General features: G+C 34.6%; 5 protein-coding genes across 5 annotated transcripts; 4 read left to right on the forward strand and 1 right to left on the reverse strand.

Annotated features, from left to right (window-relative positions):
- The first annotated feature begins 7130 nt into the window (after positions 1–7130).
- Positions 7131–8564, forward strand: LOC133821992 (protein PLANT CADMIUM RESISTANCE 2-like). Its single transcript, XM_062254181.1, has 4 exons — positions 7131–7331; positions 7462–7533; positions 7639–7851; positions 8142–8564. The coding sequence occupies exons 1-4, from the start codon at positions 7259–7261 to the stop codon at positions 8225–8227; spliced, it is 444 nt and encodes a 147-aa protein (XP_062110165.1). The 5' UTR covers positions 7131–7258; the 3' UTR covers positions 8228–8564.
- Positions 8565–33037: 24473 nt separating this feature from the next.
- LOC133823598 (secreted RxLR effector protein 161-like) lies at positions 33038–33433 on the forward strand. The gene has a single exon (XM_062256461.1). It carries the CDS (start codon positions 33038–33040, stop codon positions 33431–33433), a length of 396 nt encoding a protein of 131 aa, XP_062112445.1.
- A 3142-nt stretch (positions 33434–36575) lies between these two features.
- On the forward strand, positions 36576–39245 carry LOC133821994 (dynein light chain 1, cytoplasmic). Its single transcript, XM_062254183.1, has 2 exons — positions 36576–37111; positions 38859–39245. Exons 1-2 carry the CDS (start codon positions 36878–36880, stop codon positions 39012–39014), a joined length of 390 nt encoding a protein of 129 aa, XP_062110167.1. The 5' UTR covers positions 36576–36877; the 3' UTR covers positions 39015–39245.
- Positions 39246–42047: 2802 nt separating this feature from the next.
- LOC133821996 (F-box protein SKIP28) lies at positions 42048–44165 on the forward strand. The gene is made up of 2 exons (XM_062254185.1): positions 42048–42616; positions 43435–44165. Exons 1-2 carry the CDS (start codon positions 42221–42223, stop codon positions 44038–44040), a joined length of 1002 nt encoding a protein of 333 aa, XP_062110169.1. The 5' UTR covers positions 42048–42220; the 3' UTR covers positions 44041–44165.
- Positions 44118–48899, reverse strand: LOC133821995 (glucan endo-1,3-beta-glucosidase 3). The gene is made up of 4 exons (XM_062254184.1): positions 48611–48899; positions 45196–46449; positions 44798–44825; positions 44118–44617 (listed from the first exon to the last, which is right to left on the reverse strand). Exons 1-4 carry the CDS (start codon positions 48666–48668, stop codon positions 44461–44463), a joined length of 1497 nt encoding a protein of 498 aa, XP_062110168.1. The 5' UTR covers positions 48669–48899; the 3' UTR covers positions 44118–44460.
- Between the last annotated feature and the right edge of the window lie 23190 nt (positions 48900–72089).

Genomic DNA, 72089 nt, shown 5'->3' on the forward strand with positions numbered 1-72089 from the left:
CCCCTTGACTTACTCCAAGTCAAGCTTAAATCTCGTTGTGACTTTCCCAGTAGCTTACCTCCTAGGATCGTCTTGTGCTGGGTAACCCTGACATAACCAGATAATAACAAAGCACCACGCCCATTTCACATATATGCCAAAAATGCCCGAAATGGCCAAAATATGAAAATCACCCAATTAATCACAAATGAGTTCACATGCATATTTAATACACCTAAACATGCATATTATCATTAAATAGCATAATAAAGCAATTATGGCCCTCCCGGCCTCCTAATCAAGGTCTTAAACCTTATTAGGAAATTTGGGGCATTACATCAATGGTATAGCATAACCCAAAACCCTCAAGGCTTGGTTCCATGGCTTGGTTCCACAAAAAGAGCTCCAAAATTCAAAGAGAAATGGAGAGGAAAAAGATGTACGGGAGAGAAGGTGAAGGAGACTCTGTTTTCTGATAAGCTTCTACAGCTTTATGGTTAATATAAATCATTTAGGGTTAAAATACCTAAATGCCCTCATGCCTAAATAAAAGCCTTAACAGCCACCAAGGGCAAAACTGTCATTTCCCACCTATCTCATTAATTATAATTAACACCCTCCAATTCCCGATACTTCCAATACTCTCAAATGCCAATAAATCATATCTCATTACCCTTTAATTGTCGATAATGTTCTAATCACCAAATCACCTCGAGACTCATCCCAAGCCCCGAAACTAATTCTGTTATGACCAGATCAAAAGTTACATTCAAAAATCGTCTCATGTCGAATGGCTCGAAAAAATCCACATATAATGTGGTAATATTCATAATTCACCCACATGCATGAAAATACACAATGATGCCCTCAACGTGCCAAATTACCAAAATGCCCTTATAATTAAAAATGGACCCATATGCATGCATTTATCATCATATTATAATATAATTCACATAAACATGCATATAATCATTAAATGGCATAATAAATCAATTATGGTCCTCCCGGCCTCCTAATCAAGGTCTTAAACCTTATTAGGGATTTTGGGGCATTCAGGTACTGTTAAGGCGTGTTGTAAGTACCTCCATATAAGACAGCGTGGTGGGAGTGCGAATTGTCGAGTCGTACACTTGACAACATTGTTGACGGATCGCCCAAAAAATTTGTCAGACGTTCCTTTGGCGTTGTAAACCCGCATTTTCCGACATGTTGCACCTTATCTTAGGTCTGAGAACTAGAACCTTGGACCTGGGAGATGATTGGGGGAGGAGACCCTCGCCTTAATTGCCTGAGCTGGAGAACCTCCCGCTCTGAGGGTAACCCTCGAAGAGTAATCTAATAAGGTCCCCATGGCCTATGGTCAAAGACAAGGTCTCACCTAGGACGATCTTTACCCCGAATAGAGGTCTCGAGGAGTAACATACCCCGATAATGTCTATGAGCGTCTGAGCCAATCACTGGGGTTGCCACGTGTCGGAGATGAAAATACGGATAACAACTATAAATACACCTAATAACAATTACTCTAATTAATCACAATTAGATCACAATGTATTGGTCAAAGAAATTATATCACAATGATTGAGGTTTCAAAACAAGCTAGACGATGATTTCGGAAGCTCAAAACAAACTCCGGAACCTCGAAAACTAAGTTTTAACCGTCGGTCAACAGTGGATCGCGGTGGCTCGTGGTGGTCACGCCACCCCATTATGGTAGAAGTGGGAACAATTTATTGGGTTTTGAAGCCCATAACACGAGGAACACAATGGTGGTGACGGATCAGCTAATAGATGCTCAAGGTGGTCGGATCCAGATTGCAACTTTGAATTCGCGTGGTGGTCGAACTTAAATGGCCCGATTGAGATGCTTAATCGGCGAATGAGTTCTAGATTACCGAGCGGTTGGTAATTCAGAGGATTATGGGCATTATGTTCAGGCGCGTGTCTATATGTGGTGGCCCAAAAGTGGTCGTTCGTTGTCGACAACAGTAGCACACTATAGAGGAAAAAGAGAGAAAGAAAGAGGAAGAGAAGGAGAGAGAAAGAAAATAATTTTTTTTAGGAGAAAGAGAGAGGCTACGAGAAAAATAAGGCTGAAACCTTATTTTTCTTGAAATTATATTTGGACCCAAAATATTAAAATTCTTTTCAATAAGCCCTTTGGCAAAACTTTCTTAATTTTATAAAAATCCTCAATTAAAATTATATGGCATTTGGCTCCAATACTTGACTACTCAAGTCTATTGGGAATATGTGGCTTTACTCTTTGTAAATCAACAATGAATTATGATAATAATGCAATATTACAAACTGTAGATATTGATCAAGATTCAAATTCTAAGTATGAAGGCAATTCTTGATAATCAAATAAACAAGTTTATGATATGAATGTTAATCTTGAATATAATGAACTAAATGATTAAATGATGACAAGATGAATTTAGATACATTTAACCATCAATACTAACAATGATTAACATAATAGAATCACAAAATACAAGATTAGGGTTAGAGAGATACAACCTTTGTATTGAGCAACTTGAATCTTCAACTTGAGGAACTTCTAAGGCTTATACACAATATGAATATTGTTGTCCAAAATCTCTATTACAAGCATTCCCAATTGCTTGAAGCTTCAACTACGTAGAATGAGATTTGAGATTGAACAAGCCTTGAAACTCATGCAAGTTAAGCAAGTTTGATGAGTTTCTTGGAAAAAACTTTGGTCTTAGAGAGCTAGAGAGAATGAGTTTTAGAGAGAGAGTTTGAAAGTGTTATCAAGGCTTTTCAACTCTAATAACCCATATCTATAGTGTAGGCATCATCATTAGTCTAACCAATAAGATTAGAGCATTTAAAACACATCATTTGGAACATTTTACGTAAACTGTACGGTCCTAAAAGACGATGTATCACCTTGCCTACATACAGACGATACGTCGCCTACTAGGATTTTGAAGCCCTTCGCATTTAGGCGATGTTACGCCACTTAGGAGGCAACATATCGCCACCCTCTCTAACTTTGGACCCCTCCAATGGTCCTAAAATTGTTCCAAATGCTACCAAACTTTTTAGGAATGTTTGGATACCTCATTGTATCACTTTAGTCCCATAAAATTCCCTTTTAGATGCCTTCTACACAATCTCATGTTTTCACTTCTCTTTAAGTGAAAACCGTTAAGTATTTTGCACCTCAACATGTAAACAACTTAACCATTATATTTAACCAATCTCAACAAAGTCTCTCTCTCTCTTTAATCTTGTTAATAACATAAAATCATTCTTTAAACACTATTTTTCCATTACTATTTCTTAAATTTGTAAACTTATACATTTTATGTATACTAAATTGGTAAAATTGTCTATTTTTTAAAGTCATTTTACACTCTAGTCTGGTTTTAATAATTCTTGTTAAAATAGCCTCTCATAATTTAGACAGCTAGTCGAAAATTTAGACAGGTGGTCAAAAAATTCAAACAACCAATCGAAAATTTTAGACAGCTGATCGAATTTTAGACAACTGGTCGAATTTTAGACAGACGTCATTTTGCAAAAAATTATCAAAAGTAGACTAGAGTGCAAAATCACTTAAACAGAGAGATAATTTTCACCAATTTCTCAAATTATAATAATAAGTTGAAATATGGTAAATAAAAAAGTAGCATTTATTAATGTGTCAAATTTGGCTCATGCTATATTTTGTGCCAAATTTGGTACAAATGCTAACATGTGTCAAATTTGGCACACTTTTTTGAAACACCATTAGAGTCATACTATTTTGTAAGATGTGCTAAATATAGCACTGTACCTACTTTTTGGCACTCTATTAAAGATGCTCTGATTTTTTTTGTAAGATGTGCTAAATATAGCATTATACTAACTTTTTGACACTCCATTAGAGATGCTCTATCGTAAGGAATTTTTAATGGTACTATTTTGGTGCAAAACACGAAGAACTAAAATGCTATGGAATCTCTTTATTCCACAAAGTAATAATAGCACATAATTTCATACTAAATTAGTGTCGCTGGCAAATGTTTTTTCTTTTTCTAATTTTATTTTATTTTTAATAGTAACTCTACATGCTTATCAAATTAAATGTCACCATATTTATTTGGGGTTTTTTTTCAACTGCAGTCCCCATTTTTTATACTTTGTAACACTTAGGTCTTAAAAGTTAATTTTGTATCAGTTATGCAACACCCAACATTTTCATAATATATTTTTTATATATAAATAAGAGTTTTCAAAGGGTCTTTTAGCAAAATAGCCTATTTTTTTAAGTTATTTTGCACTTTGACCTAGTTTTGATAATTTTTTGCAAAATAGCCTCTGACACTCAAGACAGGTGGTCGAAAAATTCAGACAGCTATTCAAAATTTTTAGACAGCTAATCAAAATTTAGACAGAGATCATTTTGCAAAATATTATCATAACTAAGTCAAAATATAAAATGATTCCAAAAAATAAGCAATTTTCACCCATTACTCTTATAATTTTTATTCTAGATTAAGTATTAATAAAAATTATTGTTTTTTTCCTAATAATATATTTTTTTCAATTCAACATAAATGTTCTTTTGTTTATTTTTAAATACATTTAGGAGGTCACAAATTCGAATCTCCCTCCCCCATTATCAAAACAAAATACATTTAACATATATTACTAATAAATGGTCTTCTATTTTCTATTTTCAATTTATAAATGTAAGTTGTTTATTATACAAATAATTTTTTTAAATGATTATACAATTATGCCGAATTTGGATTCACAACCTTTATGTGCATCATGGTTACACACACCCAAAAATTTTACATTTAAAATCATGACTCAAATTCTATATCCATATATATATAAATATTAATAGAGGAAAACAAAAAAATAATAAATAAAAAATCCAATTTGTTCGTCCAAATCTGTGGATGCATTTAAATTAAACGCGATATAGAGTTTTTAGTTACATCATTGTCACAAATTTTATCCAGAAAAACTCTACCATAACAAGATAATATGTTGAGATAGTTGCTGCAGAAATAAAAAGGAACAAAATTATCGAATAATAATCTGGGTTGAGTCGCGGACTAGGTCGCTCTCTTTAAGACGTTCGCGGCACTGCCCAGAGATGTGCAAGCAGACTATCATCCCCATCGTCCCCAGGATAAAACAACCCAGTCTAGACACTGTATCGGACCTCCACTGTACCGTAGAGAACCGTCGTTTACTACACCCCAATGAATGCTACTGCTCGGAATTTTTAATCACAAAAATATTGAGTGATCTTTTTTCAGAAAAGTAATCGCCCCATTTTTTAAAGAGAAAGTGGATCTTTATTAACGGGAATAAAAAAGACGTTTTATTAAAACGTGGGAGAGGCAGTTGAAATCTTGAAAAAGCTGAAGAGAATAAGTCTTCAGTTTACCAAATATTAACCTTGTTTTTATTAAATAAAATAATATTTAATAAATAATTTTTTTCCAAAAATAACAAGGTGCACACCACACCAACTAGCTTAGGTCGGATGGCAGTAGCGCACGCGCGTGTGTGGTGGTCAGGTGAGCCTTTGTGTGACTCCTCCCTCTTCCACAAAAGTGGGTACCCCTTGGGGCACAACCCCAAGGCTCAAGTCCACTATCTATATACCCTTACAAAGGAGTATTCTAAAACAATGTGGGACTCTTCCTCTAGGGAGTCATTAAAGCATATTTTCTATTTTTTAATAATTTACTCTTATATAGATAAGTTCCAACACAATATAAATTATTACTATTACAAAAATATCTAAATTATTTTCCAATGAAACAGCCATTCGCAAATCTTGTCATAAGCAACCCCACCGTTTCAACAAATCATAAACAATTCGATTGTCAACTTGTCATAAATTCTTTCTTAATTTTATTATGACCTTTACCTTTACACATATTTTGGCATAAAATAATACCATTAATGGCAAGACCATAGAAGTTTTCCCTGGCCTATTGTAAAACTCACACCTAACATTACACAACCCAATTTAAACAACTCATCATATTAAAACAAGCAAAGAGGTAGTTCAACACATAATTGGGTATACATCTCCTAGAAGCCAAGGCACACTCATTGAGCAGTAGGCAGCCGGCGGCTGGGGGAGGGAGTTAGCGAGGAAAATACATTCGAAGCAAAAACTAAAAAGAGGGTTGGTCAAAATTGGAACTTTGTATGGTTTATTCATTAATAAAGCATGAGCCAAAATCTTAAAATTTGGTATCACCAGTTTTTGTTTTTTTTGCCGGTTTAAATGGTTTAATAAGATTTTTCTATTATTTGTTGGACTCTATATTTTGACAAATTACTATTTTGATCTAATATTTTATAAAATTGTTTAAATAAATCACTAAATCTAATTTTGATGAAGAAAAGAAATTGAATATGATAACGCAGATAATTAGTTTGTTGAGAAAAATCATATTTATGTATCTATTTTGAATGATAACAAACCATAAATATAAAAAGTTATATATATATAAAAGTTGGACAATTTTCCGCTTCACTTTAAGCTTTACTGGTGGGGCTCTCAGTGTTCTCGACCAGTGAATAATTTTTTACACAATTTTTTTTATAACCGTGTATATTGTAGCTATTTAGAGTATTCTGCAAATTTTCAGAAAATTTCAAATAGTTTACAGTACCAAAAGCTAAGTTCAAACATGTTGTTACACGCGTAATTAATTTTTTTTATACGCGTGGAAGGCAACATGTTTAAACCTAGTTTTCGGAACTGTAAACTATTCGAATTTTTTTGAAAATTTGCAGAATGCTCTAAACAACTACAATAAACATAGTCATAAAAAATTGTGTCAAAAATTATTCACAGATCAAAAATACTGAAGAGTCCCACCAATAAAGTTTAAAGTAAAACCTTCTCCGAAAATTGTATTTTAAAAGTTATCCCATCAAATAAATAAATAAGTTACAACTTTTACTTTAAGTTTTTAGGTGTAAGTAAAAGAATAGAAGATTTGACTACCATATCCATAGTCTTTTAAATAAGTGATTGTAAGTTATCTAAAAGCCGTCACATCAGGGCTGCTCTATATATATATAAATATATATATATCACACCACACGCTTAACACGTTGATATTTTATAGTATATTACATTGTTTATTAGGTAGATTTAGCACTATAAATAGGACCTTTATTATCTCATACTTTCTTTAAGTACATCTCAATTGATATCTACTATACTCTTCCTTATTAGCCAGCCCTAGCTAGGAAACTAAAGAGAAATTGATAAGTCATCATGTCTGACCATCATAACAAAGCTGCTCGGTGGTCCACTGGCCTCTTCGACTGCTTCTCCGATTGCAAAAGCTGTAAGTTTTTAGTACTAAAACGCCGTCGTATCATCATGATATATATGCATGCCTACGTATACATCTCTATATCGATCCAAAACATAGTAAGAAAAAAAACTAATTAACTTCTTCAATATCTAATTCTTAGGCTGCATAACTTGTTGGTGCCCTTGTGTGACTTTTGGCCGAGTTGCAGAGATCGTAGACAAAGGATCCACATGTAAGTATATAGTAGTAATTATATATATATATAGTTGAGATTATTGATTAATTAACTATATATGATGATGATGATGATGATGATTAATGAATATATGCGATGCAGCATGTGGAGCAAGTGGAGCTCTGTACACACTGATAACGATTCTGACAGGATTTGGTTGCTTATATTCGTGCTGCTATAGATCAAAGATGAGAGCCCAACTGGGTTTCAAGGGCAACTCTTGTACAGATTGCTTGGTCCATAGCTTTTGTGAAGGCTGTGCCTTGTGCCAAATGTACCGTGAGCTCCAGAACCGCGGTTACAACATGGAACTTGGTATAATTATTTATAAATACATACATTCTAATGTGGATCTATCACTGTCACTAATTTCAAGTATTAGTGGGAATTGCCTATAAATTAAGCTTAAGTAAAAAAAAAAAGTGACTTTTGAGGAAGATTATTATCATTTTTTTTGTTGAGAAATGAGTAAAACTTTTATTGCTCAACAACCTCTTTACAACTCTATACAATCACTATCTACTTTACTTGTTTTCTCTCTTTTAAGATTATTATCATTTATTGATGTTGGTTTGTTGTTTTGTGTTTATAATAATTGTGGATAGGATGGCAAGGAAATGTGGAGGAGAAAAATCGTGGGATGGGAATGGGACCTATTGCTCCAACTGTGGAAGGAGGCATGACTCGTTAAATATATTTATATATATATATAATTATTAGCTTCTTCTATGTTTAATAATGGGTGAAAATATATATCTTTTTGTTTTATCACTTTTGCAAAATGGTATTATTTCTTTTTAATTGTTTTAACAAAATGGTTGTAATGTGGAGAATTTCCACTAGAGTGTTGAGTGTATTTAGAAGGCATGTTGTAAATGAGATTATTGTGTAAAGTAACTATAAGAATAATGTTATTTTGTCAAATAACACCCCATATCAATTATGTATTTAAATAATTGATATAGTATGTACTGTGTTTGTATTATCACCATGTATGTTGAAATAATATTGGAATAATTTCTCAGCTATATATGTTCAAATATATATATATATATTGTACTTCATTGTATTTGAGAAATTTTAGTTATTAAAAGTGTAACTGGTAAAAATAGACCATTTTATAATATTGTTTTGTAAAATGGCCTTCTAGACAGGGTACTGAGAATACAGAAAGAGGTGTCTTGAATGTTCAAAAGTGTATGGGGTGTCTAAAAAGTCATTTTGCAAAAATTATTAAAATGAGCTTATAAAGAAGGTTATTTTGCCAAACACCACAAATTAAATCTCAAACGCAGAGTTTATTATGGGTAATTGGTGAAAAAAACATCATTTAATATTGTTACTGTTGGATATTTGAATGGGAAAACCAAATTTGGTTTTTGTCCCACACTGGTAAATAAGAGTTTATGCTTCTCCTTTGTTGCCTATATATAGAGTCTTGGGTCTCTTAGTTTTATTTACACCAAAACATATTCTTATATATATTTTATCTTCCTTTGAAGATCAAAGATATATATAATTTCTCAATATTGTTTTTCTCTTTTACTAGTTTTTAGATCTGTTCTAGTGTGATAGAGTTCGGGCATATTTGGTTTGGCGAAGTAATTAAGTTACTTGTTGTTCACCGTTGTATCCTGGGAGATAGACGTCGAAACCTTGTAGAGGCGGCGAATCTGTTTTAAGGAAGGAAACTGTGTGTTACACAGGCCTCGGCCTTTAATTTTGTTCTTTATAATTATTGTGTAAATTAATTATAATTGCTATTTATATTATAGTTATTTATATATTGTTATTTATAATTATAATATTATATTGTTATATATATTATAAGTTATTTATAATTATAATATTATATTGTTATATATATATTATAAGTTATTTATAATTATAATATAGTTATTTATATATTGTTATTTATAATTATAATATTATATTATTATATATATTATAAGTTATTTATAATTATAATATTGTTATATATATTATAAGTTATTTATATTGTATTATTTATAATTATAATATTTATGTATCTTTAATTTAGTAGATATAAATATTGTATTTATCATATTGCGTTTATTCAAGTATTATATAAGTTATGTTTTTCCTACAATCTTAAAACAGACTATTGTTTAAATATAATATTTGAATATATCTATTAGTGATATTTTTATATCTATATGTTGAAAGATATTGTTATTGTGAAAAGTTCGTTTGAACTTAAATTTCACTAGAGAAGTTCTGGGAACTGAATATTTTCAAAGAAACTAGACTGCTGAGGCAGGGGCTAGACCCTTCTTCTAGTGTTCTTTGGAAATTATCTAGTAGAGATATTTGAGGCTGGATAAATACTTAATAGAAATATTCTACGAGAGGCTAGACCACGAATGGTTGGGTTTTTTACCCTTCCAAGCTAACCTAAGAATTTTCTTTAAGTTTGATCTAATAAATCTATCAGCCATGGTGTCTGAGATAAACCTAGTCAATTCCAACCCAATGGAGTGGTGGATTGATACTGGTGCCACTCGGCATGTATGCTCAAACAAGAGTTTGTTCAAATCTTTTGAACAGGTAGATAATGGCGAGAAGATTTTCATGGGAAATTCTGCCACATCTAAAATTGCGGGTCAAGGAAGTGTGATCCTAAAAATGACTTCTGGAAAGGAGCTAACTCTGAACAACGTACTGTACGTGCCAGAGATCCGGAAAAACCTAGTGTCTGGTTCACTGTTGAACAAACACGGATTCCGAATTGTATTTGAGTCAGACAAAGTTGTTCTGTCCAAAAGTGGAATGTTTGTGGGAAGTGGTTATGTAACTGATGGGTTGTTTAAACTCAGTGTAATGGTTGTTAAACCAATTATCAATAAAGTTAATAACTCTTCTACTTACTTGCTTGAGTCTTCCAATGTTTGGCATGGTAGACTAGGACATGTTAATTATGATACTCTGCGTAGATTAATTAACTTGAATCACATACCAAAATTCCACATTGATTCAAATCATAAGTGTGAAACCTGTGTTGAGGCAAAACTAACAAGGTCTTCCTTCAAAACGATTGAAAGGAATAATGAACCCCTAAATTTAATCCATAGCGATGTATGTGATTTAAAATTTGTTCAAACAAGGGGAGGCAATAAGTATTTTATTACTTTTGTCGATGATAGTACGAAATATTGCTATGTGTATTTGCTGAAAAGCAAAGACGAGGCTATAGAGAAATTTGTTCTCTATAAGACCGAAGTTGAGAATCAACTTAACAAAAAGATTAAGGTGTTGAGAAGTGATCGAGGTGGTGAATATGAATCACCATTTCGTGAATTCTGTGCAAAAAATGGAATCATCCATGAAACCACTGCACCTTATTCACCTCAGCAAAATGGTGTTGCTGAACGAAAAAATCGTACATTGAAAGAGATGATGAATGCGATGTTGATTAGTTCTGGATTGTCGCAGAACATGTGGGGAGAAGCTATCTTATCAGCTAATTATCTTTTAAATAAGATACCCAAAAAGAAAGAAGATAAGACCCCTTATGAGTTATGGAAAGGAACGAAACCTTCCTTCAAATACTTAAGAGTGTGGGGGTGTCTTTCCAAAGTGGCTGTACCTTTACCAAAAATGGTAAAAATAGGTCCAAAAACTATTGATTGCATTTTCATTGGTTATGCACATAATAGTAGTGCTTATCGGTTTTTGGTGTATGAGTCTAAAATATCTGACATACACAAAAACACGATAATGGAATCCAGAAATGCGTCGTTCTTTGAACACGTATTTCCTCTTAGATCAAAAGAGGATTCAAGTTCGTTGAAACGAACACATGAGACTATTGCTGAAAATAGTCAGGATCAAAGTCAAGAATGTGAGGATGAACATAGACGTAGCAAAAGGATTAGAACAGAAAAATCTTTTGGTCCAGATTTTCTGACCTATTTGCTAGAAGGTGAACCTCAAAGCTTTGATGAAGCTGTGAACTCCACTGAAGGCTCTTTATGGAAAGATGCTATTAATAGTGAGATTGAATCCATACTTCAAAATCACACCTGGGAGTTAGTAGATCTTCCTCCAGGATGTAAGCCTTTAGGGGCTAAATGGATTTTCAAAAGGAAAATGAAATCTGATGGTTCAATTGATAAGTATAAGGCACGGCTTGTAATTAAAGGTTATAAGCAGCGTGAAGGCCTTGATTACTTTGACACTTATTCTCCTGTGACGAGAATAAATTCCATTAGGATGATACTTGCTATTGCTGCGTTACGCAATCTTGAAGTACATCAAATGGATGTGAAAACAGCTTTTCTAAATAGGGATTTAAATGAAGAAATTTATATGGAACAACCCGAGGGTTTTTCCTCCCCAGGAAAAGAAAGAAAAGTATGTAAATTGGTGAAATCTTTATATGGTTTAAAGCAAGCACCAAAACAATGGCATGAGAAATTTGACCAAACTATGTTGGCAAATGGCTTCAAAATCAATGAATGCGATAAATGTATTTATGTTAAAGAAACAGATAATGACTATGTCATTTTGTGTCTTTACGTAGATGACATACTCATTGTTGGAAGCTGTGATAAGATGATCAAATCTATCAAGAGTATGTTGAACTCGAAATTTGACATGAAAGATATGGGTCTTGCAGATGTCATTTTGGGGATTCAAATCTCAAGGACATCTGATAAGATCATTCTAAGTCAGTCACATTATGTGGACAAAATTCTTGAGAAATTCAACAAAGAAGATTCTGGTGTATCCAGAACCCCTATAGACTCAAGTCTACATTTGTTCAAGAACAAAGGGGAGAGTGTCTCTCAGGTAGAGTACTCTAGAATTATTGGAAGTCTAATGTACTTAATGAGTTGTACAAGACCTGATATAGCCTACGCAGTTAGTAAACTGAGTAGATACACGAGTAATCCAGGGTCTGACCACTGGAAAGGAATAACAAGAGTACTTAGGTACTTACGATTTACTCGTAGCTATGGGCTGCACTATACTAAATATCCAGCAGTACTTGAAGGGTATTGTGATGCTAATTGGATATCTGATATGAAAGATTCCAAATCTACGAGTGGATATGTGTTCACACTCGGTGGTGCAGCTGTATCATGGAAATCTTCTAAACAAACAGTAATAGCTAGATCCACGATGGAATCTGAGTTTATTGCCTTAGACAAGTGTGGCGAAGAAGCTGAATGGCTTCGTCAATTTTTAGAAGATATTCCAAAATGGCCTAAACCAGTGCCAGCTATTGGCTTACATTGCGATAGTCAATCTGCAATTGGTAGGGCGCATAATAATATGTATAATGGTAAGTCTAGACATATACGTCGTAGACACAATACCATTAGACAACTACTCTCAACTGGAGTTATCTCTATTGACTATGTGAAGTCAAAGGATAATATTGCGGATCCGCTAACCAAAGGGTTAAATAGAGAGTTGGTTGAAAAATCATCGAGGGGAATGGGTCTAAAGCCCATGAATGAATAAAGTCAATACAGTAGACACCCCACCTAGTTGACTGGAGATCCCAAGATCTAGGTTCAAAGGGACAACTAAAACTGTAAAGACTATGTTGGATCACTGTGGGGGTTATCCTCATTGTCCATTCCTATGATGAAACAGTGATAACCGTAAGGAAAAGGTTAAGCTATGCTTTTAATGATTTCTGATGCGTCGAAATGTCGAGCAGAGTAATACGGGTTACTCTTAATTAAGAAAATCACCTATGTGAGAGAGAAGATGGGCTGCTTCTATAGGGATTGAATAAGGGCTCAATTCCTATAATATCTCTTGCAGAACCAGGGAAATGTTCAGGGCCAAAACGAACATAATATTGAGAACCAATATATGTCAGGAAAGATTCCTGTGTGTGGTATATCATCGTTTACACGAACGGCAGAACAGTTCAAAGACATCGCGTCTACTGATCAGCCAGTAAAGTAAATATACTTACACAAGGGAAGGTTCAAAGGGTAACACCTACCTATCCTATGCAGGCTTCTACCGTTGAACTCTATCACCTAGGTCCAAACCATCTGTTGGTTATTCTTGAGTCAGTTTTTCCATTCATGTGGGGGATTGTTGGATATTTGAATGGGAAAACCAAATTTGGTTTTTGTCCCACATTGGTAAATAAGAGTTTATGCCTCTCCTTTGTTGCCTATATATAGAGTCTTGGGTCTCTTAGTTTTATTTACACCAAAACATATTCTTGTATATATTTTATCTTCCTTTGAAGATCAAAGATATAATTTCTCAATATTGTTTTTCTCTTTTACTCTTTATAGTTCTTAGATCTGTTCTAGTGTGATAGAGTTCGGGCATATTTGGTTCGGCGAAGTAATTAAGTTACTTGTCGTTCACCGTTGTATCCTGGGAGATAGACGTCGAAACCTCGTAGAGGCGGCGAATCTGTTTTAAGGAAACTGTGTGTTACACAGGCCTCGGCCTTTAATTTTGTTCTTTATAATTATTGTGTAAATTAATTATAATTGCTATTTATATTATAGTTATTTATATATTGTTATTTATAATTATAATATTATATTGTTATATATATTATAAGTTATTTATAATTATAATATAGTTATTTATATATTGTTATTTATAATTATAATATTATATTATTATATATATTATAAGTTATTTATAATTATAATATTGTTATATATATTATAAGTTATTTATATTGTATTATTTATAATTATAATATTTATGTATCCTTAATTTAGTAGATATAAATATTGTATTTATCATATTGCGTTTATTCAAGTATTATATAAGTTATGTTTTTCCTACAGTTACTTTGTAAATGACATTTTTTTTGATAATTTTTTACAAATTAGCCTTACAAACATGATGTTGGAATAGTAGAGGACTTCCAATTAAGTGCTGTTGGAATGTTTGAAATGTTATTTTACAAAATAATTATCAAAATAAAACTACTATCTTATTAATATATGTTGTTAAATAAAAGAAGGTGTGGAGAAAAATAATTAACTATTAAAGTAAGGGAAATCTACAAAAATATACTATAAATTAAAATATACATATATATATATGAAAAATACGGTGCATTACAAAATTATGAAATTTTTTAATAAAAACACAGAGGGGCAAAAGTGTAAATACAGAATGACAAAAATGTAAATAAAAGTGATAAAATATAATTTTTTGTACATAATATTTATAATGTAGAATTGTAGATTTTTTTTGTAGATAAAACTTACAAATAAATTCGTAACTAATTTTTTTATTTTTGTAACAATAGTTTACAAGTCTAGTTTTACAACTAAGAAATATATTTTTGTTACTAACATTTACGAAAATATTTTATAGTTAAGAAATCATAACCAAAATGTACATAAATATATCATATTTTTCCATATTGTTACAATATTATACCAAAAAATTACTGGAACCATCATATTTATGCTATACAACTTAAAAATATAAATTTAAGATATTCATTATTTATAAAACACTTTATTTAATATATATAGTGGTGAAATACAATATTTTTTTAAACAAGTTTTACATTTTTGTAACATCAGTTTACAAAACTAATTTCACAACTAAAAAATTTATTTAACATGATTGTTACAAAGATTTGTAAAACTAAATTGTGAATTTACTACATGTTTGTAACAATAATCTGTAAAATTAAGTTTCTTACTAAAGATACAATTTTGTTTTTTAACTAATTAATATATAAAAAAGTGGTAGATTGCATAAAAAGTAACAAATATTAGAAAAAATATATAACTACTATTATAAAAATACTTTATATTTTTTTAAAATATAATAATTTATGCAAGCATAAATATTTATTTAATATTAATAATACATTCATTTTAAATATATAAATTAAAAAGAAAATGATTGAATATTATTCTATCACGTAAATATAATTAAATTACATCAATTAATGAAGTTTTTTTTTATGAGTTCACACAAAATAAAAGTTCATCTTACTTCTGACAAAAAAAAAGTTTTTCATTACTTATTAAAGACCAATGAATTGTATTCTTGTTTTTTTTTTCTTTTTACTAATCTCCTTTATATTTGTAATTATTTGTATTCACTTTATATTTCAAACTTTTTCTAAACATGGGGTGTTTTATGTAATAATCCTTAAAATAATACAATATTATCAAAGGCCGAACAGATCACATGCATCCTAATTGATATACATACCTTTTATTATATAAATTGTTGTGATTTACTTATTATATAAAGTTTTAGGAACCTACAATGCCAGGGCTAAAATAAATATACAGATCGACAACAATATTTAGTAATTAATATATATTTATTATAATTAATATATACCTTTAATAATTAATATCACATAATTTATTTGTATTATTTGTTATTTATAAATTTTATATTTTATTAAATGTATTTTTAAACTTAAACGTAATCTATTATTTTAGTATAATAAAAAAATATATAACCATCTATTGGTCAACTTTATCATTCATTTGCAAAAATCTGTCAACATTATAATATTTTGTCCATAAATATTCCCTGCACAGCACCAAACGAAATAATAAAGGTATTTTAATTTGGTTAACACATAATTTTTTTTTTTGAAAAAAAAAAAAGTAAAATTGCGGTAGTCTTGGGGTTCAATATTAAATATTGAATACATTAAAATTTGCCAAAATATAAATAATCATTCTGTTGACTAAAAGAAACATTAAGAAAAATATATATAATGATAATCAGAATAAATCAATAGATAAAATAATTATGTTGTTCACTTAAATTGATTATAAAAAACAAAATCATTTTATATATTGTTTACATAATTTTTTTTAGAGAAGAAATACAAACAACAACCAGATCTAATCAGGGAAAGGTTTATCCTCTAACAAAGCATAAGTAGATATATTGTTTACATAATTAAAAAATCGTAATGAAATATTTTAAAAGAATATCTAGAATAATATTTTTGTGAGGTAAATTTTTAATAAGTAAAATTGTCGTTAAATTTTTAATTACAAAAAAAAAAAGCAAGAAGTAATGACAATTCTTAAATTATTGGGGAGAAATAATATTTGGTTTCCTTTCTTCTTGTGTGAATCACATCAAATTTTCCTGTTCCTAAATTTAATAGACGTATGAACTTGAACCATCATTACCCTACAAATAATTATATTTCTATTCATTCACACTCGAGCTAAGTGATCAAATAATGGAGCCTTCCACTTCCAAAACGCATAATATATCACGAGGGAAAGTGGTGGCAATTTGAATTGACATGGACACATTTGATCAATTTAATTATTTATTATGTTAAATATTTTTTGTAAAATATATATTTATAGAATTTAAGTTTGCGTAATTATAATAGAATTTTTTCATAAAAAAAAAAAGAATAATTTTGCAAAATGATTTATTTTTTAAAATCATTTTACACACTGACTTAGTTTTAATAATTTTATGCAAAATGATCTCCCATAATTTTTTTTTTTTTTTGATAAATCAGAATTCATTAATACCAACAGGAACTTACAATTTAAAGGCACCTATAAACAGGCCCAAATATGACAACTTTTACAGTATAAGTCTTTTTATTTACAAAGCTTCAAACCATTCTCATTCTATACATTTGACTTTCCCTGGTTTAATGCTGTATATTCTACTCTTAACATCATGTATAATACTCTGCATTACTAAATCCACTCTCTTGACCTGTTGAAACCACAGCACTTCATTTTGGGTTTTCCAGATCTGGTACACATCAGCAGCAACAAATGCAGCAAGGACTTGCTTCTTGAACCTGCTAACTTTAGCCTTCGAAATCCATCTCAGCAAGGGATAAATGGCCTCTGTTTTAACTCTCCATCCCAGCTTCTCTTTGAGACTTTTTATACACCTATTACTGAAAGGGCACTTAAAAAATAAGTGCTCAATATTCTCTTCACTTTGCCCACATAATAAACCGCTGCTATCAGGAATGACTCGAATTTTATGAAGTCTCTGCTTTGTTTTCAGTCTATCCAGCCTGGTCAACCACAGTATGACACTGTGCTTTGGAACATTAAGTCTTCCCCAAATCTCATTGCTCCATGAAACCCGAGATTGAGGGGGACACAGCAGCAAGTACCCCTTTTTTATACTGTAATCAAGTTGAGTAAATTGGCCAGCATTAATAAAACTTTTAAATTGCTCTTTGACAGCCACAATCTTCTTCCAATACCAACTGCTTTACATCGGGGCAATGTATGCCCACCAATCCTCATCTTTAATGTACACATTGTGCACCCATTTAACCCAAAGGTTGTCTTTCTTACTAGCCACAACCCAAATGTATTTCCCAATGGCAGCAATATTCCAATTCATAATGTTTCTAACTCCCATTCCTCCTTCACTTTTTGGTTTACAAAGAGTGTCCCAAGCCACATTTCCCGGCCCCATATAGTCCCAAGCACCCTTCCAAAGAAAAGCTCTACAAATAGAGTTGATGCTCTTCAAAATCTTCTTAGGAATTATCATGATCTGAGACCAGTATGTATGAATTGAAACCAGCACTGAGTTAATTAATATTATTCTTCCAGCATAAGACAGATTACGAGTACTCCATATTCGGATTCGAACAACCATTTTCTCCAAGATACTTTCACAATCCTTGGCTGAAATTCTCTTGGCACATATGGGGATCCCCAAGTATTTGAAAGGCAGCTCACTTCTACTGAAACCAGAAGCTTCTAAGACTCTTTGCACCTCCTGCTCTACCATACCACTGCAATATACAGCAGATTTAGCCTCATTTGGGTTAAGGCCTGATGTTCTTGAAAAAAGCTTCAGACCTTGTAACATATAGTATATAGATTTAAAGTCCCCATGACAAAATAAAAGCACACCGTCTGCAAAACTCAGATGGTTTAACTGCAAACCTTCACAGCGTTCATGAAACTTAAAATCTGCTTTCTGCCCTATTTTCCTCATGATGCGAGAGAGATACTCCATTCCCAACACAAAAAGAAGGGGAGACATTGGATCCCCTTGTCTTAACCCTCGCTTTGCTGAGAAGAAGCCATGTAATGATCCATTAAACATCAAGGAAAATTTTGGTGTAGACACACATTGCATAACCAAGTTTGTGAATTTTGTAGGGAACTGAAATGCAGCAAGCATTTCTTCCGGGAATTCCCATTCAATAGTATCATAGGCCTTTTGTAAATCAAGCTTGATCATGCAATTGGCCTTTGTATGCTTCCTCCCATAATGCCTAACAAGGTCCTGACAAACCATGATATTATGGGCTATAAATCTCCCATGAACGAACCCCCCCTGATTTTGAGCTACAATATCAGGAAGGATAAGTCTCAGCCGATTGCAGATCATCTTCGTGGCTGCTTTATAAATAACATTGCAGCAAGCTATGGGCCTGTAATCGCTCACCAAATTCGGACATTTACTCTTAGGAACAAGAGTCAAGACAGTACTATTTACTTCCTTCAAAATCTTCCCATAATGCAAAAAGGAAAGGATAGCCTCACTTACCTCTTTGCCAACAATTTCCCAATTATCTTGAAAAAAAGAGCTACTATAGCCATCTGGAAAAAAAGATCTCTCATAATTTAAATAGTTAGTCAAAAATTTAGACAGGTGGTCAAAAAATTCAAACATCCAGTCGAGACAGCTAGTCGAAAAATTTAGACAACTGGTCAAATTTTATACTAAGGTCATTTTGCAAAAGATTATCAAAAGTAAGCCAAAGTACAAAATCACTTAAAAATATGTCATTTTCACCAATTTCTCAAAAAAATTATAATAGAAATTTAAATTTAATAAGTTAATTTTACTTAATTTAATAAAGTTGTATTTAAAAAAAGGTAAATAACCCGTACATTATTTATATGTATTGACACAATAATTTAAACTATGTTTATATTAAATGATATTTTTATTAAACAAGTGGTAGATAATTATACTATTTTCAAAGTAACATATAAAAAGTAAGGTAGTGATTAATTTGGTAGAATAAAATAATATTTCCTTGTTTGCTTGTAGAATTATGGACACTTTCTCCATATTGTTACTATCAAGCCCAGATGTCAGAAGGCTACACGAGCTAGACATCATTAAAGCTCGTCCGTTGATGACCTAAACGCCAAACCGAGTTTTTCAACAAGCTCCGATCACTCCAAGGTTTGGAGGGTGACACCATTGGAACAAGCACTTCTAGATGAACAAAACTCAACCATTTATTCTTTTTATATTGTCTTCATTCTCCAATGAATTTGTGGGTATATCTGCCACTTTATAAGCATTTTTCGGTGCCACCAATGGCAGTTTTGAAGTCAAGGATGATATCAGCATGATCTGCTCTTTGAGTGAGTTTTGTATATTAAAAGCGTATGTTTCTTATTGTCGCTAGAAAAGATGATTTAAAGGGATTTGTGTTTTGGATTGGAATTGTTATATGCTTCAAAAGTAACATTTTAGTTACTATTTTATTGGTCAACAAAAAATTACCTACAATTCAAACATAAATTCGAGTAAAAACTAACCGACTTAATGAGTTACCAAAAGTATATTTTTATTTTATATTTAAAAGTTATCAAATAGATTCCTAAACAATCCAGTTTTTAGTTAATTTTATACAAACAAAAAGAAAAATCAAACATAAACATAATTTTAAAACAACTAACCTAACGAGTTACCAAAACATATTTTGTTATTTTCCATTTAAAACTTACTAAACAGTATCATAAAGAATTCTCTTTCAAAAAGTTACTTCAATAGGCTTCTAAAATAGCTTTAAAATTACCAAAATAGTATATTCAACATTACAAAATTAAATAAGTTACCAAAAAGTAACATAAAAGTTAAGTCGTGTTTTAAAAGGTAATCAATTAATATCTTAAATAGTTTTTATGGCAACAAAAAAGAAATCCAATTTTTTTAGTAACTTTTTGCCAGCCAAAGTCACCAGATAGTATCATAGACAAGCCTTTTTTAAAAAATTATTTTTATAGGTTTCTAAAACAGCATTTAAAATAACCAAAAAAAAAGTACCTTCAATATATCACATAATTAAATAAGTTATCAAAAAAAAAACTTAAAAACTAAGTCATGTTTGAAAGGTAACTAATTAGCATCTTAAATAATTTTTAAGGCAACAAAAAAATAGCCCAACTTTTTTTGTAACTATTTTACCTTCCCAAGTTATGTTTTAAAATGTAAACAATAAGTATCTTTAATAGTTATTGAAGCAACCAAAATGTAATCTCTCAACACATGAGAAGACAGAAAAAGAGAGGAGCAACCTAGCGAGTAATTTGACAGAGTTTTCTTTACCTTAATGACTCTATATCAAAATCACTTTACTTGAGATTATATTTGTAGACAAATGCTAGGGCAACCAAAATAGAGTAGTTACACTTTTTTATTTAATTATTTAATTAGATAAATAATAATAAATTAAATACTTTTTCAAAATAACTATTTATATTTTGAACATTTATTTAATTTATTTTATTAATATTAATACTAACCTATTAATATCAATAAAATTTTCTAAATGTCGATAAAACTCTCTTTTGAGTATTTTCAATTAAATCCTCAAATTTCCCTTATTTCTAATTCTCACCTAATATCAATAAATAATTCACTATTATTTATTTATGTTGACCCAATCAACTTGATATTACTAATTGATAATTAAATCAATCATTTGAAACTATTAGATCTAATTTTACTAGAGACGGTATGGGGACCATGGATCCATGAACCCAAGCTACAATAAGTTCCCATGAGTTTATTTATTACAATAAATTATCTCACAACTTATTAATTCATCATGACTCCACTATAGACTCGAAATCAGACTCTTGAGTTCACATAACGTATTTTACCAAACCACGAATATGTTATCTATTGTTATAACCATTACAGTTAGTCAATCCTCTATCGATGACTTACTAACGAGCTGGGTGTAAATTGTCATTTTACCCCTCATTTGTATTTTATCCTTAACACCCACTAAGTCACTTGTAAATGATAAATCTGTGAACTTAATCACAGATATGAGCGCTCAATCATTTACCATTTTGGACTAAGCTATTAAGGAAGTCATATTTTCACCTCTCATACAGAAGCTATAGATTTTGTATCTATGAATAATACTCCTACTCAATTACACTAGTAAATCTCCAAGATGTAAGTATGGGCTAGACCGTAGGATAAGCTGGTAACGAACAAGTCAAAATATTTAAATAATATAATTAGCAGAATATTATCACTCAGAATTAAGATCAACTTGTCATATGGTCAACGTTGTGACACTGATTAGATTCGATAACAACGATACTTATTTATGTATCAATAATCAATATCGGTCCTAGTACAATGTACCCATGTACATCTAATCTTATCCACTTGGTCAATGTCTTGGATAAGACATCACACCCTAAATGCGTAAGTAGATCATATCGTAGATTACCGGATCAGTGTAAATCCAATGCACTAATTTAATCTTAGGACTCGTTTTTTTAACATATAATTACAATTATAATCCACTGTGACCTAGTCACAATAATTGTAACTGTTTATATGTTCGAGATTTTTTAAATGTTTGTATTATTCCAGTAATCATGTAATAAAACAAGCAAGCAACATAGCTTTCAAAATAAATGATTTCTATTTCTTTTATTGACAATATAAAATCGCATTACATGTCTGGCATGGTTTTATATGGGCACAAAACCCAACAAACTCCCACTTGCCAATTTGAAACAAATGGGACATGTTTCTCAAAAACCAGTCATTCTATATGTTTCACAATTATGCTTTTTTGCTTATAAATGCATATGAAAGATTGCCTTCCAATGCTACCTTCACAGCACGCCTTCGCCACACATCCCCGATAATGGGGTACTTTCTCTCTATATGCTTTGCTCTTTTGTGGCTTCGAGGTTCTTTCGAATTCGTTATTGCTTGATTATTGTCACTAGAAAAAATGAGTGGTTTATCCATTTTTGGAATAACACCGAGATCTGTATAGAACTTCCTCAGCATGACTATTTCCCTAGTCGCTACAGACGCAGCTATGTACTCAGCCTCCAAGGTGGAATCTGAAATAGCAGATAGTCTTATGCTTCTCCAAATCACAGCTATTGCGATGGCAAACAACCTATTTCTTCTCCAAATCATAGCTCCACCCCCAAGAGTAAATGTCTTTTTCAGAAGTAGACTTATTGTCATCAACATCAGTCTAAAATCTGAATCTATGTAGCCTAACAGGTTCAAAGATCCACCCGAATAAACTAACATATATTCTCTAGTCCGTCTAAGATACCGACCGCTATCTATTGTTCATTTCCAAGGTTTCACTGGCACTTGCTCACCAGTCCCACTGCATAGCAGATCTTTAGTCACATCACACAACATAGCATGTATTAGACTTCTAATTGCAAATGCATAAGGAATTTGTTTCATCTTTTATTTCTCTTGAGGAGTCTGTGGAAACTGCTGCTTAGAAAAATAAATTCCATATCAAGACGCTAAACATCTTTTCTTGGAATTTGTTACAGAGTAACGCCCAAGCACCTCACCTAAGTAGGTCGCTTAAGTTAGAGCCAAAATTTAGTTATTTCTATCCATGATGATCTGGATACCAAGAACACGACTTGCTACAACAAAATATGGAATTTCATTTCCGATCAGTTCTTTATGTCTGATAATTTCTTGACATTGCTTCCAATGAGTAAGAGATCATCTACATAAAGGATTAAGAACACCACAATGTCTTTTTCCCTAAGTTGGTTAAACACAAGGCTCAACTAAATTTTGTTCAAAACCACAAGTCTTAATGTTTCCATTAAATTTTAAGTTCTAGGAGTGCGAAGCTTGTCTAAGTCCATAGATTGACCTACTCAGCTTGTCAACTTTCATGCCAGCTATTTTAAATCATTCTGATTGATCCATGGTAATGGTCTCATCAAGATAGTTATTAAAAGTGCTTCTTTGATGTCCATTTGTCTATCTCTTAATCAAGAGTTGTGGCTATGGATAAGAGTATACTAAATGAATTTTAACATGGCTATCGGAGAAATTTTTTTCTCTAAGTCAACTTTCTCTTACTGCCACGAGTCGAGCCTTAACTATCTCGACCTTTCCATCAGCTCCCATCTTCTTCTTATAGAACCATTTACACCCAATGAACATAAACTACAATGGTGCATCTACAAAATCTCAGACAAATTTAGAGTACTTAGACTAAATTTCCTGGTACTTGGCTTTGAGTCAAAGATCCTTTCAGACCTACCCATCGCATGTGTAAAGGCCAACGTATCATTGTTACTTGTGTCCCCAACCAGCTTGTGGGTTTCACTATCCATCTCATAGGTACCGGGTTCCAAGAAACCCTCCCACTACGACGAGGCACCGTAACTTTTTGACTTGGATTAATGGTTTCTAAATCTACCTTGTTTTCATCGACTTGCATCGGTGAGGATGGAACAGTAGTTTATCATTTTTTATCTAATACTATTTTGCTATGAGACTTGAAATTCATTATGTAGTCGTTATCCAAAAAGTAGTGTTTGTAGAGCCAAACATTTTCTTGTCTACTGGACTATAAAACAGACCACCCTGAGTACATTTATGATAGCCAACAAACAAGCAAATCTCAGTTCGTTGTTCTAGCTTCCCTACCTTTTTCCACAGGACACGAGCAGGACACCTCCAAATTCCATAATGGCGTAAACCAGGTTCACGACCATTCCATAATTCTAGTGGTGTCTAGGAGACAGCTTTGAGACGACACAACATTTAAAAAAAATGTCACATACGGTCTAAGTAGTATGTCTCCATAAAAGATCTGGATAAGAAGTCGGTAGAGTTGAATAGCTTATCATAGAATACACATTTTCATAAACGCGTGATTCAAGCCGCTCAGCAACACCGTTGTAACACCCTGGATAGCCAAGACCGTTACACCGTGTGTTTATAAAGTGCCAGACTTGCTAATCAAGTCATTTAAATAAAATCGTGTTATTGAAACTATGAAGGAACTAGGGTTAAAAGCGTTTTGGTCTCCAAAGTCACATTTTCATTAAAAATAAAACATCGTCTGTTACAAGGGATCCCAAAAATATTAAGTTCAAAGACTGTTTACAAAAGACACAAGGTTTATGTACAACAACCGGCCATACTAAGGCAAAACAAACAGTTAGGTGATCCCTGTCCTGGTCCACTCCTCGACCGTGGCAGTCGAACCGCTGGCTATGTACATTCTACCTCGGAGCTCTCCACCTCAGGCTTGGTCCAGCTTGCCCTTGCCTTTACCTGCACCACGTAGCACCCGTGAGCCAAGGCCCAGCAAGAAAACACAACAACAACAGAGCATGAACAATTAGCAGACAAGTCAACATCTCACATTGCATCACATAAACTCAGATATATCATCAGTCAGTATAATCAAGTATTCCACATACTAGGCATATCAGTTCATAACATACACAGTTCACAAATGATAACTAGGGCTAGCGCCCTCAGGCTGCTCCCTCCGTTATCCCGTTGTTCTTAGCTACCAATGGCCAATTCGCGCCCTGTGCGCTAAAATCATGTACGGCACTCTTAGACCGCTTTTACATGTCCCATGGCGTGATACCAACATTGACACGATATAACTCTCGGGAGAACTTAGTCCCATCACAATCGTACTACCGGGTGCAGTTTTCTTACCTTTCAATTCACTAGTTTCCGACCCCTCAAAGCCGCGAGCACGGTCCTCTACCCCGAGCCTCTCCAAAGACCTATTCACAACACAATTGAAACATCCTTTGTCACTAATCAATCCAAAACTACTTCCCGGAACCAATCCCACACTCTCGGGACCCCCAAATCCCTAAAACAATGCACAGAAGGCATCCCCCGAACCCCCGGAGCAAAGGCTCAAAATTGAAAAATCCTATGTTCTGAAATTGGCCTAGCGCCGCGGCGCTGCCCTATAAGGCCGCGGCGCCCAGCAAGTCAGAGAGCTTGCTCTGCCCAGAAACAGCCTCACGCCGCGGCGCCCAAGAACAGGGTCGCAGCGCTCCTTCGCGAACCCAGATTTCTGGGTTTTCCCTTACGTTTTTCCCGAACCTAAATCACTCCAAACCATCCCAAATTCACACCTAAGCCCCAAAACCGACTCAAAACCCCAAATAGACCATTCAACAACCTATAAACATTATAATCTAGCTCAATTACACAACCACTCACATAATTCATACTTTAAATTTCAGATTCAAACTCTTGAACCAAAGCTTGAGAAAAGTGCAAACCAAACCCTTTAGATTCTTAAACCATAACAGCTACAAAAATTAAACAGATTACACTCTTACCTCAGTCAAGAACCCAGCTTGAATTCTCCTCAACTCTAGCTTCAAATCACTTTCTCTTTTGTTTATTCCAACTCTGAATTCATGAAAAACCAGCCACTAACTTGTTTCAATTCATGCTTATCCTCTAAGAAACTAGACTTGAAACTTAAACAAATCATAGATAAATCCTTACCTCTGAGTATCCTTGGCCTAGGCTTGATTTGATAACTTTAAACCCCTTGATTCTCCTTCCAAGAGCCAAATTCAGCTTCCTTCTTCAACCTTTCTTTTACTTTATTTCTAGGTCTCCAAAATTCAGCATAAACCAATTTCCCAAAGTGTTATACGTGATTGTATTTTCCTTCAGCCAAAGCCATCTATACCACTGCCAAAAGACTACCTTATCCCTCCACTAATATCCCTTTCTAACTAAACCTCAAGGGCACTCTTGTCCTTTTACTTACTTTACAATTCTATCACTTTTCCAACAAAACTTGTTACTCTCTATAGTTACTAACAGTTACACAAGTTACCATTTTACCAGTTACCATTATCTAGCTTTCTAGGACCGTCTCGGCACGTGCATCACATTGATATCACCACACCCACGTGGTACAAATCACATAGCACAATTATCACATAACATAATACACATAGTCATATAACATGCTTTAAATCATAGTCATGCATCTTAATCATTAAAATCACACATAATTCCCATTATGCCCTCCAGGCACACTAATCAAGGTCCTTAAGCCTAATTAGTGAATTCGGGTCATTACAACCGTTCTGTTGTGAAGTCCCTGGGGCAGTTGCTTTAGAAAACTCTCCAAGTTCAATTAAATGATCTTGGTTCTGATTATCCAAATATCTTCCACCCCATTCAGATTGCAAGATCTTCAACGTTTATCTAATTTAGTTTTAAAGCCATAACAATGAATTCTTTGAACTTCATAGCAAATTCTGAGAATTCATATGCTTTAGGTACTTACATGAGTCTCTAGAGCAATTGGAAATGAATGTAATGAAATACTCATAATTACCCCTCACTTGAACATTCATTTTTCCCCACCCAGACATCTGAATATACTAGTTATAGTGGTTCTTTGGCCCTTTCTCCTATCACGGAGAATGGACTCTTTGTTATTTTGCCATCGAGACTAGATTCACAAACAAGTAGGTCACCCTAGATGAGTTCCCTCAAAGGCCCAACCTTTGTTAATCTTTGAATCCTATCATAGTAAATATGACAATAGCGAAGATGTCAAAGGTACGTCATTTCTAATGTTATTGACATTTTGTCGTTTAACGGTCCTATGCTTAGCTATCTTAAACGACTCATTATTTAGTACATAGGGTTCGTTTGGTTGCAATAGGTATAGCCAATTTTCAGTACATCCACCACACAATGCACATCCATCTAAAGAAATAGGATTTTATTACTTGTGAAAGTAACTACAAATTGTTGTTGATGTAATAAGGAAAACTAAAATTAAAATTTCCACTGAGAATCATAATAAAATAAACACTGTCTTAAAACAATTGATTTGTTTCCAAAATTAATTCAAGCTTATCATTTTGCCTTATTTGAAACAAACAACCCTTGTCGGATTCCAAGCTGTAGCTTTTCATCCTTCATGGCTTTCCTAATGCTAAAAAGTTGTAAGAAAAGTACATGCATGTTTACTAGATTCTAATTCAACGATCTAAAACTAAAAAATCATCCTCTAAAATCACATGCATCCAAGACAAATGACACAAGGCAGTCTTGTCCCAATTCCCAGTCTCCTTGCACTTGGAAACACTCTCCTTTTTTGTACTTATAATCAAGCATTACTCCAAGATGATTTGCAGCATTTGGTGTCTTTCCAATGGGCTTCTTGCTCTTTTTGTTTGATTTCTTCCTCATTTGTTCTTCGAAGAAGAAGCTTAAGGCAGTTTCTCCTTGAGCATGCTTAGTAGTATTAGCCTTCTTTCCTTTGCTTGGTCCACCATCAACATTCCTCTTTAAAGGATTTGGTGATTGTTGCGTAGGAATATCTTTTATTATCACAAACTCGATGTTGTCTATAATCAACACCAAGTTGATGTTGGACAAACATTTTGTGAGGTTCTCATCATAGAGTAACTTTTTAAAGATTAAAGAAAGTATGAGGTGTGAAGCCTTGAGCTACGATTATCAACTAAGTAGAAATTAACGCATAGCTTGACACACATTTATTCATCAAATTTTTAGATATAAAATAACATACAAAATGTTTTGAGATAAGCAAAATACTAAAACATTTATCTTATATTTCTTAGGTACTTTAACTAGTCATGAACTCATGTGTCCCAGTAAGCGAGAGTCACAAATATTCACTTAGTTAAATAGAGATTAATCTCATTTAATAAAATGTGCTAGACTTTTATTAACTACATATCCATTCGATCAAAGTAACGAAAACTCATGTGTCCCAGTAGGCGAGAGTCACAAATATTTCTTACTTTATAACTTTGACCCACGGTTTCGATTATGATAGACTTAACTCATATAGTCACCGTAGGGATTAGTCTGTAGAAAGTTCATCTATAGCAATTTATCCTAAGAAATTTAATCATGTTAAGAAGACCAGTGAACACCTTCCGTAGGAAGATGAAATCAAAGCGCCATGAGGCCCCACTAACTCTAACCTTGTTAAATCAATGGTGGAGATCGAATTCTAATTTTAAAAATCATTATTTAACTTTTCTCGATATAGTATTTTATTCTTTTTGAAAAATTATCAAATTAGATTTGCCAAATTATTAAAATAATCAATAAATCAACTTAGGTTTGCCAAATTACTAAAATAATTAATAAATCATAGTTTATAATTTTTCCCATTAATTCTAAAATTACCCATTAAAATTAATCCAAAAAATAGAATTAATTTATTTCTGATCAATTATTATGTCAAACTAAAAAGATTAACATAATACATTTAAGTCTAGCTTAGGTAAATAAGTCTTAACAATTCGAGCTTGAATGGAAAAGAGCTGAGTTCAGTATGTCGTACTCACTAGTAAGGCTCCCTAACTTCCACACAAAACCCCAAAAAATAGGAATTTGAACATTAGTTTTATTAATTGTTATTCAATTGATTAGGCACAATCTAGTAATGCAAAACAAATGAGTCTTCACAACTGGAACCACACACAAGAGATGGATTTAAATTCTTCATGTTCAATTGGACTCAAATACAACCTAATATTTTATTGAAGTTTTATTTGAGTTTTCTCACATTTTTTAAACAAAATTGAACCATCATTATACTTATATTTAAAGCTCAAATGTCAAAAATAACTTAATAATGATGCATGTATGTTAACAATTGGATTGGTCTAACATATCAATCTATATAACATGTTACTCATTTATGATATTTATTTCTAAAATAAATATTTTTGCAAAAAAAAAATTCTAACTAACAAACAATAATTAGGCATTTGTCTATTAAAAAAATTAATTAATTAAATATAAGAATTTATTAAAAAAAATCAAACAAGCAACACAATTATCAAACTAAATAATTTTTACTTTTTATATTAACAATATAAAATTACATTACATTTCCAGTATAATTTTATAATAGCATAAAACCCAACATCCTTTATCATTTTTCTGAAAAATTTAGTTAAAGGCAAAAATGTCTCACTTTGGACATTCATTGCTATTTATTCTTATCTTTTTCTCTCCACTTGGCAAGCTTAGCAATTTCTCTTTTATTTTCCTATTTTTTCCATAAAAATTTATTCTCCATAGCAAGTGAATGAAGACATCACATATGGTGAGTTGTGCTATAATTATAATTAGTAGAAAAAGAATTCTTGGAGGACATAATAAGTCATAAAAGGAGATTGAAACGTGGTAATAATGGTGGGACCCATCATTTCCATTACATAGTTTTAGTCAAACTTCAAATAAAAACATTGTAAGATTCTCTCTTTTGTAACCATAAAATAAATTATCATTTACTACCAAACCCTTTATCCCGCGATTATCGTTTGCATGTCTCATAAGTATGGTCCCACTCCCACCCTAACTAGGTTGCTGAGCCTTTTGCATTTTTTTTTTCCCATAGTGCTCTAATTTTGATAAGAATTTTGAAATTACAAATATAATAAAGGCGAGTTCTCGAGGGTTCCCTTTCTTGTTTTCGGTACTTAATAATTTTTTAGGGTAAATATTTTTTTTTTAAGATGGTGTATATTATAATTGTTTAAAATATTTTATAAATTTTTAAATAATTTATAATGTTAAAAGTAATATTTAAATAAATTATTTTTTAAGTATATAAAAAATAATTACACATATAATAAACTATTTAGATATTGTTTTCGATATTATAAATTATTCAAAGAAATTTAAAATTTATAATATGCTTTAAATAATTATAATGTACACGATTATAAAAAAAATTACACTAAAAATTATATAAATATCGAAATCAAGAGGAGGTGCATTGGATACTTTTTTTTAGGAGTGTATCGAAGAAGTCCCTATAAATATATATATATATATATATATATATGATATGAAAAAAAGTTATCAAAGGTATGTGGTATCACTAATTATGACTTATAACTACGGAATGAAACATAAAGACCATTTCTTTTAGGAACATTTTGGTTTTGTTTGGATATCATATTTTACAAACAAAAAAATGTGAGATAAAAAAATAGAAAATATATTTTTTAAATTTTACAATAATGTCGTAGAAAATTAAATTTTGTATCTCTTCTATATAAAAAGTGTGTAAATAATATAAATTATTAGTTTTAACGGTTTTTTTTTTGTTAACTTTAACGGTACAAATATTTAATGGAATATACCAATAAAAATATATATTTATTAATTATATTAATATAAATTTAAATATTATAAAATATCATTATTATAATAATATATAATACATAATCTTAATGTTTATTAAAAAAATTATCATTTATATTTATAAAGAAAATATGTTTTTTTATTACTTAATGTAACTTAATTAAATATATATTCATATTAAATAATAAAAAATATTATAAATACATTATATATAGGTATGGCATGTATACAAATAGTATAACTAAGTAACTACATAAAAAAATAAAATAATATTTATCTTCTATCAAGAATAAACATGTTTTTTCTCCAATCATAAATGTGTGATTTGAATAATATCATGAATGTTTTATACATTAAATAGTGTAGTTTATGTCATTCTTTTATATAGATATAATATTGTATATTTATTTAAAATTTATATGACAATCATAAAAACTAAACAAATTTACAATTTGCACATTGCTTTCCACTAGTATTTATATATATATATATACTAGATACACTATTGGACATGGTGCGGAGTATGCTTAGCAACAACTCCAAACTTCCTATATCTTTGTGGTCTGAAGCTCTAAAAATGGTTGTGTACATATTAAATTGTGTTTTGACCAAGGCAGTCTCAAAAATACCTTTTGAATTATGGAAATGTTGGAAACCGAGTTTGCAATATGTACGTGTTTGGGGATGCCTGTCTGAAGTTAGGGTGTATAATATTCCACAAGAAAAGACACTGGGCCCTAGGACCATTATTGGGTATTTCATTGGATATGCTGAAAGGTCCAAAGGTTACAAATTCTATTGTCCATCTCATAGCAATAGGATTGAGGAATCAAGAAATGCAAAATTTCTTGAAAATGACTTGATTAGTGAGAGTGATCAATCAAATGACTCAAATTATGATAATTATCATTCATAACCATCCACCTTAGAATCAAGATTGATAGTGGTTCAAAACATCCATCAAGTTCAAATGGATGTTGAACAACCACAACAAGTCATTGAAAATCCACAAGGGGATGATGAAGTTCCAATGGATCAAGTTGTTCACAAATTACCTGCAGTTGATGAACAACCAACCGAACCACCTGCTCCCCAAGAGCCTGCTGGTGTAGCCTTAAGAATATCCACTAGAATGACAAAACTAGCTATTCCTAATGACTACATTGTGTATTTTCAAGAATTTGCTACAATATTGGAGCCGAAAATGATCCAGAAAATTTTTCATAAGCCATGGATAGCCAAGAATTAAAACTATGGTACATTGTCATGAATGAATAAATGAATTCTATGAAGAACAACAAAGTCAGGGATCATGTTGAGTTGCCTAATAGGGCGATGGCCATTGGGTGTAAATGGGTTTCAAGACAAGGTAAGACTCATTAGGCAACATGGAGAGACATAAAGCAAGACTCATTGCTAAGGGATTTACTCAAAAAGAAGGAATTGATTACACGGAGACATTTTCTCCTGTTTCTAAGAAATGTTCCCTTAGGGGGTGTTTGTTTTGAGTAGTTGAGTGACCTTGGAAAGTGTAGAGGGACTTAGGATGAAGGTAATATTAAACTCAAGTGTATAAAATAGTTCACTTTACCCTTAAAATACATGAGGGGCCCACAAAAATGATTAACTTTACCCCCTAAAAATTTGAACCAAACATGGGAAGTGTTTTAGATTCTCATTCCCACCTTCACTTTACCCCCATACCAAACACCCCCTTAGAGTAATCTTGGCAGTAGTTGCTTATTTAGATTTAGAGCTACAACAAATGGATGTGAAAACTGCTTTCCTGAATGGTAACCTAGAGGATGAGGTATACATGAAGCAACTAGAAGAATTATCCTCTAGTGATGGTGAGCATTTGGTCTGCAAGTTTAAGAAGTCCATCTATGGATTAAAACAAGCGTCCCACCAATGGTATTTAAAATTCCATGATGTCATCTCTTCTTTTGGATTTGACGAGAATGTCATGGATCAATGTATATACGAGAAGATCAATGGGAGTAAGATTTGTTTTCTTGTTTTATATGCAGATGACATTCTTCTTGCAACCAATAATAAGAGTTTTCTCCATGAGGTGAAACAATTCCTCTCGAAGAACTTTGAGATGAAGGATATGAGTGATGCATCTTATGTCATTGGCATTAAGATACATCGAGATAGACATCAAGGTACCTTAGGTTTATCTCAAGAAGCCTACATTAACAAAGTTTTAAAGAGATTTCAGATGAAGGATTGTTCACCAAGTGTTGCTCCAATTGTTAAATGTGATAAATTAAATTTGAGCCAGTATCCGAAGAATGATTTTGATAGGGAATAAATGAAGAAAATCTCCTATGCTTCTGTTGTTGAAAGCTTAATGTATGCTCAAGTGTTCACAAAACCTGACATTTCTTTTGCTGTCAGAATGTTAGGAAGATACCAGAGTAACCCGAGATTAGACCACTGGAGAGCTGCGAAGAAAGTGATGAGGTACCTCCAAGGTAATAAGGAATACAAACTAATGTTAAGACGAACTGACAATCTAGAAGTAGTTGGCTACTCATATTCAGACTTTGCTGGTTGTGTTGACTCACGTAAATCAACCTCTGGTTACGTGTTTATGTTTGTCGATGGAGTTATGTCATGGAGGAGTACCAAACAGACATTGACTGCTCCTTCTACTATGGAGGTCGACTTCGCTTCCTATTTTGAGGCTACATCGCATGGTGTATGAATAAAGAGTTTCATTTCAGATCTTAGAATTTCAGATTCTATTTCTAGGCCATTGAAAATGTTTTGTGACAATTTAGTTGTTGTATTCATGGCTAAGAACAACAAAAGTGGTGGTCGAAGGAGTACTTAGCTATTAGAGAATGTGTTAAAGAAAATAAAGTGGTCATTCAGCACATAAGCACTGAATTGATGATAGTTGATCATTTGACGAAAGGCTTGCCACCTCATAAATTCAAGGATCATGTAGTGAACATGGGACTTGGTTCCTATATGTAGTTTTTATTGTACAACTGAAATTATTATCAATGAAATTCTTATTTTGATGTTTTCTCATATTTATGCGCACCTTAATTTTATTTGAGAAAATTTTATCTTCATAGGACCTGAATAAACATAGGGTTTATTAATTAAGTTACATCGCCACAAAAAGTTTATTGTTGAGCAATAAATACATTGTAATACATGGAAGATAATACTCATTATAAAAGAGGACATATCGCTATGATTCATGTGTTTGTTACCTACAAATGATAATCGTTGGGCTTAAGTGGTACTTTAGTTTAAATGCAGACTAAGTTAGAGAATGTTAGAATATTGTTAAATTAATTAGATTTACCAAAAACCATAATTCTAATTAATTATGATTAAAGTCAATATTTTGATCAATCGATAAATATTCTCAATATGGTTAATATTAATGCAGTTACTCAATATTGAATTGTCCAATATTTTATATCATATTGATTGTCAAATATTGTTACATTAATTGTGGTTGAGACCTTAATAGAATGTGTCACCTATATAAATATAGAATTTTAGTCCCAAACTCAATGCTCATTCTCATTCTTCATCTAAAAAGCGAGTGAGAGATTGGAAATCTAAAAAGCGAGTGAGAGATTGGAAGTCCTTTATCCTTACTAATATATATATATATATATATATAAATTTGCATATCTAAAGTTGTTAAATCAAGATTAACAAAATCAATAACTGTAAGATACTCTAACGATCTCCTTAATTTTTTTGACAATCAGATTCGGATTATTCTGTACATTAGGATTGCATGTAAATTATCTTATAATTCATAAATTAAAAAAAAACGAAGATTTGTGATTGGTGATTATAATTGGTGAGTGAATGTCAGAATGTAGTAATTAATGATTGTTATAAATGCTAAAATTAAAGCAGCTTTTAGAAGGTTTGACAAGTTGTGCTCGATTTTAGGTATGATTTGGTCTCCTCTGAAAAGTTATGTAATATGATCAATTATCATTACCCAAACAGTCCCTACTCCCACCTTCCAACCAATAATGTTTCCTCAATATCACGAATAATGAATAACTAGCTATATGTGAAATACAACGATACATAGTTATATAAATATATTTATACAAAAAATAATAATTAATAAATGAATATATATGTGTTTATTTTATACTATGAAAGTTATGTCCCTTAACTATGATCAACTAGATATTCAAGGCGTTATTATATGTTCCAATTTTTCATGTTATTTCCAGTGGCGTGAATGAAATGAGTGAGGGCCAAGATAAATAAAGAAAATAAATACTATTTTCTTTTTTAATTTGTATACATAAAATAATATATTTTTTAAATGAGAGTTTTTTTTTCAATAAAAATTGATATTTTTTTTTAAATTTTGGGACTCTAGACGTGGTCTAACCCACCTATACTCAGGCACTATCCTCATTATACCATTTAAAAATCGCTCAAATTAATTCTATACTTTACAATGATTTTTTTGTGTCTTTTAGGATGAGTAATAATATTTATATTCAAATATACATTTAAATATTATATACAATGATGTGTTACTGTTTTTTAAAATATTGGGTTTCAGTTTTAATAAATGTGATTGGTTAGGCCAAACTGCTACTATCACTATGTGTAATATTTATGAGTATATTTTGGGTGCATATATTATTACTTTTTATGAATATATACTATCTTTCTATCAAAAAAGTCAATATATACACGTATATACATTTGTTCTCCTTTAGCATATGGATTAAAGTATTGTATTGTTGATGAGAATTTTTTTAAAGGGTATTTTTCTAAAGTTTATTGTTCTTTCTCATTTTGATTTGTATTTTTTAGCTGGAAAATTTCACTAAAGAATGCAATGAGTACACAATTGTCTTGTCTTGTTATGTTGGGAATCACGATTTTTTTTTTCTTTTCCAATTACGCCTATTTAGATTAATTTTGAATTGATCGCCCGTGAGTTTATTAAATTATCATCTTAAAAATAATTAATAATAAATGAAGTAGTTCGTAGTATTTTTTTCCCAACTTTATAATTATTATCAAATTGCGTGTGTCCTATGTTAAAAAAATTTCTTGAAAACTATACATGTTTTAGACTTTTGTTAAATTTTTTCATATATTGCTAATAAAATATAACGTGACTTTTTGGTTGTATACATCAATGTCAATAGTTAAAAGAATAAGATAACTAGAAATTTTAACTTATTTTTTATGTATGAATAATTATTATATAAAAATTGATATTTTTTCATGAAAAATTCTTTTTAAAGTGTTTGGATATTAATTAAAAAAATCTTTTATGAGTAAATTAGGAATAATAAAATTATTATAATTTAAAAAACAACTTCTCAAAAAGATTTTTTAAAAAAAGAATCTTATAATTTTTCCAAAAATGATAAATACTTTTTATTTTTTACCTAAATATTTTCAAAAATATATATTTTTAATCTTAGAAGCTAAAAACATTTTAAAATAAACTTAGTCAAACGGATTTAGGATTTAAATTTTGTCTCACCAGGGATACATTATATTCATTTTAATGACTATCGAATTAATGATTGATTGAACAATTATTAGTTATAAGAAGTATAATTACATCAAACTAAATTTAAAATACATTAAAAATCATATAAATACATAACTATATGTATTTCTCTTTTAGAAAAGAAGACAAAATAGAAATCCTATATTTTCATAGTAATGAACAATCTAATTTAGCAAGTGATGATGACAATAATAAGCTTTGGTCGGTGCTAGTTATGACTGGTTAAGTTTCAAAAGAATTTAATGTATATTTTGTTTTGTCCCATTCATTCTCTCCTACCCTAAGCTCAACGGCCTTGCCCATATGCAACAACAAAAAAATGCATCAAAAGAGAACAAACAAAACAGAGCAAAACAAGTATGACTAAATAAAATAAAATAAATAATACATTACATTACGATCGAGACCTTTGTCTCTCTAGCACTTTCTTTCTCTTCTTCTTTTTCTTTTTTCTGCTGGACTTTTCTTCGAACACATGGAAGACAAAAGCACTGTTCTAGCCAGAAACGACTGAGAGACAGAAAAACAACGAAAGGGTTTGGTGGGTGTGATCATATGAAGAGAGTGAGTGAGTGATTGAGTGAAGAAAGCAACTAACGAGTTTTGAGATTGATGGAGGGAGCGGAGGAGGAGCTAGAAAGAAGGAGCAAGTTCCTCCATAGCTTGATTCAGAAGAAGAAAGCCGTGGAGCAGCATGAACAGAATGAGAGCCTCAACGTTCGAGTCAGGGCTTCCGATATGCCTTTCCCTTTGCAGAGCCAAGCCTTTCGATGTGCACGTGACCACCTTGACTCCATGCCTCCCGGCAAGCTCGACAGTAAACGCCTCGCGCTCGCACTTAAGAAGGTTTGAACAAATAAATGACTGTCTTTTTCTTAGGTTCTGATTTTTGGAATTTGTCGAATGAGGTCGATTCATTAATGGGTTTGTTCGGATATTACTTAAGATGCCTGGAGTAATGAGTTTCTCTATTATATCTATATGTATGTATGTTCTGTAGAAAGACAAGTTCTTTTTCATCCATTGATATGGATTCTCAAGGTACTTTTTATGTCGAGTATTCTTTTTTAATCCAAGTCTCCAAATTGATCGTTTGTCTTAGAGATAAAGAGTGCTTCTTTTCTTCTCTATTTTTGTCCTTCAGGAAGCTCCAAGATCAACTTGGCTTAATCCTCATCAGGATTTTGTATCTCTTCCTAGTTCTAATTGTTTATAGTAATAGCATGAATTGAATAATATATTTTATAGCTATTTAATCATTTGCCTGAATGACCATTAGTATCTATTTTTTCTTCTTAAGTATCTGACATCTGCGAAATCTGAGGTAGATTCCTAAAACGAATTTACTGAGGTAAAGGGCTTGACCAAGTTGAATACCGTGTTCCATTTACTTTAATTTGCAAATGTACCTCCTCTAACTAATATTAATTTGTTTAGACCAAGATCTGACAACTTATCTGCACGTCTGCATTTTTTTCCCTTTTCTGTTTTACTTTTAGTAAAGTTTATTACTATTTATTTCACAAGAGGACTGGGTGTTCTGTGTTTACTTTGACCTGTTCAACTTGAATTAATGTATCTTGTCCCCCTTGAGTTTGAGGGTCAGATTTTACCTGGGTTTTCTTTACTTTGGTGTGGTTTTGATTTATCATTTATGTTATTATATTTATAAATATATATGAAGAAAAGAAAGGCTTTTCAGAATTTATGTTATGAAGAATAAACCACCTAGTTTATCTTTCTTCAACTTAGGTAACCAAACTTCTAACATAATTGTCTTTTACTGTGAAAAATTGCTTCCTTTTTTTTATTGGTCCCATGTGATGTGCATACAGCTAGGTCTTAATGTTGATGCTTGATATCATTTTCTCATTTGATTATAGTTAGCTGGTACTTGTATAAGAATAAATTTGTTAATAGAGATCCATGCCAATTGTGACATGTTTGAACTATTTTCCATTTTACTGGAATTTTTACTAGATTAAAGCATTACAGAGTGGTCCAACAGCTTTTCACAGTAAACACCACCAGCATATGATACTTTTGCCTAACTTTTTCTTGTTACAGAAAGATCCTATACACCTAAACTTCTTTGGCTAACTAAGGAGATCTACCAACTAATCAGCTCTATAAATGTTCAAAATTTGTGGGTCCAATAAGGGTCTTATCAAAAGTTTAGTTGGTGCAGTAAGTGTCTATTGATATCCCCTTTAAGGGCATATGGCAAATAAATGCAACTGTATAGAAATTTCTCTCAATCATTTTCTGTGCAGCTTTTGGATAACAAGTGTGCGTAAGACCACTAGAATCTTTCAAGCTTATCCAAGTTTGAAGGCATTTAAATTGTAAAAAATGCATGATGTGGTTTTCAACAATAAATGGAAGATGTGAAGTTCTTTCAGCTACTTACGTTGTACCTCATTTTAGGATACCTAGTGACTGAAAATAATAGGAGTATAAGTCGATTTCATACTCTTTTTCTCACATTGCTCTCTTATTTCTATTCTCACTGCAAACTTGGTGTTTAGGCTTAAATGAGTTTGATCACTACCCTTGATTGGATACTCATTGTGAGATGTTTTTGGCTTGACAGGAATTTGACTCAACCTATGGTCCTGCTTGGCACTGCATTGTGGGAACAAGCTTCGGTTCATATGTCACGCATTCGCTTGGGGGATTCTTGTATTTTTCGATCGATAAGGTTTACGTCCTTCTTTTCAAAACTGCGGTCGAGCCTTTGGACCAATAAATATAAGTTCTATGCTTGTCTGTTTGGTTTTACAATCTAAAAATATCAATTTAATTACATGTAAAATTATAGTCTGAAACATTCATAGGCATCTAAGTTCCATGTCATACTTTTTGTATCTGCATTTATGAAAACTTTTCTCTAGTTTAAGATTCTGAGACTCAAAGCATAAAAATGTAAGGCCGCTTGCTATGATAATACAATGGATGTCACTAACTTCTTCTCTTGTGAGCATGCTATCAACTTTCAGGAACAATTTTGTGCTAAAATTAATCAATTGCACTGTGAATTAGAACACTTAAGGAGAGTAATAACAAGCACTAATAGATTTTTTATTTTATTTTTGGGGAAAGGACCTATCCTCACATAAAGAAGAATAGTCTCATTCTTCTTCATAGAAACCCTACTTTATTTTGACTACACAAAAAGCTCATCATTGCCATCGCCCATATAATATTTCTGAATACAGAAGTACTTGGAAGATCTTCACAATCACTGAGGCTTTGTTTGGTATATGGATTCTACACAGAAAAAAATTCATAAAAGAAAAAAGTAAAGGAAAATAATCTTTCTAAAATTTTATAGTGGATTTTTTCTCTCTACTCTATGGGCAGACTGAGCAACTCCATTGGCAAAAGCCATTTTAACCATTACCAAAATGCTGAAATTTTAGTACCATATATATATATATATTATTTATTATATGATATTAATATAAAAAACAAAAAAATAAGTATGTCGTTGCTACAATATCCCACCATATATTATAATATTTTTGCAAAGTAGTATAATGTTTGTCGTGCAGTTGGACGTGATATGCTGGTAAATTAACAGTAAAATAGTGAAATTTAGTTACGTTGAAACTGTCTTTAGTGTTGTGACATGCAATATTTGGAACAATTTAATATTAGCTTCCACATACATTGTATGCCACATCAAGTGATGTCAAGCACTATATAGCGACCTTTAACAATATTCTTTATAAAATAACATTAAATTGAATTATTATTTACTAAAATTGTTTAGGTTGTTTTCCCCCACCAAATTTGAGTTCCAAGTAAATATTTACAGGTGTTTGGCTCCTTAACTTAAAAATTATTTTTTGTTTTTAAAATCTAAAATAAACAAGTTAGGCGGTTTGGTTTTGTTTTCAGAAAATAATTTTTAAAAACAAAGTTACAAAAAACAAAAAATTTTGAGAATAACAAAAAGTTATTTTCTGTTGTCCTCAATTTTTTTTCTATTTTTTTTTTTTTGAAAGATCACGTTTTTAATTATTATTATCTAATATCATTTATTGTCACATCATTTTCTCTCTCTTCACTTTCTCTGACATCACTTTCTCTCTTTTCAATTTCTCTCACATCACTCTCTATTTCTTTATTTTCTCTCTCCTTACATTTTTTTTCTTCACTTTCTCTCTCTCGCTATTTTCTCTCTTCTCACTTTCTATCTTTTCATTTTCTCTTGCATCACTTATTATGTTATCACTTTCTCTTCCATCACTTACTATATGTTCACTTTCTCTCTTATCACTTAATATATCATCATTTCATCTCTCATCATTTTTCTCTCTCGCCATTTCCTCTTTCATTATTTTTTATCTACTCACTTCTCTCTCTTCACTTGCTTTCTCACCACCTTCTCTCTCATTTTTTCGTATACCAGTTTCTCTCTTCTCAATTTCTATTTCTTCAAATTTTCTCTCATTACTTTCTCACTCCTTATTTTTCATCATTTTTTCTTTCAAATTATTTTATCTCATAATTTATTACAAATTTTTAAAAGATTTTTCTCAATGTAAATATATTTATTAGTTTTTTATTTAAAATTTTAAAAAAAATAAAACTAAAAAATTATTTTTAAAAAACATTAACCAAACACCTATTTTTTTTTTTAACTTCAAAAACTATTTTGCTTTATCTGATAACACAGTTTTGAAAACAATACCATTCAGGCTTAGTCTTCATGCATATCCTCTAGAGCCTTAAAACTAGACGTGGCGTGTGAGCAAGCATCTTCGTGATTGTGAAATATAGATGAATAAGACAAACTATTATAGTACTCGGGTAACTTCATGAATTATCTACTTACCTATTATATTATTAGTATTTAAATTAAATGATTTATATTTTTTTGTACTCTGTATTTTTTCTCATTATTTGTTTGGATTTTGTGTTTTGATAAATTACTTTTTGGACCCTATGTTTTGTAAAATAGTTAAAATAGAACCCTAAACTCAATTTTGATGAAGAAAAAATTGAATATAACAACACAGTTTTTAAACAGAATGATTTTATTTTTGTTCTGAATTGTTAGTTTAGTAAATTATTTGTGATTTTAGTTGAAAAAAAATGGATCAAAATCAGGCTTAAGATTCTATTTTAACTATTTTACAAAATATAAGGTTCAAAAAGTAATTTGTCAAAACACAAAGTCCAAAAATAATAAAAAAAAAAATACAGGATACAAAAAAATATAAACCTTAAATTAAAACATTTCCAACTCCATATTCATTTTGCACCAAAAATATCGGCCACCGATGCCTATTGTAAGGCTCGTTCTTACCTGGGTTTTTACAAGTATTGTTGTCTTGTTGGGTTGACACCCTTCTTTAATGGGGTATTAACCTTGAGATAATTGCTTTGTTGCTTTGCTATTAGAAAATAATAATAATAATAATAATAGGAAGGGTTTATATCTTTTTTATCTTGAATTTTGTCCTATTACTTATTTAGACTCTGTGTTTTGACAAATTATTTTTTAGACTTTATATTTTATAAAATGGTTAAAATAGAACTTAAATTCAATTTTGATAAAGAAAAAATTAAATATAACAATACAGATTTTAAACAGAATAATTTTATTTTTGTTCTGAATTATTAATTTAGTAAATTATTTGTGATTTTAACTGAAAAATCATTGAGCAAAATTAGTTTTATAATTCTATTTTTAACTATTTTACAAAACATAAAACATAAGGTGCAACAAATAATTTATCAAATTACACGACCTCCAAAAATTTATAAATAATAATAATAATAATAAATATTTTGTTTTTCATGGCCTGTGTTTTGCCAAGTAGAGTAAGTTGGTTAGCTTGCAAATTAAGAAATAAAAAAGTATCTACACAATCAGGTTAATAATCTCTTTCTCCAATTTCATAGACTATTTCTTCTTCTTCTTCTACTACTACTACTACTACAATGGAGATTTTCCAAACTACTGAAGGAGACCCAAAACAAGAGTCCACGCAAAAGAAGACGCCGCCATTGATTCTGCTAGATCAAACGACAGAGCCAGAACCAGGGCCTCCCCACGAAGCTCTGTTCCTGGCCTTGGCTTACCTTCCCGTGTTTGAGCTTCTCGCAATGAGTGAAGTCTGCGTTTCGCTAAGGGATTCGGTCAAAAGGGACGATGTTCTCCCGTGGCTAAACGTCGTCGTTCAAAGGCCTCTCGACAGTCGATTGTCTGATCAGACTTTGATGCGAATCGCTTCCATGGCCAGAGGTAGGTTGACAACTCTGGCTCTCGTGAACTGCTCTCAGGTTACTGATCACGGACTTCAGTGTGTGGTAGAGCAGAATCCTGTCATCGAAAAGGTAACACTTTTTTTCCTTCAGAATCATCGTAGCCAAAATGGTTGATATGGATGGATAATGAATTTATTCTTATTTTCATTTTCACCCCACAAAATATTATTATTTTCATTTTATCCCTATTAAAAATAAATCTCTACTTTTCCACTACAAATTCCTGCTCGCATATGAAGAAGAAGAAGAAATATTACTACTTTGTAGCCTTGCCTCACCAATTCCAATAGTAGCAAAACTGTTAGGTGTATTAAATTAGCATTGATATGGATAGATCTCATAGATGAACCTCCCAATATTAAATTGTTGTGTGAATTTTGTACTTGTATTAGTGTGATCTTGTATATTTAAATGAATTGTTGCAGATAAAGTTCTTTAAGCTTTTTGCATGCATGAGCCTGACCTGACCTGACCTGACTGACAGAGGGTTCAAACCTTGCATTTGTTTCACGAGTTATTAATGTTTGAATACAAATTGTCTGGGTGTGTGTGTCGTTTTAGTTTTGTTTAAATAAAAGCCAAGAATCAACAAAGAAGGCATGCTTTTGTTTGGTTGTCGAGAAAGTTTCATGAAAAGTATTGTTTTCTCAAAGACAAGCGAAGGACATGAAAGTAAACAAAAGTGGGGTTGGGATAAACTCACCAGAAAATTCCAGGAAAGAGGAATCCAAACTTCTTTCTTTTTTTTTTCCTTTTAGAATTCAAGTTCAGTTTTCGAGGAAAATATTCTATTCTAGCTAGGTTCTAATGAGACTCAAGTTGCTTTTTTCTTTTCTTTTTTGGCTGGAAAGTTGCTTAATTTGTTATTGTTTTTCAAACTGGTTCAGCTCTTCATACCGGGATGTACAGGGTTGACGCCTGAGGGAGTCATAAGAGCTGTAAAGACATTATCCCAACACGGCCACACCTTAAAAAACCTATGGATAAATGGCATTAACGAGATTGAAAAACACCACCTTGAAACACTTCACTCTTGTCTTCAAAATAACATGACAAAGCAGCAAAAACCTTGGCCTTTTCTCCTATTTCATGAGTACAGAAACTTCTCAACAATCAGACACTACAAATATCAGCCAATGATAGACATGGAAATCTGCCCGCGATGCAAAGAGTTGAGAGCAATATTCGACTGCGCAAGTAAAGCCTGCAAGGCAAAGATGGAGAAGAGCTCGATGTTGGGTTGCAGAGGCTGCATCTTTTGCATCCCGAGATGCATAGAGTGCGGTCGATGTTTCGAGTCTGTAGAGCAAGAAGAAGCTGTTTGTGAAGACTGCTTATGCCTGGATTGCTGGCTCCAACTTCCCAAGTGCAATTTTTGTAACAAACCATACTGTAGGCAGCATGCTGAGGAGAAAGGCTGCTGTTCTTTGGAATCTGCTGGGTTTGTCTGTGAAGCTTGTAAACAAAGTCAATACAACAGTGACGATGAATGAGAATGAAACTTGTTATAGTTTCGTACATCTTTGTATGATGAAAAAAGTAGTTGAATGTATAAATGGTGAACCACACGAATATAATGTAGTTTCATTTCAAGAAGAAAGTGGTACATTTCATTTCAGTTCAGTTCAAAGAATACAACTCAAATTTTTCCTACAAAGCTAGTTACAGAATTAAACTGAAATAATCGCCTTGGTCTTTTTGTACACACTCCAATGGACAAATACCTTACAACTTCTTCCTGAATGACTAATAAATATAGTTCATCTCAAGCAGGCAACCCTGAACCCCCCCAAACCCCAATAGGGACACAAAATTGGGTTTCTAATGGTTCCACCAACAGTTGCGAAACAGATTGTTTCTAAAGATTCCTACTGCTGTCAAAAGAGTCGCACAATTACAAATAAATGTAGTTTCTACAAGAAAAATACAGTAAAAAATAAGATGCCTATGATCACAGAGCTGGCGAAAGAACTGCCATGGTCAAAATACTGCGAGTGGCAACCAGAAGCCGTAGAATTTGATGATGGAGCAAGTGATGTGCCATTTACAAAGGTTCCATTTCTTCCAGCACTGCAAATACAGTACGGGTAGACAGAGAAAAAAGTAAGGTAGATTATTCATTGCTGTTTTTGTAGTAAAGATGGCATTAAAACAGGAGTAAGAAAGATTAAAATTCACAGTAGCTAAAAGAATGTTAGGTACGAAGAGCAGAAGCAATCAAATAATATATTAAAAAATTTGATATTGTACCTTCCTGGAAATATACAAGAACCATGGCCTGCAAGAATAAACAAGAAAGGCATTAGTGGTCGTTGTATAGTGTCTTGCAACAATAAACTAACGAAACTCTATAATGTCAAAATGATGCCAATAAATTCTCATCTTTTTGAAAGGGTTTATAAAACCAAATTTAGATCTTGGACACTAAAAAAGCCACCCCAGTGAGTCACTAATTATTGGCCAGATAACAAAATCAAATGATCAGATAGCAATGATCTTGCCAGCTCAACAATGATTGCAATTGTGAAGGTACTCTTCTTCGTATGCAATCTCTTTGTACACAATCTATAAGCTTTGGAATGTTAATATTCATTTATTAATAAAGAAATTAAATGAAAACCTACAAACTGGGTGATAATATTACTTACTTGGATCTGTTGTAGTGATGGTTGCCACTCCTTTAAAATCACATGTTCCAGGAGACTTTGCCATATGCTGAAAGTAAGCATTGAAAGCGTAGGTTGCATGCGCAATCACATTGTCTGGTTGATAACATGATTGCCCCTGCAACAAAGGTGAGCAATCAACTTTGCCCGGTCCACATGCCCAATCCAACGCTGCCTGTAGCATCTTGCGGTCAGAACCTTCCTTAGCAACACAAAAAGTCTGATTTGTAGTGTCATTTGCCAGAACAGTCCCAGCACCCGTCAAATGCAAGATATAAACTGGTATTCCATCCGCATCAAATAGTCCCCAGTTCTTTTCAGATGTAGAACCAGGTCTCAAATCCTCATTGTAAAGCTCGTACATAAAGGTACTAACAGCCATTCCAGGATGTTTTGGTGTCCCTGTGTTGTTAAGCACATGTCTAATCAAGTTACTATTGTAAGTATTAGCATTTTCGACCGTAGCATCAGGCTCTGATGAGTCACCCTTGGAGGGCCAGCCTGATTCAGTCACTACAACAGGTACATTCGTAACGTTCAAATAGGACATTGCAAAATAAGCAGCATCAACAACAGCATCGAAGACATTGGTGTAATGCAGGAGTGTATTAGCATCCACGGCTTCTTTGTTTGGAGGAAGGGGGCGGAATAGTGCATAGTCCAAGGGGATCACACCATTTGATTGCATGTAATCGTAATATGGGTAGACATTGAGCATAAGGTATGACCCAGTAGATTGCAAAAACTTAAGCAGGGGAACCATGACAGGGTCCCATGTGCGATTAAAGAAGGCTTGGGAAGGTGGAAAGGAGTCAAGAATAATGGAAGAAGCATGTGGGGTGGATACTTTTATTAGGCTATCAAGATTAGAGGCAACAAGGGCAGAGTGGATGAATTTTAACGCAGAAACTAGGATGGGGCCAGCATTCGGGAGGGCCGACAAGACTTCAGATCCAACAGCTATGGCTGTGATGTTGGTGGCAGGGACATGTGCAATCACATTGCGAGAAACCCAATTGGCAGCAGTGGCATTGGACTGACCAATCCCAAGAAGCTGCTCATTTGGAATAGATACAATCACCTGTATGCCTGTGTTTGCAAGTGCAAGAAGCATAGCTCGATCTGCATCGAAAAGTCTTACATGTTTAATATTCTGAGCTTTGAGAAGGGCCACCACTTGGGTCGGGGTTGGCATGTCAGAAACGTCATTACCAATATTTACACCAATGAAGGCATCTGCAACATGTTAAAAATGAAGTTTTGAACAGTCTTGAAAATAAACTTGTTAAACTTCACAGATAATGGAACTGGTAAAACATCTCTACAAGCCAAGCACGTGCACATGTTTTTCTTCATTGTTGAATTAATAATGATTGCATAATTGATTACACCTATGCAACCAAATATACTGGTCAAGAATACCACTCAGTGTGAGACATCTCCCATAAGAAACCTATGTCATCAAAGTGGCATTTTTTTATTGATATCTCTCATAAAGATCATAAAGAGCATAAGGGCATTTTTATAATCCAGCGCCACCTTCCTAGCCCGTATTCAATATTTTTATATTCTTCTTCTAGCGAAGATGTACAAAAATGAAAAGACAAAACAGCTGTGATGGGACACTAACGGCATGGGCATGTTAAAGGGATAAAACCCAACAAGCCATAGCATCAAAGAAAGATGGGCCATGTTACTATTCTACAAGCGACAACACTCTGTCAGAAAAGCTGCTAAGAATGCTCAGTACATTGCATATAATAAAGCATGTCAAGAGTTGAAGATGGAAACCGTATGCAAATTTGACAGGTCAGCTGTTGCCGTTATAAACTAATTCAACCCTCTATAGAGCTAAGCCAAATATAAAATCAATATCACTCATGTATTGTATTGCTCAAATAGCTCACATAACCTTAAACAATTACAATACAAGCTCATCCTAGAAAGTGAATATCACCTTTGTGGGTCCCACACTCCCACAGGCTCAACCAAAGCTCATTTGCTCATGTTTTGTCTTTTTCTTTCTTTCCATTTGTTGTTTGCGGGCAATAAATATATATATATATATATAGAGAGAGAGAGAGAGAGAGAGAGAGAGAGAAAATTATACAAATATTTCATTAAATGACAGGATTAATTATAACATTTAACACAATTCACGTTTTAGCTGAAGAATGATCCCGAATTATTACTAAAAAAAGAAGAAAGAATGACCACATATTAATAATAGTTAGCATTTAGGTGACATATAATAAGACAATAGTAAAATTCCCCTCTTAATTTGCTTTATCACAGTGTCTTGTTTAACGTCTTACTGCATGATAATACTAACAGCAAAATTAGCTTTCCTTTCACAGATTAATTATTGTTTTGATTTTATTTTAATAAATGTGTTCTTTTGAAAATTGACTCCTAAAGAAGTGAAGAGGTGCCTGAGACTATGAACTGAATTTGTACTACAATGATGCATATTCACAAGTGCCATATACTCCTGGGACGCTGAGAGAAGCCATTGGCTTGGCTTATTAATGTGACGCTGTGGTACAAGTGGACCAAACCAACTGTACATACAAATGGTCCTTTTCTATTTTTAATAATAGTACTAAGATGACAATGATATCCTCTCAAATTGAGTAACACTTGGTATCCCAGAAGAAGGGTAATTAAGTCTTTAAACATTTTGCATACTTTCATGGAAATATGTAGTTTAAGCCTAAGATGGTAAAGCACTGCCATATGAGCTGGGACGCAATAGGCTTGATCCCCATTAGAGAAGGCTGAGGATGGACCAGAGATTTTCAACAGATGGAAAGATTTCAATCTGACTCTGCGAATCTTGTTCGGGTCAGATTCAAAAGAAGATTTTTTTTTTTTCTTTTTCACTTTCTTTCTTACTACTACATAGGGACTCCTCATTTTCTAACCAAATATTCAATGTCCTTCGGTTTATAAACAAATCTCCACAGGGAAACGGATTTAAGAACACAAGAAATGCCAAAGACAAGGCCACAAACATTGGTTGAGAAAAAAGTAAAGCAGAAGAAGCCAGAAGGGTAGTTCACCTAAATCAAAGAGATGGGTCCAATGCAACAATTGAAGAAAGTCTTCATTTTCAAACCAAATATTAATGCTTTGAAATTATAAACAAAACCCAACTTGGAAAAAGATTTAAGAACACAAAGATGCAAACTTGGAAACAGAAACAACTTATTTTAGCCTAATTAACTCAGTACAGACAAGACGCAAGAAAATGCTAAACCATAGCCCTACACAAAATCATAGACGAAGAAATGCAAAAGATTCAGACAAAATATCGAATACCCAGAAGTCAAAAACAAAAATAGAAAAGCATACATTGTGAGTGAAAATGTCAAATGGAGGAGATAATATAGCTCACCTTCATCAGCTGCAACAACAGAGACTGCCAGAAGCAAAAACAGAATAAGACCCGCCATTAATCCTCAAAAAACAATCTTCAGTCTTCAACAAACCACACAAACTAAAAAACCCCACGCAAGGCAAGAGAGCTCCAGAAAACCTCACTACCCAGAAGAGGTAGTAAAGAAAAAAAAAAGAAGAAGAAAAAGGGAGGCTTAAAAAAACAAAAGCGAAAACAAAAGCAACTAAGAAGAATATTAGAGAGAGAGAGAGAGAGAGAAAAGGAAGCTCCTTTTGAGGATTTGAGAGTATGGAAGTGGGCAACTGAGTAAGGCGGTGTTTAGTACTTGGGTAATCAAGGAGTTGCTGTCAGAGTCTGGGAGATCCAACGGTTGAGATTAAATGTAGTGAGGACTGATCATAGTAAGTGAGTGAGGACTAGCGTAGAGGATTATATTTGGCGAATTTTGAGGGTTATGTGTTTTTTTATTAAACAAAAGCATTAAATTTTGGGGCCTTTTTGTAACTCGGAAGGGGTTATTGAAAGGGCGATCCACGAGGAAAGCAAACACAGTCCAACAATGGCTGACGTGGCGTCTTAGCTGGATTCAACGGTCATATTCTGGGCATCTTTATTTCTTTATATTTATAGTTTGTCTTTTTTGGGTTTTTAATATATTTTCTGCTTTTCTGTAATAATATGAGTTTTTGATAGCCCCCCCCCACGAGGGAGAGATTTGTCTCGTTTACCACTCAAATTCTCTGTTAATAAATAATAAATTGTGAAAATTATATTTTTTATATGGATTTTTCAATAAAGTTTTAAAAAATATAACTTTTTTTTATAAGTAATATTTTATGGTTTTTTAAATTTTGTATTACTTTTTATGAGAATTTTTTTTCATATTATTGTAAAAAAAATCATTATTATGTCATTTTTTTTTTCATAATTTGATTTTGTTTAATTAAATTTATCCATACAAACCAAAAAAAATGTAATTACCATATATTTGAATATTAATAGCTAAAAAGCTATATTTATGAAAAAATCCCTAATAAATTCCTAAATTCCCAATTAACTAAAAAATTAAACTCAATTTAACTTTGTTTAACTTAACTTTTGTACTTTTTCCTATTTTGATATATACTTTTTAATTTTGTACGTTTTACAAAAGAGAAAGGTTAAATACATTGTATATTGTATTCTCTCTTTTATTCTCTTGAATGATATGTTAAAAAATATTAAAATGGAAAAAATATTTATTTCCAAATGTGTAAGCATTCTATAATAATTCATTTTTTTAAGGAAAATATTTTCATATTTTTATACAACTTCAATCTAACTGCAAAACACTATAACTAGTGCTAAAAAAACAAAAAAAAAAAATTCTAACCCAACTGCAAACTTTATATCAAACACTTTCTATATAATATAGACAATGGTATGATATTAGTTTGCTGATATATAATATAACTATATTATCAATAAAAAATAAAAAGTATGTAATGTATTTTATTAAAGAGCATTTTTTTTATGTAATTTTTAATGTTATAATTGGAATAGAAAAAAATTAGTGTTAAAATTACACTATTTTAGTATTGTTTTAAATACAAATTTAGTATTCATAGTTGGAGTTGACTTAACATAAAGCAACTCAATAACAAAAAAAGGCTATGATTTTCAATTTCCCTCTCCTTATTCTTAGTTTGAAAATAAAATATTACTTACCACTCAAGTAATGCATAAAGATACAAATTACTTGAGTGTTTTAATAATTTGGGAGTTTTGATGTTTTTATCTGTCTTAAGTTGAGCTTCCACGTAAACTCTTTTACCTAAGTATGATTAATTAAAAAAAAAAACTTTCCAACCAACTTGATTAGCATATATTCGCTGTCAAAGCAAATATGATACTCTATCATAATGTAGGCCTTCTTTGTAACCCAATTATAATTTAAAATATGTTTTAATCCGAATATTGAAATGAACTTTTATATGTAGAAAAATATTTATGTTAATCTTATTCACATGGTTAATTCCAAGGTCTTGTTTTTTTTTCCTCTCTTTCTTAAAGTGAATGGAATTTTATTAATAATGGAACAAAGTTTTTGTAAATTTCAAAAACTCATAGAATGATCACACTGTCAAAGGTTGTTTAGGCTCAGTTTTATAAGATTGATAAAACCTTTTCATACACATCTAACAAACTTGAATATAATGAAAATTTGCATAATTAATACAAAATTAGGAATTATCATATCTAAATTCCTAATTAGATACAAATAAAATATGTTACTTAATGTTGGGGGTAGCTGCACGTTTTTCTATATCAGGCGACGTAGTGAGACATATTGTTTGTCGCTTGTACGGACTCGAAATCACAACTTGAGGGAAAAATAACATGTCATACAGCTGCTTGTGGTCCAAGGTGTTATATTATTTATAATATAATGTGACAAAGTGTTGTCACACATTGTAACATATTTGAGAGTTACAAAATCAAGCCTAGGGTTGGTGTTCGGGATTCACTAGGTAACGGGTAGTAATTTAGTAATTATTAGGACATGTCAGGATGGAACGGGGATTTATAGGAATATTCGAGGACTTAGCGGAATGTGGCATATGACGAAATTGCCCTTAGTGGCACTTGAGGATTTAGATAGACTTAAGGGGTAATTTGGAATTTTGGCTAAGGGATATACATGAATTTTGGATGCTGAGACTTAGAAGAAAAACAAAAAGGGGAAACAAAACAGCAAGGAATCTCAGCCTTACTCTCTCTATCTCGGCTCAGTCCTTCTCTCATTGAAGCTTAGAGGTTTTTGAAGAAAATTGTCCAGGGATTAAGGATTCAAGGCTAGAATTGTAACGCCCCATGTCACTATGACTGCTTCCTAGAATGACGACTGGCCCTACAAACCAACACGAGTCTTTCCAGAGTGCTTTGTCCTCACTCGCACGCTTCCTGGGAAAACTTCCCAAGAGGTCACCCATCATCACATTGTTCCAGGTCAAGCACGCTTAACTTTAGAGTTCTCAAGTGATGGGCTACCGAAAAGAAGACGCATCTTGTTGTTATAGGTAGTACCCATCAATCCATTTAGGTCATCTTCAACTGTGTTGTCTGATAACTCTACAAAATAGAGTTATTTTACCACTTTTTATGTGCTAATTGTTGCTTAATTCTTGAGTTTTTAATTGATTTACTAAGTTTTTAAGTAATTTTGAATTTATTAGGCTTATTTTAATTTTATAGATTTTTGTGTATTTTTAATGTTATATTATTGTAAAATGTTATGGCTTAATTATTTAAAATTAATATTGTTAAGTTAGGAGTAAAAATATGCAATTTTGAGCTTAAATGTTTTGTAAATTAAATTTTAATTAATATTTTCATGGAAGTTATATTGTATATTTTATTAGTGAAAATATTTAATTTTAATTTAGTTTATAATTATTTTGTAGGAAATAATGTTATTTTTAGGTGCTTGAAATGCAAGGAAAATGATGAAAAAAAAGTGGCATTTTTGTAGAAAAATACCAATAGAAAGTGGCATCTCAGCACTCCACCGAAGGCCCACTGCTCAGGCCCGCTGCCTTCCCACCTTTCGGCCCAGTTGCCTCTGCTTCAGCATGTCTCCACCGAAGCCACCTTCCTCTTCAGCAAGCAGCATCTACTCCAAGCCGCTCCAAAGCACCACGTGGCAGCATCACCTTGACTCCAAGCTCAGCAACTCAACACTCAGTTGTCCCACGCCTCTTCATCACCAGCCAGCACCTTGTCGCACGCCCCAAGCACCCAGCCGAAGCCCAATCTACTTCAGCCGCCTGGGCCCTCTTCAGTTCACTCCCCAGGCCCACGAAATTCCTTCAGCAATCTGCCTGGCCCAATTTGCACCCCATGCCAAGACAACCAAGTTGCAAACAACCACCAAAAAGACCAAAAAGTCACATTTTTCTTCCCAATATTTTTTCTTTTCACTCAAATATCAATTCACTCTTCTCTATTTTTCTCACCTAAATAAACATTCCTAATTCATTTTTTTACCCTAGCTTTTCACTAATCTTTTACCCAACCAAACATTTCATCTTTCCAATACTCTTACACTTACTCTATTTATCTTACCACTTCCCAACACAATTAAATTAATCAATTTATTTATTTTAATTTGATTAATTTAATCTCCATATTTTGCCTATAAATAGAGTCTTGTAAGACCATTTGGAGGGCTCTTCTTCATCTTTTCAACATCTTCTACACTTCATATTTTTCTCTCTTCTTTTCACTATTTTCTCTCTACCATTTTCATCTTTTGAAGAGCATGTCAAGTATGTTATTTTGTAATTTTTATTTCAATCTAGTTATGAGCTTCTAATCTTTTTCAAAGATTATTAAGATGATGATGAAGCAAAATGTAACTAGATAGTATTTTTTGTTGTATGTTGATTTCCCATTTGTACAACATTGTTTATGGATTTTTCTATCAAAGATATGCATTTTTCATCTAGTGTTGATTGTTAAAGCATATTACACTTAGTTCTTCATTATGCAAAAATATGATATTCTTTGATTAAATGTTTTTCATTAAATTGTTCACATCTAATTCTTAGAGCATAAGTATCATATTTTGCCTAAACATAATCTCTTTGATTTCTTGTAGTTTCATTAGGTTGTAACACAACTAATGCTTAGAAATTATATCTTTTATAAGTGAAGAAAAATCCTACATTTTTTAAAGTAACTTGTGCTTGAATAGAAAATGTATCTTGAAAAAAATATAGTGTGATTTATTTCAACTATATCTAAACTTGGGAATCAATATATTTATAAATACTATTGAACTTGCATTTTGTGGATTCTAATATCTTAATAATCTTATTTTACATATCTCATTTGAAAACCATTTTTCTATTTAATCTTAAATCTTTTTATTACTTGTCTTTTATTTTTCTAAAACAAAATCTCATCAAATATTTGGAACTAGGTTAGAATATTCTTGCTTTGTTTGAAATAGTTTCTTTTGATGTTAGTCAACTCTCATGGGTTCGACCTCGTACTTACATGAACATTATATTCCGAAACGATTCGTGCACTTGCGAGTTTAAATATTAAAACACCCTCTTTTGGGATCAACATAGTCCTATACCTACACAATCTTAGAATCACCACGCTTGACCTTCCCCAGGCGATGTGGGATTACACAACTTTTTACCCGGTTTTTCCTTTTGCGAATCACAGGATTCTGACTATCATAATCACCCCCCTTACGGGCCCGATGTCCCCGTCGGCCACACTTCCGGTTGGGTCAAGGCTCTGATACCATTTGTAACGCCCCACGTCACTATGGCTGCTTCCTGGAATGACGACTGGCCCTACAAACCAACACGAGTCTTTCCAGAGTGCTTTGTCCTCACTCGCACGCTTCCTGGGAAAAATTCCCAAGAGGTCACCCATCATCAGATTGCTCTAGGTCAAGCATGCTTAACTTTGAAGTTCTCAAGTGATGGGATACCAAAAAAAAGATGCATCTTGTTGTTATATGTCGTACCCATCAATCCATTTAAACCATCTTCAACTATGTAGTCCCATACCTACACAGTCTTAGAATCACCACACTTGACCTTTCTCAAGCGATGTGGGATTGCACAACTTTTTACCCGGTCTTTCCTTCTGCGGATCACGGGATTCTGACTGTCACAAGAATTTAGGAGGCTAAAAGCTTGAAGATTTGGGAAATCAGCTCAGGGTTTGTGTAATGCCCCAAATTTCCTAATAAGGTTTAAGACCTTGATTAGGAGGCCGGGAGGGCCATAATTGATTTCTTATGCTATTAAATGATAATATGCATGTTTAGGTGTATTAAATATGCATGTGAACCAATTTCTGATTAATTAGGTGATTTTCATATTTTGGCCATTTTGGGCATATTTGGCATACATGTGATATATGTGTGGTGCTTTATTATTATTTGGTTACGCCAGGGTTAATCAGCACGAGACGATCTTAGGAGGTAAGCAAGTGGGAAAGTCACAACGGGATTTGTTCTTGACTCGGAGTGAGTCAAGGGGTATTTAGCACATTAACGGGCTATTGGGTAATGGGAATAAGTATTTGATGATAAATTGAGAGTTAATAAGATCAGGGGGAAATTCTTGAGGTTTTGACTATTTTTCCCCCGGGGACGTTTTCGGGACCCCGAGCGTTAGGATTTGTTTGAGGCTACTTAAGCTTGAAGTAACATTTTAAGAAATAAAAAGAACATTCAGTAAGTTCTCTCTCCCTCTGAGTTCCATTTTCGTCTCCCGATCACATTTTCGAAGGAAACTTGAGTTCTAGGACTCGGATTCAAGCGAGGATCGAGGCATAGCGATCCTAGGAAAGATTAGAAGCTTATTAGCCAGAGCATTTAGTTGGGAAACAACTCAATCGAAGGTAATCCAAGTTTTAAGTTCTAAGTTTTTTAAAGTTTTTAAGCTTGAATTGGACTTTGTGCTTTGATGAGTTTTTTATTGAATTGAAGCTTGGGTTTTGTTGGTTTTGGATCATGGGGATGTTTGGGAACTTTTATTTTTGAGTTTGGAGATGTTTGAATAGGTTTTTGGAAGGCTTTAAAATGGTAAAAATGGGGTTTTTGGGCTAGTTCGCGGTTGGGCCGTGGCCCAAGCTTGAAGAAGGAGGAGGAGGCTCTGTCTGGGGGGCGGGCCGCGGCATGGTGTTTGGAGGGTCGCGACCATTAAGGCAAAAGTTGCCCAGAATTGTGTTTTTGTCATGGGAACGTAACTATAAGGGCCTAGGATTGATCCTACTACCTAGTTGAGTGGGATTCAACGTCCCAGAGGCTTGGGTTGGGTTTGGAAGTATTTATTTACTCATTTTGATGAGGTTTTATATTATGGTTGTGACTAGGTTATCACTAGGGGCTTGGAATCAGGATCGTGCTTATGGCTTGTTTATTGGTAACCTGTGCTTGGACCAGAGGTAAGAAAACTGCACCCCATATGTGACATGCATGGTTATTATTGAGGCGTGTCAAGTGTTTAAATGTGATGCATGTGATGCACGAGAAACACGTAATTAGGGCATGTCTTGAATGTTAAATATGAGATTGATCAGAGCTTGAGTCTCTGTGTTTATGCATGATCATAATTGTGATAGCCATTGTTAAGTAAGCATGCTGAATGCCCTACATTTGGATATTTGACAAATGATATATGCCTGGTAGCATTGCTTACTTGTGCGTGGCACTGACTCATTAGTCAGAATTGGCAATGGTGTCAATATTAACTGTGAAGCTGTGACACATTAGTCAAGTTCGGCAGTAATACTAAGCACTAGTCACGTGGTATTGGCTCATAAGTCAAGAACGGTCTTAGCGAGTTTAACGCAAGCCGACAAAGATTAGATCAAATCGACATCTGCATTGAATGACTCAAATGAGCATTAATACCGGACCGACCTTAAGTTCGATGAAAACTAAAAGCACTTGTCTAGTCTAAAGGCTAGTTATTTAGAGTCAGAGCCAGAAAGGCTAAGGTGGCCGTCATGTTACATGGCTAGGAGGGTATGGGACCTCTAGAGTGAGACTCATTAGTCTTCTATACAGAGTATGACTCATTAGTCACCTAGACAGAGATGGACTCATTAGTCATCTACACAGAGATAGACTCATTAGTCTTCTATATAGAGTGTGACTCATTAGTCACCTAGACAGAGATGGACTCATTAGTCGTATACACAGAGATAGACTCATTAGTCTTCTATACAGAGTGTGACTCATTAGTCACCTATACAAGGTATGACTCATTAGTCATCTATACAGAGTGTGACTCATTAGTCACCTATGCAGGGTGTGCCTCATTAGTCACCCACTCCGAGATTGACTTATTAGTCATTTAGAAGCAGGTCCCCAGAGATTGACTCATTAGTCATCTATTCAGATGCGGGACCCAAAAATCATTTATTTGCACTTGCTTGCATGTATGATGAAGGCTATTATTGCTAGGCATGCACATTATGATTTGATGACATGTTATTACTGTTCATGAGCATATTGAGTTTTCTTGCTGGGCTTCGGCTCACGGGTGCTATGTAGTGCAGGTAAAGGAAAAATAAAGCTGGACCATCCTTGAGTTGGAGAGCTTAGGTGGCAATGTGTACATATGCGGCTGCTCGACCGCCACGGCCGAGGGTTGAAAGAGGAACTAGGGTTAAACCTTATTTTGCCGCTTAGATCGGCTGGTTGTAAATATTTTCTTGTAATGAACCTTTAAATTATATTTTTTGGATCACAATGTATACAGTAAACGTTATATCTTAACCAAAATTTTTAATCCCTAAACTGCTAATCATACTTAGTTACACGATTATGGCCAAATGAATCGATTAACGAGTTTAGCATTGTTTATAATGTGCACCGTAACGGTCCCTAGAGTTTAGGGAATTACAACTTGGTATTAGAGCCTTGACCCAGCCAGAAGTGTGGTCGATGGGGACGTCGGGCCTGTAAGGGGGGGTGATTGTGACAGTCAGAATCTCGTGATTCGTAAGGAGAAAGACCGTGTAAAGCTGTGCAATCCCACACTGCCTGGGGAAGGTCAAGTGTGATGATTCTAAGACTTTGTAGGTATGAGACTACACAGTTGAAGATGACTTAAATGAATTGATGGGTACTACCTATATCAACAAGATGCATCTTTTTTTTCAGTAGTCCATCACTTGAGAACTCCAAAGTTAAGCGTGCTTGACCTGGAGTAATCTCAAGATGGGTGACCTCCTGGGAAGTTTTCCCAAGAAGCGTGCGAGTGAGGACAAAGCACGCTAAAAAGACTCATGTTGGTTTGTAGGGCCAGTCGTCATTCCAGGAAGCAGCCATAATGACGTGGGGCGTTACAACTTGGTATCAGAAAGAGCCAAGGTTTATGGTTCCTGAAGACAAGTTGGGCATGTACACTCGTCACTGACGATAGCTTCACTCAGGGAATGGTAACTATTTCTGTAGTTATGTGTTTAACTGCTTAAATAGAATGTAAATGCTTTACCTGCACATTGTATTAGGGAGCATGAGATTCTGATAGAGCCTGGCTCTTGACTATATGATTATATGCTCCGTGAATATATATGAGTGTGATCATACGATTACCTGCTCTATAAACATATATAATTATAATATTTGCATGCCGGAGTTGGAGGCATGGTGTGAATGTTGGAAGAGCAGGGATTATGATTGATGTATGAATGCCATGGGCATGTTTTTAGCACTGCAGTGATTTGTGAATGTGGTGTGGTAAGATTGTTCCCATGGGGGAAAGCTCTTGATATGCTCATCATATTTAATGGGTCAAGTTATTGACTGTAGATTCAATCAGCAGGTTTATATCCAAGGCAGATAATGAGGCCTGATGGTGGTTATATAGAGGCTGGGAGTTATAGCCAGGGTTTCAGTTCTTCATCTGCTCCTATGAATTTTCAGCAGATGTTCACAGATTTGTAATCAAGATTGCATAGGCAAGGGGAAGAGATTAGGTGTTTGAAGCAACAGCAGAATCTGTTGGGGAGAACCTCTTCCTTTGTTATGCCAGGAGTGGCACCAGTTTTGGCTCAGCCTAGGGTTGAGAGCAGATGGAAATTTCTCTGTGGAAGATTCTAGGAGTATTACCCTCCAGTCTTCGAGGGAGGCCTAGATCCATTTAGAGCTAAGCAATGGATGGGCATGATCAGTTCCATTCTTGATAGTATGGGGCTAGTAGGTCACGATAGGGTGACCTATGCGACGTATGTATTGCGGAATGATGCCTGGACATGGTGGGAGGTAGTATCCCAGACACGAGACACAGCTGTGATGGATTGGAAAGAATTCAGGCAGTTGCTCAATGAAAGGTATTACTGTGATGCAGCCAAGACTGCGAAGATGAATGAGTTTCTGAATCTCGCTCAGGGAAATGCAATAGTAGTCGAGTATGTTAATAGATTTGATGAATTGGCCAAGTTCGCTGTTGACATGGTATCAAATCCTTGACCCAGCCGGAAGTGTGGCCGACGAGGACGTCGGGCCCGTAAGGGGGGATGATTGTGACAGTCAAAATCCCATGATCCGTAAGGGGAAAGACCGGGTAAAGTTGTGCAATCCCACACCGCCTGGGGAAGGACAAGTGTGATGATTCTAAGACTGTTTAGGTATAGGACTACACAGTTGAAGAGGGCTTAAATGGATTGATGGGTACTACCAATATCAACAAGATGCATCTTCTTTTCGATTGACCATCACTTGAGAACGCCAAAGTTAAGCATGCTTGACCTGAAGTAATCTCAAGATGGGTGACCTCTTGGGAAGTTTTCCTAGGAAGCGTGTGAGTGAGGACAAAGCACGCTGGAAAGACTCGTGTTGGTTTGTAAAGTCAGTCGTCATTCCAGGAAGTAACCATAGTGACGCGGGGCGTTACAAATGGTATCAGAGCCTTGACCCAGCCGGAAGTGTGGCTGACAGGGACGTCGGACCCCTAAGGGGGTGATTGTGACAGTCAGTATCCTGTGATCCGTAAGGGAAAAGACCAGGTAAACCTGTGCAAGACCATTATGGTGAACGTTGAATTGTGAATTTAACTCGCTAACCGAGTTCTTTGGTTAAAAACGTGCTTCTAGGTGTTAGTAATAGGTTAAGGTGGAAAACCAATAAAAAAGAAAGGATATATTTTATTTAAAACATAAAACTGTTCATGGGCCCATAAAAAATGTTTACAAGTTATTTACGATACAAAATGGTCATTACAGTTTGAAATTTATAACTCGCCGATCTAAGCGGCAAAAATAGGGTAAACCCCCTAGTTCCTCTGAGAACTCCTTGGTCGTGGTGGTCAAGTGGATATATATGTACACATCACCACCTAAGCTCTCCACTCAAGGCTGGGTGAGCTTTTCTTTCCCTTTACCTGCACCACGTAGCACCCATGAGCCAAAGCCCAGCAAGAAAACTCAATACTGCAAGAATATAGTATCAAACGATGATCATAATAATCATTCAAGACTTTCAGTCCAAAATAGAGGAGTGACAGTTGCAAAAGTCACTAAGATGGGTTCTGTTCCCATTAGCCATGTGACGATAGGGTCACTGGGGCTTTACAAATAAGTGATCCTTTCACTAGCTTAAACGAGATAGGTATCTGATGAAATAATCACCAGCATAAACCTACCAAGTGACCATAGAGTCACAACCATGGGATTCCGCTCCCTAGCCATGTGACAAACAGTCACCTAGGCCTTAGGCCCTGTCTCTAAGTAACTAGTCATAGACATGTCAAGTGCTTATAATTTTCATCGACCCTAGGGTTGGTCCATCATTAATGCTCATTGAGTCATTCAACGCTGATATTGATTAGATCTAATCTTTTATCAGCTCTGCATTCATGATGCTTATGTCGTTCTTGACTTTTAGGTCAGTAATACGCGACCAATGCCGATTCTAAATAGTCAGTGCCATACACAAGTAAGCAAGATTTGCTAAGCATTTTGTAACGCTCTGGTTACCCCAAGACCGTTACGATGAACGTTGAACCGTGAATTTAACTCGCTAATCGAGCTATTTGGTTAAAAATGTGCTTCCATGTGTTATTAATAGGTTAAGGTGGAAAACCAATAAAAAAGAAATGATATATTTTATTTAAAAGCTAAAACTGTTCATGGGCCCATAAAAACGTTTACAAGTTGTTTACGATACAAAATGGCCATTACAGTATAAAATTTACAACCCGTCGATCTAAGCGGCTAAAATAGGGTAAACCCCCTAGTTCCCCTGAGAACTCCTTGGTCGTGGTGGTCAAGCGGCCGCATATGTACACATCACCACCTAAGCTCTCCACTCAAGGCTGGGTGAGCTTTTCTTTCTCTTTACCTGCACCACATAGCACCCATGAGCCAAAGCCCAGCAAGAAAACTCAATACTGCAAGAATATATTATCAAACGATGATCATAATAACCATCCAGGATTTTTAGTCCAAAACAGAGGAGTGACAGTTGTAAAGTCACTAAGAAGGGTTTTGTTCCCATTAGCCATGTGACGATAGGGTCACCGGGGCTTTACAAATAAGTGATCATTTCACTAGCTTAAACAAGATAAATATTTGATGAAATAGTCACCAGCATAAACCTACCAAGTGACCATAGAGTCACAACCATGGGATTCCGCTCCCTAGCCATGCGACAAAACAGTCACCTAGGCTTTAGGCCCTGGCTCTGAGTAACTATTCATAGACTAGTCAAGCGCTTATAATCGACCCTAGGGTCAGTCCAGCATTAATGCTCATTGAGTCATTCAACGCTGATATCGATTAAATCTAATCGTTTATCGGCTCTACATTCATGACGCTTATGTCGTTCCTGACTCTTAGGTTAGTAATACGCGAGTAAGCAAGATTTGCTAAGCATTTAATATGCAATCAATGTCCACATTTAACAATCAACATGCCTCAACAATAACCACTCATGTCACATATAGGGTGCAGTTTTCTTACCTCTGGTTTGAGCGAGAACTAGTATAAGAACGACCCTTGAGAACGATCAACCTTTTAGTTCCTTGACGATCACCTGGTCTTAACCAATTATGGGATTCCATCAATAAAATGAATAACAAAGGTTCCCGAACGAAAACCTAGCCTCCGAGACATCAAATCCTACTAAACTAGGTAGTAGGATCGATCCTGAGGCCTAAGGCTTGAATCCCCAAGCCAAAAACCAACTTTTGCCCAAAATTCCACTAAGGGCCACGACCCTCCCTGGCCATTCCATGGCCCGCCCCTCAACCAGAGGCGGCCTCCCTTCAGCTCCCAGCACGGGCCGCGGCCTTTCCTGGCCATGCCGCGACCCTTCAGCCTCTTCCTCCCATTTTCTTAAGCTTAGGCCGCAGCACTCTAGAACAGAGTCGCGGCTATAACGTCCTCCTAATTAGGACTGTTACACTGTGTAGTTTAAATAATGCTTAACTCGTTAATCGAGTCATTTGAGTTTAAATCGTGTAATTAAACTAACTGTAGGTTTAGGTACTAAAAATTTTGATCAAAGTAAATGATTTATTAAAAATGTTTAACTTCCATGCATGGAATTCCATTGTAATAAAAAACGGTTACAAACCCAAAAACAAATACAACAGCCGACCTACGCAGCAAAATCAGGGTTCAATTCTAGTTCCAACTGACAACCTCGGTCGTGGCGGACGAGCAGGCTGCATATGTACACTCCATCCCTGTAGCTCTCCAACTCATGGCTAATCCAACCTTTCCTTTTCTTTACCTGCACCAACTAGCACCCGTGAATCGAGGCTCAGCAAGAAAACATAATCATACTTATAAGCAGTACATTAGCACATCATAGATTTACAACTAACATGCCTAGTAACAATAATCCTACTAACACATGCAATTAACTTAGCTGAGAGGCTACAGAGCCACACTAGAGCCCATCTCCATCTTTCGTACAATCGACCCTAAAGTTGGCCAAGAGAGTGTGATGTTAACATTTCCGGCGACCTTAGAAGCATTCAAGCGTGTGTCTCGCTTCTGGATTGGCTTAACCCTATCGGTCAACGTTTGGCACATTACCGCCACCCTCAACTCTTGGGTCGAGCCTTTAAACTCTCGACTAATAAGCTGAGTGCATCAGCCCTTTGACTAGTAAGTCAATCCCTTTAGAGTTCAACTGATAAACTGAGTCCTTTAACTTTCAACTGATAAATCGAGTGCTTTACCTTTGACTAATAAGTCAAGTATTTGTATCTTCGACTGATAAGTCGAATCCTTAAACCTTTGACTGATAAGTCGAATCCTTTAACCTTCGACTGATAAGTCGAATCTGTAGAGCATGTTAAAACCTTGACTATTAAGCCAGGCCCTTTATCAAATAACACAAACAAATCTTCAGCTTATAAGCTGAACTTTCCTAACCCGATATACAAATTAACAACCACAGGGTTGCACAAGTGTGTGTTGCACTCCTTCTTGTTTGTATGGCATCCGAGCCAGTCAAGTGCATGTCGCACTCCCTTTCCATTTGTTTGGCATCCGAGCCAGTCAAGTGCATCTCGCACTCCCTTTCCATTTGTTTGGCATCCGAGCCAGTCAAGTGCATGTCGCGCTCCTAGGGTGGCCCAGCCATGGTGGTCCACACTCCACGTGTATGATGCCAATCTTAGCTCATAAGTCGAGTCTTACTGATCCTCGACTCATAAGCCGAGCCTTACAAGCCTCTGACTTATAAGTCCAAGCTTTAGGACCCTCGACTTATAAGATGAGTCTTTCGAAGTCCAATGTGCCCTTGACTAATAAGTCGGTCCCCATTTAACATCCTAATAACCCTCTGGTTTATAAACCGAGCTTCCCAGTCACAACAGACAATCACATATCTCATATAACATACATATTAACAATTACAATGCATTATAATACATTCAAACAGCAGTCATAAGCATAATCATAATTATGTGCATTTCAGTGTACTTAACCAGATATTCACAACATAATTATAATCATGTTCATTAACAGGGCCAAAGCCTTAATCATATCTATATTCAGCATTAACTAAGCTCTAATCACACATTCATATACTGGGTGCAGTTTTCTTATCTTCGATCCAAATGCAAGTTACTAGCGACGCCATTTGAGTACGATTCCTGATCCGAGCCCTTAGCGATGACCTAGTCACAACCATAATAAGGAATTCCGTCAACATCAAGTGATTGAAGGCTTTCAGACCGAGTCCCAGCCTCCGGGACATCGAATTCTACCCAATACGGAAGTAGAATCGATCCTGAGCCCAAAAGGTTAAGTTTCCGACCTAAAAACACCCTTAGGGCCAGAAATCCCCTTAAGGGTCGCGGCCCTAGGGACCCATGCCGCGGCCCGCCTCTAAATCAGAGGCTCGGCCTCCCTGGAAAACCAACATGTGGCGCGGCGCTCCCCTAAGGAACCGCGGCCCGCCTCTACCTCCGAGCCCACCTGGCTCCTTCTTGCTCCATAGAGCCACGACACTCCAAGAACAGAGCCGCAGCCCGGCCCTTCGAACCAAGATTTTCTGGATTTTTCCCTTAGCCGAACCCAACTATAAACCATGTAATTATACCCCTATCTTCCAATTAAATCCCCAAAGTCAATACACTTCTTTCCAGCAACAAAACCTAGCAATTACTAGACCAAAAACTCATCAACACCTTAGAATTCACCTTTCAAACTACTAGGCATACAAACACTTAAACTTCAAGCAAAACTATAGAATTTCCAAGAACCAAACCAAGTTTTAAGCTCTTGCCTCAAAGATAAAATCACCCTGAATTGAATCCCCAACTCAGCCAATCACCTCCTTCAAATTTCTAAGCTTGGCCCTCCAATTTTCCTCAAAAATTCTTCCCAAGCTCCATGAAACAGAGAGAAAATGAGAGAGAGAAAGAATGATACTGCTGAGAGCTTCCTTTTGGTTTCCTAAGTCCTCTCAAAGGTTCCCAGCCAACCAAGACACTTATGTGGCCAGAAATAACCAAATTGCCCCTTGCCCTTAGCCTATTCTTCACATGCTCCCAAGGGCAATTTTGTCCTTTGTCTCATACCCCGCTACTCACAATTTACATCCTATAATTCCCGTTACTTCCCATGTTCCCACATGTTTACCAATAATTTCCCATTACCTGCTAATTCCCGATAATGTACTAAATTACTAAAATACCCCCAAGCTCACACTGAGCCGGGTATTAAACCCCGTTGTGACTCTTCTGCTAACTTGCTCATCAGGATCGCCTCACGTCGAGTAACCCAAATATATCCACATAATAATGTGTTCTCAATCACACAAACACATATTTACATTTATACCCTGAACAGGTCAAACTACTAAAATACCCTTCTTATAAGAAACGGGCCACATACACATATTTAATATTCCTAACATGCAAGCATGATTATATTATAATATTATTCACATAATAATACAATTATTGCCTCCCGGCACCCTAATCCAGGCACTTAGCCACATTAGGAAATTTGGGATGTTACAGCGGCCCCACCTGAAACTCAGCCAAAATCCATATTTTTCTCCTTTCGAACTCATTCTAAAACCTCATTAAAATTACCTCAACATCACCAAACAAAGCCACCAATTGTTACTACAACTTACCCAGCATACAAGCATCAAAACCCAAGTGAATTTCCTCCAAAAACTTCCATTAATTCTCATCTAGACACTATAAATTTCTCAACTAAAAACCAATAGAAAAACAGAGTATAACTAAGGTTTCATGGATGAATTCTTACCTCAAGCTGGATTTAAGTCCTCTTCAATGGATGAACTAAAGTCCTAAGCTCCAAACTTTAATTCCCTAGCTTAATTCTTCAAATTGAGATCAAAAACTGTAAAGGAGAAAATAGGAAGATGATGAACGTGAGGAAGGGAACTTACTCTATTTTTGCTTCAGCTCTTTCTACAACATACTAGAATCCCATATAACCCTTGCCAAAAGACCATATTGCCCCTAGGTTAAATAAAACCCTCTAAAGGCTAGTAAGGACAAAAATGACATTTATCCTCTAAACCCGCTAATCATACTTAACGTTCTCCAATTCCCGTTATTCCTGATATCCTCAAATACCAATAATTCATAACCCATTACCCTTTAATTCCCGGCAACACTCTAATCACCAAATTACCCCGAGACTCACCCCGAGCCCCGAGCCGCGAGCTTAAACTTGTTATGACCAAACCGATAGTTTATATTCGAATATCGTCTCATGCAAAACAACTCGAACAAATCCACATTATAATGTGGCCTCAACAGTTAATCACAAACATGCACCAAAATATACAATTATGCCATCAATAGGCCAAATTACAAAAATACCCTTATAATTAATTATGGATCCACATGCATGCATTTAACATCATATTATAATATAATTCACATAAGCATGCATATAATCATTTAATGGCATAATAAAACAATTATGGCCCTCCCGGCCAATTAATCCAGCCATTAAACCATATTAGGGATTTCAGGGCATTACAACTATCCCCTCCTTACAGAAATTTCGTCCTCAAAATTTACCTGAACAACTCGGGATACTGACTCTGCATATCTGACTTCAGCTCCCAGGTCACTTCCTCAACCTTGTTGTTCTTCCACAATACCTTAACCAAAGGTATCGTCTTATTTCTGAGGACCTTGTCCTTCCTGTCGAGTAGCTGGACTGGTTGCTCTTCAAATAAGAGATCTGCCTCAAGCTCCAGATCTTCATAGCTAAAAATATGAGTCACATTAGATACATACCTCTGAAGAGCTGAAACATGAAACACATTATGCACGGCTAACAATGCCAGAGGCAAGGCTAATCTATAAGCCACCTGACCAATCCACTCCAGGATCTCAAATGGACCTACAAATCTAGGGATCAGCTTGCCCTTCTTCCCAAACATTCTCACCCCTTTCCATGGCGAGACTCTGAGGAAGACATAGTCTCCCACTTGGAACTCCACGTTCCTATGCTTGGGATCTACATAGCTCTTCTGTCTACTCTGAGAAGCGAGCATCCGAGCTATAATCTTCTCAATGGCCTCACTGGTCCTCTGAACTGCCTCAGGACCCAAGTATCTCCTTTCACCTGTCTCATCCCAATGAATGGGAGATCTGCACTTCCTACCATACAGTATCTCATAAGGTGCAACTCCAATGGTAGACTGATAACTGTTGTTGTAGGAAACCTCTATCAAAGGTAGATACTTACTCCAAGATCCACCAAAGTCCAGCACACATGCTCGCAGCATGTCTTCCAATATCTGGATCGTCCTCTCAGATTGCCCATCTGTCTGAGGATGATAAGCAGTACTGAACTTTAACTGCGTTCCCATGGCCTTCTGAAAACTTCCCCAAAACTTGGAAGTAAAGTGGGGTCCCAATCTGATACGATCGACCTCGGTGCTCCATGGAGGCATACGATCTCTTTCACATAGAGATCTACATACTAATCAACTGATATGTAGTCCTCACTGACAAGAAGTGAGCTGACTTGGTATAACGATCCACTATAACCCAAATAGAGTCATGCTGACCAATAGTCCTGGGTAAGCCCACCACGAAATCCATCGTGATGTCTTCCCACTTCCACTCTGGGATATCCAGAGGCTGCAATAACCATGCCGGCCTCTGATGCTCAACCTTGACCTGCTGACATGTTAAGCACTTAGCCACATATTCCACTACATCCCTCTTCATCCCCGGCCACCAATACAACGATCTCACATCCTGATACATCTTCGTGGTGCCTGGATGCAAAGAGTAAGGTGTAGTATGAGATTCATCCAGAATCTCTCGCCTCATAGCAGTGTCTAACGGAACACATATCTGCCCCTTGTATTGCAACAAGGCTAAATCTGACATTGAGTAATCGCAGCAAGCCTAAATCAGGCTCTATTGTTACTCCCAAGTATTGGAATGGTTAAGGAAGGTGACAAGTATATAGATGGAATTCAGTACAGTTTATTATTCTCAGACTGATGGTAAATCAGAGAGAGAAAGAGAGAGTTATCCAGTATTGGAAAGGTACCTTATGAGATGAGGTATGTTTGAGAATGTTTATCACCCGTTCATTGGAATTAGATGGGTGAGATGTTGATTCTGTATCCTGAGGTGGTTCAAGGGACCATTGAGTTTATTAGAGGTTAGAGCTTGGATGCTCACTTCTCAGAGTAAATGGGAAACTTTTACTGAATTGAAAATCAGGAACATAGAGTTCCAGGTAGAAGATTGTATTTTCCTTAAAGTATCACCATGGAAAGAGGTGAGGAGAAAAGGGGAAGTTGAACCCTATATTATTTTGACCGTTTGAATCTTGGATAGGATCAGTCAGGTTGCCTTTAGATTGGCTTTATCTTTGGCACTGTCAGCTATACATAGTATATTATGTAATTCCATGCTGAGGACATGGGTTAAAAAGAAACTCATGAATTGAGTTATGAGAATCTAGGGATTTGAGGCTAAGTTATCCTGTAAGGAATAGCCAGTCCAGATATGAGATAGAAAGAATAAGATTCTAAGGAAAAAAGTTATACCTTGTGTTAAGGTATGTTGTAAAGACAGTGAGGTCGAGGGAACGACCTGGGAAACTGGAATCGGCTGTGCAGAATTTATATTCTGGGCAGTTCAGATAAATTTCGAGGATGAAATTTCTGTAATGAGGGGATAGTTGTAATGCCCCAAATTTCCTAATAAGGTTTAAGACCTTGATTAGGAGGCCAGGAGGACCATAATTGATTTCTTATGCTATAAAATGATAATATGCATGTTTAGGTGTATTAAATATGCACGTGAACCCATTTCTGATTAATTGGGTGATTTTCATATTTTGGCCATTTCGGGCATATTTGGCATATATGTGATATGTGTGTGGTGCTTTATTATTATTTGGTTACACCAAGGTTACTCAGCACGTGACGATCCTAGGAGGTAAGCTAGTGGGAAAGTCACAACGGGATTTGTTCTTGACTCGGAGTGAGTCAAGGGGTATTTAGCACATTACCGGGTTATTAGGTAATGGGAATAAGTATTTGATGATAAATTGGGAGTTAATAAGATCAGGGGGAAATTCTGGAGGTTTTGACTATTTTGCCCCCGGGGACGTTTTCGGGACCCCGAGCGTTAGGATTTGTTTGAGGCTACTTAAGCTTGAAGTAACCTTTTAAGAAATAAAAAGAACGTTCAGTAAGTTATCTCTCCCTCTGAGTTCCATTTTCGTCTCTCGATCGCATTTTCGAAGGAGACTTGAGTTCTAGGACTCGGATTCAAGCGAGGATCGAGGCATAGCGATCCTAGGAAAGATTAGAAGCTTATTAGCCGGAGAATTTAGTTGGGAAACAACTCATTCAAAGGTAATCCAAGTTTTAAGTTCTAAGTTTTTAAGCTTGAATTGGACTTTGTGTTTTGATGAGTTTTTGATTGAATTGAAGCTTGGGTTTTGTTGGTTTTGGATCATGGGGATTTTTGGGAACTTTGATTTTTGAGTTTGGAGATGTTTTGATAGGTTTTTGGAAGGTTTTAAAATGGTAAAAATGGGGTTTTTGGGCTGGTTCGCGGTTAGGCTGCAACCCTGTTCTAGGGCGCCGCGACCCAAGCTTAAAGAAGGAGGAGGAGGCTCTGTCTAGGAGACGGGCCGCGGCATGGTGTTTAGAGGGTCGCAGCCCTTAAGGAAAAAGTTGCCCCAGAATTGTGTTTTTGTTATGGGAACGTAACTCTAAGGGCCTGGGATCGATCCTACTACCTAGTTGAGTGGGATTCAACGTCCCAGAGGCTTGGGCTGGGTTTGGAAGTATTTATTTACTCATTTTGATGAGGTTTTATATTATGGTTGTGACTAGGTTATCACTAGGGGCTTGGAATCAGGATCGTGCTTGTGGCTTATTTATTGGTAACCTGTGCTTGGACCAGAGGTAAGAAAATTGCACCCCATATGTGACATGCAAGGTTATTATTGAGGCGTGTCAAGTGTTTAAATGTGATGCATGTGATGCACGAGAAACATGTTATTAGGGCATGTCATGAATGTTAAATATGAGATTGATCAGAGCTTGAGTCTTTGCGTTTGTGCATGATCATAATTGTGCTAGCAATTGTTAAGTAAGCATGTTGAATGCCCTACATTTGGATATTTGACAAATGATATATGCCTGGTAGCATTGCTTACTTATGCGTGGCACTGACTCATTAGTCAAAATTGGCAATGGTGTCAATATTAACTGTGAAGCTGTGACACATTAGTCAAATTCGGCAGTAGTACTGAGCACTGGTCACGTGGTATTGGCTCATAAGTCAAGAACGGTCTTAGCGTGTTTAACGCAAGCTGACAAAGATTAGATCAAATCGACATCTGCATTGATTGACTCAAATGAGCATTAATACCGGACCAATAAGTTTGATGAAAACTAAAAGCGCTTGTCTAGTCTAAAGGCTAGTTATTTAGAGCCAGAGCCAAAAAGGCTAAGGTGACCTACATGTTACATGGCTAGGAGGGTATGGGACCTCTAGAGTGAGACTCAGTAGTCTTCTATTATACAGAGTGTGACTCATTAGTCACCTAGACAGAGATGGACTCATTAGTCATCTACACAGAGATAGACTCATTAGTCTTCTATACAGAGTGTGACTCATTAGAGATGGACTCATTAGTCTTCTATACAGAGTGTGACTCATTAGAGATGGACTCATTGTTTTTAGAATCTCCAAAATACAGACAACCATCAACAATTCTAAGGAAAAACAGACATTTCTGGTTCTCCTGTTCCTGCCTTCCCCTCAACCGTGGCGGCTGAGCAGCTGGTCATGTACATTCAGCTCTCAGAGCTCTCCAAATCAGGGCTGATCAAGTTTGTCTTTGCCTTTACCTGCACCACGTAGCACCCGTGAGCCAAGGCCCAGCAAGAAAACATAGTATACTTCACAAATAATAATAGCAGATAATTAGTCCTTTAAGCATGATCAAACACTTAACACTCATATTAATCATATATCATGTACTCAGAATCAAGGATACAATTATACGCTAATAACAATCAAGTTTCACGATTATCAGGGCCGACAACTTAGGTTGCACCCTCTGTTTACCCTACTGACTCCGGCCTGTTTAAACCGAGCTCAGTGCATAATAAGCTATCCTCGGCTACCAGTTTCCGAGCCGCACCCTGTGCACTAGTGTAACCTTGGCACTCTTAGGCCGTTGGTTTACTATTTACATGGCGTAATACCATCATCTCAAAGCTTACATATCAAGGAACCCTTAGTCCCATTACAATTACACAACCGGGTGCAGTTTTCTTACCTTTAATTTCTACGTTCACTAACTACGAGCGACGTCCCTCGAGCACGATCCATTTCCCGAGCCCTAGCTTTAACACCTAGTCACAACCAAGGTAATGGATTCTATTAATATTCAAATAAAGGTTTACGGGTACAATGCTAGCTTCCGAGATATCGAATTCCACCAAACACGGTGGTGAAATCGATCCCGAGCACTGCCCCTCAGTGGGCAAATACGCGCTGCGGCCCTGCCCTGTAGCGCCGCGGCGCTCCCCTTTGGCCGAGCCTCCCTGGCTTCCTTGCTTCGTAGGGCCGCAGCGCCCTAGAACAGAGTCGCGGCCCCACCCTTCGTGCCCAGAAAATCCACCATTTCTAGCATCCTAACCTCATTCAAAACCATCACAAAGCACCCTAATTCAGAACCCATTAATCACAAAACTTTTAACATGATTCTAACAGCATAATCCAACAGAAATCCAGCTTAAAAACCTACTAAAATTCCATTTTGATTCCTGAAACCCAGTAGCTCAAAACACCAAAAACCAGTCATGCTGTAGAGTCCAAGAACTTTACTTAGCTAATTGTTTAGTAGTATTATAGTATGTTTAGTGTTATCATTGTTACTTTGGATTTTTGGTTCAGACCGGGAATTATTTGGACACTCATAGTAGTACTTATAGATTTTCTAAGTTTAACCTATAGTTTAAGAATATTAAGTATAACCTAAGGTTTGATTAAAGTGACTGATATTAAGGATTATATTATTATATTATAATGTTTAGACATCAACCAATAGGATTTTAAGCACATGTTTTGAATGGTAATTAAGGATTAAGTATTTTTGAGGATTAAATTAAATAAGGGTAAAAGTTTGAATGAATAGGGTCAGTCAGCAGCTTTGAGCACGTTAAGGGCTTAGTCAAGGCTGTTTACTCCATTCAAACTCAGCTAAAAATGTGTAAATTCGTGTTTAAATATTCAGCGTATGCCGATATATCGCAGCTATAGGGGGCGATATATCGCAGCACGTAGATACGGAAAACACGAATCGATGCACGGTCGCCTCGGGCATACTGGCCCAGGCGATATATCGCCTATAGGGGGCGATATATCGCCTCCACCAGCATGAATTCAAATACTTTTGAATTCCTTTCCCTTCAGCCATTCAAACTCCTTCAACAGTCCAGCATCTTCTGAACGAGTCTTCAGCCTCTGCTGAACGATTATTCAAATGATTTTCACCTAAAAAGCCATTATTTTTATTCAAGTAAAATCAAGATATTTTCATTCCCAAACTCTATAAATAGGACCTAGTACTCAGCCATTATTCACCATTTGCTCTAAGTTCAGAGGCTGCTAGTGTTAAGTGAGTGAGAGAGTGTAAACACTTGGTTTGGGGAAAAACTATAAGCTTAAACATCATAAGCTTATCAAACACTTGGGAAGTAAGTGAGTGCTATAGTATTTCGGTGGATGTTAGATTGATCTTGCAATCTTTGAGGTAAACCCAAAACTCTAGTCCTTTCTGTATTCTATGTTATTTCTTTTCTCAAAACCTTCTACTCAGTCCCCTAACCTTATTCTTATTTTTGGTTAGGGAATCCAAGCTTTTAAGCATATAAGTCGGTAAGTATGTTTTCTATGGTTTAGTCTTTCCATCTCTTTCATTTCATCTCCTTTCTTTAGAC

Source organism: Humulus lupulus, chromosome 3 (genome assembly GCF_963169125.1).
Source record: "Humulus lupulus chromosome 3, drHumLupu1.1, whole genome shotgun sequence".
Lineage (NCBI taxonomy): Eukaryota > Viridiplantae > Streptophyta > Magnoliopsida > Rosales > Cannabaceae > Humulus > Humulus lupulus.

What these genes read in the sequence shown, in the direction of transcription:
- LOC133821992 (XM_062254181.1), top strand. Translation starts at nt 7,259, where the DNA reads ATGTCTGACCATCATAACAAAGCTGCTCGGTGGTCCACTGGCCTCTTC. An exon ending in CTTCTCCGATTGCAAAAGCT is followed by an intron (nt 7,332 to 7,461) that starts GTAAGTTTTTAG and finishes TCTAATTCTTAG; the next exon opens with GCTGCATAACTTGTTGGTGC. An exon ending in CGTAGACAAAGGATCCACAT is followed by an intron (nt 7,534 to 7,638) that starts GTAAGTATATAG and finishes TATGCGATGCAG; the next exon opens with CATGTGGAGCAAGTGGAGCT.
- LOC133823598 (XM_062256461.1), top strand. Translation starts at nt 33,038, where the DNA reads ATGAAGAAAATCTCCTATGCTTCTGTTGTTGAAAGCTTAATGTATGCT.
- LOC133821994 (XM_062254183.1), top strand. Translation starts at nt 36,878, where the DNA reads ATGGAGGGAGCGGAGGAGGAGCTAGAAAGAAGGAGCAAGTTCCTCCAT. An exon ending in TCGCGCTCGCACTTAAGAAG is followed by an intron (nt 37,112 to 38,858) that starts GTTTGAACAAAT and finishes TTGGCTTGACAG; the next exon opens with GAATTTGACTCAACCTATGG.
- LOC133821996 (XM_062254185.1), top strand. Translation starts at nt 42,221, where the DNA reads ATGGAGATTTTCCAAACTACTGAAGGAGACCCAAAACAAGAGTCCACG. An exon ending in AGAATCCTGTCATCGAAAAG is followed by an intron (nt 42,617 to 43,434) that starts GTAACACTTTTT and finishes AAACTGGTTCAG; the next exon opens with CTCTTCATACCGGGATGTAC.
- LOC133821995 (XM_062254184.1), bottom strand. Translation starts at nt 48,668, where the DNA reads ATGGCGGGTCTTATTCTGTTTTTGCTTCTGGCAGTCTCTGTTGTTGCA. An exon ending in CATCACTACAACAGATCCAA is followed by an intron (nt 44,826 to 45,195) that starts GTAAGTAATATT and finishes TTATTCTTGCAG; the next exon opens with GCCATGGTTCTTGTATATTT. An exon ending in TCTTGTATATTTCCAGGAAG is followed by an intron (nt 44,618 to 44,797) that starts GTACAATATCAA and finishes CTGTATTTGCAG; the next exon opens with TGCTGGAAGAAATGGAACCT.